The 72,089-nt window shown below is 37.3% G+C and overlaps 1 protein-coding gene across 11 annotated transcripts; it reads left to right on the top strand.

The window, feature by feature from the left end:
• The first annotated feature begins 36,978 nt into the window (after nucleotides 1–36,978).
• On the top strand, nucleotides 36,979–54,443 carry LOC107769732 (uncharacterized). 11 transcript variants are annotated; one of them, XR_001644468.2, is made up of 7 exons: nucleotides 36,996–37,142; nucleotides 37,784–37,823; nucleotides 47,924–48,034; nucleotides 48,106–48,160; nucleotides 49,784–49,824; nucleotides 51,793–52,275; nucleotides 54,203–54,443. XR_001644468.2 is itself a non-coding variant. In XM_016588974.2 (5 exons), exons 1-5 carry the CDS (start codon nucleotides 37,047–37,049, stop codon nucleotides 54,292–54,294), a joined length of 327 nt encoding a protein of 108 aa, XP_016444460.1. In that variant the 5' UTR covers nucleotides 36,980–37,046; the 3' UTR covers nucleotides 54,295–54,443. The 11 variants fall into 11 exon arrangements, 5 of the variants coding, with proteins under 5 accessions (XP_075094556.1, XP_016444460.1, XP_016444459.1 ...); XM_016588974.2 differs by lacking the exons at nucleotides 47,924–48,034; nucleotides 48,106–48,160 and having other exon boundaries at nucleotides 36,980–37,142; nucleotides 52,218–52,275; XR_001644473.2 differs by lacking the exons at nucleotides 47,924–48,034; nucleotides 48,106–48,160 and having other exon boundaries at nucleotides 36,982–37,142; nucleotides 52,192–52,275.
• Nucleotides 54,444–72,089: the final 17,646 nt, after the last annotated feature.

Below are 72,089 nucleotides of genomic sequence, written 5' to 3'. Positions count from 1 at the left end.
TTGAGTGTCATTGAAAAATGATGAAATTGCTTATGAGAAAGAAGGATAAGAGAAATAATTAGTTTTAAGGTGCTTGAAATTGGACGAGTTAGACAAGAAATATTGAATTTTGGTTAACGATAAACATTATTTGGTAAGGAAATAGCATAAATCGGTGTTGGGCCATGCCCATGTTGTCCGATCAAATGCCCAATGGCCTAATCCTATTCTCTTTTGGTTTTCATTCCTATTCGAAACTGGATTCAATTTTTATTCCTATCTAGAGTTGATTTTGGCTTTAAGAGAAAACACCACTCATTATCTATATATAGGATAACCTTGGAGAATTGTTTTATTCTCATTGGTATAAGTCTTTGAAAGACTTTAACACATAAGAGTGGTTTTTGAGAGAGCTTTCATCAAGAGAGAATAGAGAAAAAAAGTATTTGTTTTGCTGTAGTTATTTGTTTCGACCAACAACTAAATCACGTTTTTCAATTCGTTAACCGTTGGATGGGGCTGAACCTTTGACTGAGTGTTCGTAACATCTTGATATTTGATTTGAATGGTGGAGATTGGATTTGGAGGCCCGTAACATATGATTTCGAGCCTCGAACAACAGCTCCAGTTTTGTGGTTTCTCCTCTTTCTTCAATTAATTTGTCGTTGCTCTTGTTGCTCTTGTTACTCCATGTTTAGAACTTATTGTGATCCAATTTGGAAAACTTTTGTAACTCTCTTATTGTTATAGTAGAGCTTTTGGATCCTTGTGATCATGTGGTTTTTACCTTTGATTTGAAGGGTTTTCCACGTTGACATTTGGTATTCTTTAGCTTGTTTATTTTCGGGTTGCTTCTTCCTCGACATAACAATCTAAAGGAGGAGAAAGAGAGTGATCGGGTAAGGGATGAGAGTTGGGCCAATTTTTATTGAAAGTGGTTGTAACACCCCGAAAAATTTCGAAGTATTTAAGCGCTATTAAAAAAGTTGATGTGCGCTAATTATATTGTTTTGTGTACAGACAAAGGCTATTATAAGAATTATATCAATTGATCATGATAATATATGTATGAGGTGCATTAAGAATGGTTTATGGTCTAAGAAATGCCCTAAGGCTAAGTCAAGTTAAAAATTTTATGATGGGATAAAGTTTCAAGTGAGTACGCACAAGACCTAACTTCAAACGCGCATACCTCTCTTGATATGAAACGTTATATGGTTTATTACCTATAAAAAGAATAGTCTATGTGTCTAGTTTCCAACTCTTCAAATCGTTCGTCATTTGGACACTTCTACAAGACGTTATGACCAAATTACCAAAGGCTGGATCTGCGATCAATTTCGCAACCGCAAAACGGTTTCGCGGACAGCATAAGCATCGCAAAGTGGAGAAGAGGCGGACAAAGTCAAACTATTATGCTGCAATTATGATGTCGCATAATTGATTATGCTGTAAGTCTGCTTCCCACAAAACGATTATGCTATAGCATAATTGCACCACATAATTGACTTCGGGGGTCATTTTTGAAAATTTTCATATCCGATCCAATTTTGATATAAGGCCTTAGGGGGTCATTTTAGAAGGTAAAATGTGATTTTGTAGAGAGAGGAGAGAGCTATCTTAGAGAGAGAAAGAAAAGACCTAGCTATTTTGTTCATCAATTCTTGCTCAATGCTTGAAGATTTCACAAGATCTTCATCTAATAAGTAAGATTCTACTCCCTAACCCTAAATTTTGGGATTTTGATTAAAAGTAGGTCATGAGAAGTATGATTCTTTGGTGTGATAGAATGCTCAAATGAGCTGAAACCATAAATATCTTCCTAATTTATGTTCAATTTTGTTATGTCTCAAAATAGATTGGGATTGCTAGAATTTCTGGAACGTTATAGTAATTTAAGGAAAGCTCAAAGTGAGGTATGTTGGCTAAACTTTCTCTCTTGGAATTGAATTCCATAATGTTTCCGTAAGTTTCAAAGTATGGGTTGCGTATTAAAATGATGTGGCTTTGAGTCGTGTTTTAAATGAGAACTAGTATACCAATTGGGTGAGAAAAACTCGATATGCTTAAGACTCAAAATTGCTCATATGTGTACCTAAAGTCTTGATTGAAAATGTCTTATTGTTGATAACCTATAAAGGTAGTTGGAAATAAAATAATTAAATTGGGGATATAAAGTGTGGCCAACGTGCCAAGAATTTAAGTTATAACTGTGGCTAGTAGTGTAAATGATTTGAGAGAATGCGATAAAGAATATGAAATGAGCCTCGACTCAACTGTGTTAAAAGTTATTTGGAAAATTAGAATTTGCCTAAGAGATTTTGTACTCATTTGATGCCCATTAGTGGCTGCTTTAACTAATGCTTTGCTTGATAAATATATTCAGTGTGATTCGAGTTCTATATACTCATGTGTTAAAATTGTACATTGTCATTTCTGGGGAAGAGTATTGCAAGAGTAAATGGTGTATTGATTGTTTATGATTTTTCTTGTGTGTTTCTATTATTGGTTGGTATGCCTCATTCTTTGGGAAGAAACCATTTGGGTTTGAAGTTCCCATTTCAAATGGATTGGAAGTATATGATTTCTGAAATTTTCTATATATTGATATTTGATGGTGATCTTTGAAATTGAAAGAGGTGAAGGTGTGGAATATGAAATACGACCATCTTGCCAGGAATAAAAAAATCTTGTGAATGGCCAAATGAGCCAAGAAAATAATGTCGTTATGAATGACTGGAAATGCTAATGAGAATTTAGACAATGTGAAAAATGTCGAGGTATGTACAATTGTATTTATGTTACCTCTGTGTGCAAATCAAATCAAAAAAAATAAAAAAATATTTTTTGGGAGCATCATTAGCAAAACCGAGGAAGGGTGGGTCATAAGACCCTCACCTGAAACTACACGTGCCGGTGTAGGGGTGGATTGGGATTATTCTCTTTATTTGGGATGAAATTGGAACCTTTGGGAAATTGTGATATTATTCTCCTTAATTGGGATGAAACTGGAACCTTTGTGGATTGGAAAAGTCAACCCACACGGCATATGTGGGAAGGCGGCTTAGCTGATCGGGTGGAGATCAGATGCCATATTGCGCATATGGTAGTACTACTCTTGGTAACAACTTTCTTTCGCATCACATGTCAAACCACATTGTTCGTGGGAAGATTGTAACGACCCGACCAGTCGTTTCAGGAGTTATAGCCCCATTTCTCCCATTTCTGCTTCTTTATGTGTTATTCAGCTGTATTATGTTATACCAGGTTAGTTGGTTCGGGTCCAGAGTGGTTTCGGAGTGGATTGAGACACTTAGTCTCCTATTTAGAAGTTTAAGTTGGAAAAGTCAACCAGATGTTGACCTATGAGTAAACTATCTCGGATATGAATTTTTATGGTTCCGTTAGTTCCGTTAGGTGATTTTGGACTTAGGAGTGCATCCGGAATATGATTTGAAGGTCTGTAGTGGAATTAGGCTTGAATTGGCAAAATTTAAAAATTTGGCGATTTCGGTCGGCAATGAAAAAATTGATATCGGGGTCGGAATGTATTTTCAGAAGTTGAAGTAGGTTCGTGGTGTCATTTGTGATGTGTGTGTAAAATTTGAGGTCATTCGGACGTGGTTTGGTTGGTTTCGTCATCAGTTGTCGAATTTGGAAGTTTAGAAGTTCTTAGGCTTGAATCCGAGGGTAATTTGGTGATTTAATGTTATTTTGAGTGATTCGAAAGTTCGACTAAGTTTGTATGTTGATATATAACTTGTTGGTATTTTTGGTTGAGGTCCCGAGGGCATTGGGGTGATTCCGGGTGGTTAACGGATTGTTTGAAGTTGAAAAATGCAACTGAATCTGCTGCTACTGATATTTTCGCACCTGCGGAGGGGAGAGCCGCAAGTGCGAGGTCACAGGTGCGCGTGGGAGTTCATAGGTGCGGACAATGTCAAGGAAGGCTGGGTACGCAGGTGTATAGGTGAGGTCGCATCTGCGAGCCCGCAGGTGCGAGGCCTGGGGCACAGATGCAGAGAGGAGGATTCTGGGCATGCTTCGCAGAAGCGGAAGGAAATACGCAGGTGCGCTTTCGCATGCGCGAGGTTTGGGCCGCATATGCGGAACCTGGGATCCTAAGTGAGTTTCGCACCTGCGATGGATTTTTCGCAGGTGCGAAAACTGGTCCGCACGTGCGTAAGGCCTGGGCAAAAAATATAAAAAGGAGACTTCGCGGATTTTGGTCAATTTCTCACCATTTTTAGTCGGTTTTGAAGCTTTTGGGAGTGATTTTGAAGAGGGATTCAAGGAGATATCAATGAGGTAAGTTGCTTGAGCCCTAATACTCGTATAAATGATGATTTTCCGTTGTTTAATCATGTAATTAGTGGAAATTAGGGGTGAAAATGAGGGGTTAGGGCTTGGGATTTTGGAGAGTTTGATTTAAGGAATTGAGGGACCAAAAGAGGTCGGATTTTGATGAATTTGGTATGGTTAGAATCGTGAGTGGAAGAGATTTCTAGTTTTATAAATTTTGTCGGATTTCGAGACGTGGGCCCGGGGGCGGGTTTGAGTCAATTTCGGGATTTTGGGCTAATTTGATAGTTTTTCTTATGGAATTCATTCCATTAGTGTATATTGATGGTATTGTACTGATTGTGAATAGATTCAGAGCATTTGGAGACCGAGTTGAGAGGCAAGAGCATCGCAGGGTAGAGATTTGATCGGTTTGAGGTAAGTAACAATTGTAAATCTAGTCCTGAGGGTATGAAACCCCGGGTTTCGTATCAGTTACTATTTTGAGGTTACACACATACTAGGTGATGGTCGTGTGGGCGTGCACCGTCGGGGATTGTGATTTGGTCCGTCCTGTAGCAACCGTAAAGTTGCATATTTTGTTGAAACTATATGATACGTATGAGTTTTAGAAATGAGTTTCTGTAAATTGGGCAGAATGACATGTTTGGGCCTTGTGCTAGTGCTTTTTGGACCCTTACGGGCCTTTTTCTTACTATCCTCTCACTGTTTTTCAATTGAAAATCTGTACTCAGTCATGGTTTTACCTGTTTACTGCATAACTCAGTTTTATTACTCTGTTTTGATGCATATAAATGTTGTTTTAAGATGAGTACCCTATTTTTACTGAGAGCCCGAGTGGCTTCAGAGGTTTATGACTGAGTGAGGCTGAGGGCCTGATTTGTGAGGATATTTATGGGATCGGGCTGCACGCCGCAACATGTTTGATATAGGTTGAGGGCCTGAGTGATTTATGCCATGATTTGGCTTGATATAGCGCTTGGGCTGAAGGAGCCCCTCCGGAGTCTGTACATACCCCCAGTGAGCGCTGGTACCTACTGAGTGATTGTGAGGTATGCCCGAGAGGCATGAGTGATTGTGAGGTATGCCCAAGAGGCATGGGTGATTGTGAGGTTTGCCCGAGGGGCTGTATACGAGTGGTGTTGCCCGGGGGGCTGATTATGATTTCATCATTTTTGCTCACCTTTGCATTGAGCCTTTGTTTGAAAAACTGTTGGAAAATATCTTTAAATAATTTTTACTGGAACTGGGTTTAAACGAGATGATTTGATTCCAACACTGATTTTTAAAGCATGCTGTATTTTACCGAGATTTCATGATATGAACTTTATATGCTTTATTGCTCGTCACTACTACTTGGGCTTTATTTACTGTTGTTACTTACTGAGTTGGCGTACTTACGTTACTCCCTGCACCTTGTGTGTAGATCCAGGTGTAGCTGGACATGGTAGCGGTTGTAGACTATTCTGGTTGCAGATTTTCTCGGGGATAGCAAGGTAGTTGCCTGGCAATCGCAGCCCTGCTCTTCTCTCTCTTATCTTCCTTTAGTTGTATTTAGCTATTTTTCAGACTATGTTAGTCTCGATATTGTCAGACAAATTGTAGTAGATGCTCATGACTAGTGACATCCCGATGTCGGGCTTTTCTTTTCTGCACTTTTGTTTTGATTTGAACTCCTTTACGAAGGTTTTTATGTTAAATAGCCTTGAATTTTTCTTTGAAATGAAAATATCGATTTGTTTTGGAAATGAGTCGGTTTGCCTAGTTCCACGATAGGCGCCATCACGATAGAGTTAGTTTGGGTCATGACAGAGATGGCCTAGCCGATCGGGCGTGATCGGACTCCGTGCTAACAAAGACGGTGGTATATCGGTGCTAATGATCTTCTAACCTAAAATTGTATATGAAGTTCGTATTTGGAAAATTATCATGTTTTTAACTGGACATTTGGATGTTGTGGATGGTGACTTGCTGTTTCTATGTGTTACCTTTTCTTATATGGGCATTCTATTTTGAAAGAGGACTTTTAGCTATACATACTAGTGCTATTCGACAGTACTAGTGTCCCTTTTGCCGGGGGCGCTGCATCTTTAATGGATGCATGTGGTCCTACATCAGGCGGCATTGATCAGTGATAGCAGTACACTCTTTTCAGTTGATTTGGTGAGCCCCACTTCATTTCGGGGTCATGTATCTTTTGTTTCTCATGTACTGTGTTTTGAAGAATAGCCGGGGTCTTGTTGCCGGTATTTTCATATTACTCTTCTATTATATTTAAAGGCTTCGTAGACAGGTTGTGGGTTGTGGTTGATGCTGGGAATTGAATTAGAAATATTAGTATTTGAAAATCACGTTTTACATTAATTCTATAAATTCATAATATTTTAAAAATTATGAATGAAGCTGCTAATGGGAATGAAAAGGAGGTTGTTAATAGAACCTTTTTAGCGTTTGATTAATGGAGTACATCTCATCTTTATTCATGGATGAGTTTGGGTAGAAGGAAATCTAACAGGCTTACTCGGCCGGGTTCTCTCGGTTGAGCGCCGGTCGTGCTCCCCGAGTTTGGGGCGTGACAAACTGAGTATCAAAGCCTAAGGTTTTAAAGTGTCCTAGGATGTCTCGGAGCCGTGTCTAGTAGAGTCTTTCTTATCGGTGTGTTGTTTACCACATCTATAATGAGGAGGCTACATGGACATTTAGGAATTTCACACTTCTTTGATACTCCAGATCGTGCGATATAGCTCAAGATAAGAAGCTAAATTCCTCGTCATGTCTCATTTTCCAAATGAGTAACCTATGGGTTTGAGGAATCAAGGAGGGAATGAAACAACCAATTGCTAGGAAAAGTGTATAATGTCACCACGCCACCAGATTATGTGGCGAGAGCACCTAAGAAATGAAAGAGGATTATTGGCATCAATAAGCCGGAATGTTTGATATGCATGAAGAGCCACTCGGGTTTAGACACTCGGGTTTATGTTGGATGATTCTTCAAATATGTTATGGTTATGGAAAGAGGGGACACAAGAAGAACAAATACCCTTAGGTTGGATATACCTCTTCCGGTCTGCCCGATATGTGGGCAAAAATAATTTGCGTCATGTTGTGAGTATGCTCAGAAGCGTGTTAGGGGTGGTAGATTTGCGCAATTCCAAAAGTCTATACAACAAGCTGTTGTAGAGATTGTTACTCCCGCCATAGAGGCTTGGAGGAAGACTAAGGGGAATGCTTATGATGTATGCAAAAAGGATAAATATCGGGTAAGTGGTAAGAATCAATTTAGCGGACCCCATCCTCGTTGTGTGAAGTGTATGAGATGTCATTTGGGTGTATGTCACTATGGTAATAATGTATGTTTTGGATGTGGAGTAGAGGGGCATTAATTAAGGTACTGCCCTGTCAATTTAAAGTCATCAAGTAAGTCACTCCTTAGTACATCATTATGAACACCATATTATTTTCCTTGTTGTATATGTACAACCATATTTAAGAGGCCTACATAAATATGGTCTTAACCAAAACGTTGAATCACAAAACATTGCATGTATCTACTCTTTGAACGAGACACATTATTCGTGAATCCACTCTATCACAAATTCTGTTATTTACAACCTCTTGTGGAATTGAGCTCTATAATTATGTCCTTGAATTGAGTTATAACTCTAGGATTAATACTTCCCACTTGCTTTCCTAAATTCTCAACAAGAGACTATACCTGATGAATTTCGTACACAACCTTTTTATTCAAATGGATAACATCTGGTCATTTGTGCCTATGCACGCACCGCCATAAGATTTACCTATGTGGTATCAAATCTAATGTAAAACAACCTATTGTTGAGATCTTTCTTGAGTCACTCTTTTTCTCTCCGGTGTATGTGGCTCTTATGGTTTGAACAATCACTTTTTTCCTTTGTGTATATTATCACGAATCCTTTTCACCGTCTAGTAACATGAGAGCATATTGATTTGGAAGACAAGTTGTCGTATCTCTAGTCCTATCATATAGGATCAACTATTGGCAAAGGTTGAGTTGTGAGAATGATAATAATCTCACACGTGTTCAACTTCTTTTTCATCCTCATGGGTTTGTGGCATAAATTTCTTGTGTCAAATACAGTTAAGAGCGTAATTTAACTTTGTGTATCTTGAAACCCATATCACATTCAGGGTGCTAGAATATTCTCATTTCGAGTTAAACTAATTTTCCCTACATTATCAATGCCTACTAGTCAACTCTATGCCTCATGTGTCAAATCAATGATGTCATCACAATGATTAACCATGTCACCACTATTAGTAGTAACCTTCATGTCTCTTAGGATATAACCTCCTGAAATGCCGTGCTCGACACATTGATGGATTCTTGAATAATTCCAGCCCAATCTCAAACCTCGTTGTTCCTATTTTTAGTAAACTATGGGGGGTTAAAGGTTCAAACATGTCAAAGAATAAGCATCATTCTGTGATCAAATATATTGGATAGAACATTTTATGGTCATATTCATGCTAGCACATATTAGAGTAATTGTTGGAGGTCGCAAAATTTTTAGTTTGGGTGTTCGGCGTAGAGATTTAGAATGGAAGAAAGTGAACAGGTTATTCTAAAGATTTGTCTATGAATATATTGTGTGAATTGTTAAGGAAGTTAAAGTATATGTAGTCGCATTAGGCCTTATGAAATCTTGAAAGGAAATAGGCCAAACTATGAGTATGATGTTTCCCTATTATTGTTCTCCGTGTACCCGGTGTTTCATGTGTCTATGTCTAAGAAAGTGAAGTTAATGGATAATTGGATGGTGAGGAGCATCTATTTGCTATCCTTGTTAGAAAAGTCCGGGAGTTGAGATTGCCTCTGTTAATGTGTTATGGCGAAGTCGATAAGTCGAGGAGGCCACCTTGAAGGCCAAAAGTGTTAAGGAAATAAAATGTTCTCACTTGAGTGTATAGTCAAATGATTGTGATTTGAAAGGTACTTTGTATGTGTTATGATTTAAATACGTGCAGCTCATGTCAAGATATCACTCTTGATAATATAATGCCTGTAATGATGAAGTTTATGATGTTGATATACGTGGTGATTCTTTTTCAAGTTGTGAATGTGTTGATAGGATGATTTTAGTGATTCTATGGCAGGTGGATACGTCCAGTTATAGGGGAAACTCTGTCAAAATTCTTAAGAATTTATAAAGATAGCCGAATTTTGAGGGCCATAAGTAAGTTGAGATTTTGGAAGGGAAGTATAAGACCCATGTAGACATAAGCGCCTATATATAATGGTTAGAGGTAAAAGGATGGTAACTCTATTCTTAGAAGTGACTTGTAAAACATTCGAGGACGAATGTTCTTAAGTGGGGGAGAATGTAACACCCCAGGAAATTTCGAAGTATTTAAGCGCTATTAACAAAGTTGATGTGCGCTAATTATATTATTTTATGTGCAGACAAGGGCTATTATAAGAATTATATCAATTTATCATGATAATATATGTATGAGGTACATTAAGAATGGTTTATGGTCTAAGAAGAGCCCCAAGGCTAAGTCAAGTTAAAACTTTTATGATGGAATAAAGTTTCAAGTGAGTTCGCACAAGACTTAACTTCAAATGAGAATACATCTCTTGATATGAAGAGTTATATGGTTTATTACATATCAAAAGAAAGGTCTATGTGTCTAGTTTCCAATGCTTTAAACTGTTCGTCATTTGGAAACTCCCACAAGAAGTTATGAACAAATTACCAAAGGCGGGATCTGCGATCAATTTCGCGACTGCAAAACGGTTCCGCGGACCGCATAAGCATCACAAAGTGGAGCAAAGGCGGACAAACTATTATGCTGCAATTATGCTATCACATAATTGATTATGCTGCAAGTTTTCTTCCCACAAAACGATTATGCTATAGCATAATTGCACCACATAATTGACTTCGGGGGTCATTTTTGAAAATTTTTATATCCGATCCAATTTTGATATAAGGCCTTAGAGGGTCATTTTAGAAGGTAAAATGTGATTTTGTAGAGAGAGGAGAGAGCTATCTTATAGAGAGAAAGAGAAGACCTAGCTATTTTGTTCATCAATTCTTGCTCAAGGCTTGAAGATTTCACAAGATCTTTATCTAATAAGTAAGATTCTACTCCCTAGTCCTAAATATTGGGATTTTGATTAAAAGTATGTCATGAGAAGTATGATTCTTAGGTGTGAGAGTATTATGTATACATATATGTACCAATAAGGTTTATGGGAAGATTTTTGAGCTCAGATAAGTAAAGATTGGGTTATGGAATGAAGGAAATCTTGTAGCCAAATTTGCACACCTAGTGTTTGATAAAATGCTCAAATGAGCTGAAACCATGAATATATTCCCAATTTATGTCCAATTTTGTTATGTCTCAAATAGATTAGGGTTGCTAGAATTTCCGGAATATTGTAGTAATTTAAGGAAAGCTCAAAGCGAGATATATTGGCTAAACTTTATCTCTTGGAATTGAATTCCATAATGTTCCCGTAAGTTTCAAAGTATGGGTTGCGTATTAAAATGTTGTGGCTTTGAGTCGTGTTTTAAATGAGAACTAGTATACCAATTGGGTGAGAAAAACTCGATATGCTTAAGACTCAAAATTGCTTATATGTGTACCTAAAGTCTTGATTGGAAATGTCTTATTGTTGATAACCTATAAAGGTGATTGGAAATGAAATAATTGAATTGGGGATATAGAGTGTGGCCAAGTGCCAAGAATTTAAGTTATGATTGTGGCTAGTAGTGCAAATGATTTGAGAGAATGCGATAAAGAATATGAAATTAGCCTCGACTCAACCGTGTTAAAGTGATTTGAAAAATTAGAATTTGCCTAAGAGCTTTTGTGCTCAATTCATGCACATTAGTGGCAGCTTTAACTAATGCTCTGCTTTATAAATATATTCAGTGTGATTCGAGTTCTATATACTCATGTGTTGAAATTGTACATTGTCATTTCTGGGGAAGAGTATTGCAAGAGTAAATGGTGTATTGATTGTTTATGATTTTTTATGTGTGTTTCTATTGTTGGTTGGTATGCTTCGTTCTTTGGGAAGAAACCATTTGTGATTGAAGTTCGCATTTCAAATGGATTGGAAGTATATGATTTTTGAAATTTTCTATATGTTGATATTTGATGGTGATCTTTGAAATTGAAAGAGGTGAAAGTGTGGATTATGAAATACGGCCATCATGCCAGGAATAAAAAATCTTGTGAATGGCCAAATGAGCCAGGGAAATATTGTCGTTATGAATGACTGGAAATACTAATGAGAATTTAGACAATGTGAAAGATGTTGAGGTATGTACAATTGTATTTATGTTACCTTTGTGTGCAAATCAAATCAAAAAAAAAATATTTTTGGGAGCATCATTAGCAAAACCGAGGAAGGGTGGGTCATAAGGCCCACACCTGAAACTACACGTGCCGGTGTAGGGGTGGATTGGAATTATTCCCCTTATTTGGGATGAAATTGGAATCTTTGGAAAATTATGATATTATTCCTCTTAATTGGGATGAAACGGGAACCTTGTGAATTGGAAAAGTCAACCCACACGACATATGTGGGAAGGCAGCCTAACTGATCAAGTGGAGATCAGACGCCATATTGCGCATATGGTGGTCCTACTCTTGGTAACAACTTCCTTTCGCATCACATTGTCAAACCACATTGTTCGTGGGGAGATGGCCTAGCCGATCAGGTGTGATCGGACTCCGTGCTAACAAAGACGGTGGTATATCGGTGCTAATGATCTCCCAATCAAAAATTGTATATGAAGTTCGTATTTGGAAAATTATCATGTTTTTTAACTGGATATTTGGATGTTGTGGATCGTGACTTATTGTTTCTATGTGTTACCTTTTCTTATATGGGCATTCTATTTTGAAAGAGGACTTTTAGCTATACATAGTAGTGCTATTCGACAGTACTAATATCCCTTTTGCCGGGGGCGCTGCATCTTTAATGGATGCAGGTGGTCCTACATCAGGAGGCATTGATCAGTGATGGCAGTACACTCTTTTCAGCTGATTTGGTGAGCCCCACTTCATTTCGGGGTCATGTATCTTTTATTTCTCATGTAGTGTGTTTTGAGGTATAGTCGGGGTCTTGTTGCCGGCATTTCCATATAACTCTTCTATTGTACTTAGAGGCTCCGTAGACAGGTTGTGGGTCTTGGTATTTGGAAATCACATTTTACATTAATTCTATAAACTCGTAATATTTTTGAAATTATGAATGAAGTTGCTAATGGGAATGAAAAGAAGGTTGTTAATAGACCTTTTCAATGTTTGATTAATGGAGTACATCTCCTCTTTATTCATGGATGAGTTTGGGTAAAAGGAAATCTAACAGGCTTGCTTGGCCGGGTTCTCTCGGTTAAGGGCCGGTCGCGCTCCCCGAGTTTGGGGCATGACAGTTGTTGATACCCAATTTTTTCCTTATATTTTTAAAATACATATATACATATATATACTTTCAAAATAGTATATTTGCATTATCATTTAGTTTATAAAACTATACAAGCTTGTTTCCCCCATAATTTTTCATAATTTTTAAAGGCTTTAAATCAATTTCTTTCTGCATTTTATTGTAAAATATCCAATAATTATCCTTCAAATTATTTTTTATGATGATTTAATCATCTAAACTTAGCATCTATACCAATATGAGGTTTTAAATATTTTCAGTGCATTTCTTATAATTACATTTGCATTTTAAGGCTAAATTGAATATTTTACAATAATATCCCATATGCATATATAATTATATTATTTATGCATAAAATGACTCTTTATATTTTTGTAATGTCAATTAATTATTTTTAATCATTTTAGTTCACAAATCATACTTTTATTATTTATTAATTACTTTCATAAATTATTTATTTATTAAATATTGGGTAATTAAAATCTGGCCCAAAACTTACCTATTTTTCGGACCTAAACTACCCAGACCTTGGACCAATAACCCCAGCCCAATCCTAAGCGACCCAACCCAGTCCAAAACCGGCCCAACACTTCTCAAATCCCACCCGTTGATAAAAAATGATCAACGACTCACAACACCTTTCCCCCTTCTCCTTATATCCCCTTACCGTAAGCCCTAATCCCCATTTCCCTTCAGCCGCCGCCTTCAAACACCCCTCCCCCCCTCCCCACAGAAACCCTAGCCGCCTCTCAAAAAACCTCTCCAAATCCGCCTCAACCATGGATTTTTCCATGATTCTCTTACCTTTTGTGTATTATATCGCCATCCCCAACGATTCTATGTTACCGCCTAGTACTTGCCTAAATATGGCAAGTACTACATCTCAGATTTCGACCATTCCCCTTTGACCACTTGAATCTGGACATGTATCTCGTCCATATACTTCACTACCATGGCTATATGGGTCCGATTAGCCGAGATTTCAGCCAATCTTCGACTTCTGTCAACTAGGGTTTGAATTCCCCTTTGTTTCTAACCGATTCTTAACTGATACTTTTCCTTTTCTGTGTTTGACTACTCTTTTTCCTTATGTTTCCCTATTTTCTACTTTATTCTTTGCCTTAAATTTGACTCTAAATGATTTTTGGTATTTTTGGTATTATTTGTGTGTTTCCCTGTTGATTTACTGAACCCATTTGATATATGCCCTAAAACCATTTCTAATTGATTCCGGAATATTTTATTTCTCTCTTATTTGCATTCGAATAATTCGTTTTCCATGTTTATGTGTTCGATTTCTACACTATATAAACCCACCCCCTCCCCTTTGTGGACAGAACTTTAATCGATGTTCTCTCACTAAAAACTGAAGTTTTCTACCCTATACTTGTTTACTATTCTATTCTGTTTGGCTCTTGGCCGGCTGAAAGCCAAGGCCACTAGATTTCTACTTTTTCTGACCTCTCTTGGGTGTGAGCACTGCCTGGGTTCTTGAAACCCTTGGAACTTAACATATTCAGGACTCTGGGTCCTCACTGCAATCCTTTTCTTGTTTATTGAAAAATCACTGGTTAGTTTCTAAATCCTTGCAATGTTTACTCTATTATGTTAAGCATGTTCTCTGAAACTGCATGATTTAATGTATTTCTTTGACTCTTTTCTGCCTAATTCTGCCTATGATTGTTAGCCTAATAATGTCTTTGCACCTAACTTAGTTAGTTTGGAAAGAATGAAGCATGCTTAGTTTTGTTGATAATTCAAATGTTCTGTTTTGACTATATGGTCTAATCCATGTTTCTCTGCTTGATTCTGAACTTCTAATGGCCAATTGATGTTATTAACCTGCCCCCATTTTGTTTAAGACCTTACTTCGAATGTTGTATGCTCCTATGACTATTGTTGCAACTATATGTGTTCTTGCCATGACCAATTTGTACCCCTAATGACTTGTGATCTTTTAAAACTAATCTCCTTTGATTAATACCCTCTATGATACCTGATACTGTTTTTGTTAAACTGTCTAAACCTGAGTTAGTATAATCTGATCCATTAAGTCATAAACTGTTTGCATTACTTGGTTTTACTAGCCTAATGCCCTTGCCTATTAACTTTGCAATCCTAAAATCTTTGTCTCTTAGCACATGTCACCGTGCCCAGTATGTTAATTTGCTTTTGGAGATCATTATGTGATTATCTTACAAGTTTGCAAATGTTTTCCAAACCTATTACCCTACTATTATTTTCTTTGGTTGTTTCTTGTTTAATTCCGGGGCTGGCTGAAAGCCAAATCCCTTCCCCTAAGTCTCCCCTATCAACCTCCCTAGTGTGACCACTGCCCTGGGTTCTTGAAACCCTTGGGAACTCTGACACACTAGGGTCCAAGGTTCTTTGCCACCTTTTTCCTAATTGCTCAACTTTGCCCCCTCTTCTCACCTACTAGATAAACCATTTGGTTTGTGTAAATGGCTATACCTCTGGGACTTTTGATCAAGTTATGGCTACTGGATGTGGGTTATTTTGTGTAAATTGAGTTTGTTTTCTTGGCAGTTGTGAAACTGTATGGATATGGTATTGAAGGCCTAGCTAGACTGGGTATACTTTGGGCTTGTCTTAGGCCCACTATAGCCATTCTGTAATTCTATAAGTTATTTCACTCATTGGGTTTGTAATAATGTTATAATAACAATTGTGGTGTTAGTAAAATTGGGAAAATGGGTTTATTTTAATATTTGCATGAAACAGGTAGAAATCCTGCCTATAAGTGTTTACTTTGCTCGAACATGTTCTGCTATTGTGTGTGTTAGATAACCTGCCTATAGGTATTTAATTCGTTTAACATATTCTGTTTCTACATGCTAGATGTCATGCCTATAGAAAATAAAATGACCAATGTCTCAATGTGCATTACAGCATATTCATTAGGTGCTACGACCATAGGGTTCTGTTAATTTATCTTCTATCAAATCTGCATTTTAGAAATCATGCCTATAGGGTTTAATTGGTTAATGTGTTGTTGTTATAATTGCTCATTTAGGAAACATGACTATAGGAGCTAAAATCAGTTTCCATCGCGAATCGTAGAAATCTTGCTTTAAGTGCTAAAATTGAACTTTCAACATTATTTCGTTGCCACTATTAGAAAGCATGCCTATAGGAGCAAACTAAGTAATTCTGAATATCTCCTGTTATTATCACTGCCAATTAGTGCGTAAATCATCTAGATAGCGTGTCAATAGGTTTAATCTCTTACAACCTGTAATTAGTAGGCAACTGTGTAGTCACTTAGAATTCCTAAAATGTATAGTTGTTTAGAAATCACGTCGATAACGATAGCATCTTGCATTTGAAACTGCCTGCATGTTTGAAATCCAGGTCACATAGAAACCGTGTCTATAGGGCCCAATGGCTTTAATTTGCCTCAATCCTGAAATTGTCTAACGTTTAATGTGAAAATTTATTCGCGTGCATTTGTTGTCTAAGTGTGGAGGCAAACTTGAGCCCTTAATTGCTTTTACATGAAGTCCAACTTGTTTTGTATGTCGCATAGTCTTATTATTTCTGAGCAGCCTAAGCTAAGTCTAGAAACCATCCAAAATAGAGGTCCAAACGCCTCCTGGGCCATAGGCATGGGATGGGTAGTGCACGCATAGGGCACAGTTTACAATCAACTAGTGCGCTTTAGGTAAAACCTTAAAGATAGTAATCGGGTAGCAGGAGATGATAGTCTGTGCCCATTGAATAATACGAGTAACACCCCATCTCGAGGGAGTTACGAAGTATTATTTATGTTGCACGGGGTGATCCTTTAGGCTAAAAAACTTAGGGCCCCCCATCTTGTCTTTAAACCAATTATATGTGTTTACTTAAGGACTTTCTAATAATGATTTTTTTTCAAACTTCTTATTTTTCCCTCTGACTATTTGACTAATTCATATAATTCAAGTTCGGCCGGGACCCATAGTTGTGGATCTCGAAGAGTGCCTAACACCTTTTGTTCGAGGAAATTTGAGCCCTTACCCGATCTTTGGTGACGCAAACTGATTAAACCAGAGTTATTTGCAAATAGGTGCCCTAGAGCACCTAAAACCCGTTAGGTAGAGACTCTCTCTTTGAACACCTTCCTTTAAAAGAGTTGTCACTTGTTGAAACCCGATTTTGCGAGAAAGAGGGGCGCGACAGCATGGCGACTCTGCTGGGGATATTATTTGGCTCTTATCATAGCGAACTTGGTCTATATGAATTAGTCTTCTTTGATGAATGTGTTTCCTTGTTCTTTATCGTTACATGAACATCCTGCTTCCATTTTCCCTTTTTATGGCTACATGCACACCCTTTCCCCTATTTCCCTATATTTTGAATTTGTATTAATATGTAAATCTTTGCTTAATTTGGTTACAGTGTGCGTTTTCCTTTATTTTCTAGTCATGTTCACTTGATCCGAATCATTTTTAAATTTGCTACATCATGTCTCTCCTTACCCCTACCCTCTTTCTTGCTTTATTGTAATTCTTTCACATTGTGCGAACTAACTTCTTCCTTGTTTTCCTTTCTTTTTATGTCTTTACGCTCCATTTAATACTGTGTTTACTATCTTTATCATGTAAAATATTTGACAACGTGTTGCTTTATCTTTACATAAAGCATGCTCCACATCATATTCCACTCGTGCATAATTAATACCATAGCGACACTTAATGAGTGTCCGCGCTATTACTAAATCACCCTTTTAAATTTGGAAAGGCTTATTTGCGGTAAAACTAGTCGATCGGCGGTGCAATCAATGGTTCTGTGCCTTCCCCTCTCAATTTGTCCACTTGAGGGTACCGGCCTAGACTCTTCTAGAAACCCCCACTCTAATATTAGTTGTGCATGCATCATGTCTAAACCTAGTATGGGTTAGAATATTGTCCGCGTAATAACTCTCTAAGGCAAGCCTTGTCCAAAGCCCACCGGGATTTTCTTAAATCCCAATGGGTACAATCATGATATGTGCATTATTTGGAGAAAACATGCCGATATGCTAATCATTAATGTGTAAATAGTCAAATCCGGAGGGGGAAAGAGCTAACTTTATTTGTTTTGCAGAAATGAGGCACGAAGTCCCCAGGTTCGGCATGGTTCGAAGTATCCCATCTTTGTTGATAGATTGGTGGTAAAATCTCTCTCCAAGTGACAAAAACTATGTGAAAAGAGTTCTTAGGAATTTACCTTCTTTATTAGATATTCAGCCAAACAATGTGTTAATTGAGGCTGTCACCATGTTCTGGGATGAGAAGAGGCCCGTCTTCTGTTTTGGTGATATAGAAATGACTCCCCTTATAGAGGAAATAGGAGGCTTCGCTGGGATCCCATGGGATAGCCCTGGTTTGTTGGTACCGAAAAACCGTAGTTCTCAAGATTTCCTAAAAATGATGGGTTTCAGGAAAAATGATGAGTTAGTCTGTCTGAAGAAATTTTACATATCATTCGACTTCCTTTACGAGCGTTATGGTCACAGCAAGTCATATCGTCTTTACCATGATGAATTTGTCATCACTTCTTTGGGTTGGACTCAGCGCCAAGTTTTTGTATTCATTGTCTATTTTCTAGGGATGCTGATATTCCCGATACAAGGGGAAAGGATCCACACTCGCCTAGCTATGGTCACTAAGACCCTAATGGAAGGAATTGGGGGGCAAACTTACACTATTGTCCTAATGATCGTGGCTGAGATGTACCGAGCCTTAGGCCGTTGTAAAAAGGGATGTAGGCATTTCGAGGGTTGCAATCTGTTGCTTTGCATATGGTTGTTGGAACACCTTCAGAGAGGACAATAACGTCAAGAATTTCTGCGACGACTATGGAATGACCACATAGCTTATCACCATCCGAAGAGAATGACTTTTATCCCAAACAGGTTTGCACAACCGGAAAACGCTGTGAGTTGGGTACATTTCTTTAGCAATTTGACTGATGACAAGGTACATTAGATGTTCGAGTGGTTCCCTAGCAGTGAATTCATCATCAGGTTGAGAGATGTTCCTCATCTAGTGCTAATCGGATTAAGGGGAATCTATCCTTATGCTCCTATCAGAGTTATGAGGCAAGCTGGGAGAAAACATGTTTTACCACGAGTTTCCAAAATGGTTCATTACAAAGCAGACTTCCAAGGGAATGCCATTCCATTCAAGTTCGAGGCACAGCACATGTGGCATCAAAAGATTATTTTGGAGAAAGATACTATCGAGCCAGACAAGTATCATGTCGGCCATGTGTACTTATACCTATCATGGTTGGTCGATGACATGGCAGGAGAGGTCAAGCCAAGGGTTGATTTGAGAAATAGGGTCATAGACGACGCTGCTAAAGCACAAGTCAAATACAGGAGGTTGCGCAAAAGGGTCTTTGAATCTGAGGCCAGGCATTTGGAACAACATAAAGTGGACAGGGAAGCAATCAAGGAATGGAGGGGAATCGCTACTAAATCAACAGAAAGGTTGAAGTATTTGGAGCAGGGTTTGATGGAAATTGAGGGAAAGATAAGGAAAAGGGTCTCGGATTATCAGAATGCAGAGGGCAATGAAGGAGGACATCTAGCAAGGGCGTATCTACTGTTGGACATGCGTGACCTGGGAATTTGATTAACGGGGCTAAGAATTCCAAGCTTCGAGAAGGTCCCTCTGGGACCGAGTAGATTAGGAATGATGTTTTCTAGATTCGTTTTAGAATTTGATTGTAACAAGGCAAATGCCACTAGTGACTCTTTATAATTATTGTCGTTTTAGTAGAGATTTGGTCTATTTATCATATTAATGAAATAACGCAGTTATCGGCATTGAGTTTTCTCCAAAGTTATATGTCGCTAGGCCTACCTCGGGAACGATGAGATCCCCAAATTAGGACGCGAATTTATAATTCTGTATTACATGTTTAAATATCGTAAATATCCTTTTAATACTCCTTACTGACTTGTTTACCTTTTGTTTTTCTTATTTTCTTTGTTTATTCTCATCCCCTAAGGTTGGTTCGTGCATACTGGAATCATCAACATATCATACCAGATCTAGAGGTCCTCCACCTCCTCCAAGTGATCCCAAGAACAAAGGAAAATCTAAGATGGACGATATGAGTAGTATCAGGGAAGACAACGTTGCGCACGCCGAGAATGTCGAAACTTTAGATGGTCGAAGTACTCTGGCTCAGAATGACTTGTTTTTACGGTTAGAGAAAAAGATACTCCAGTAACAAGGGGAACTTGAGCTGGTTCGTAACTTAGCAAACCTTTCCCTTACCCTGAATGTTCCCGACATCAACCAACAAAATGCCCAAAACCCAACCTCCTCAAAACACACAAAACCAGCACCCGCAAAATCCTCCCGCACCTCATCAATATGACACGCCTCCCCAAAATCCTAATCCTCCACCAGTACCAACTCCTCCATAACATCATCATCATCCGACCCAGTACCCACAAATTACCACCTACCACACTCCTCAAAATGCACCACAACCTACTTCTGATCCCTAAAACTCAACCAATGATCACCACTACACCCAAATCCCTAGAGTCCACCAAAGTAACCCCATATATGTGGAAACCTTATCCCCACATTTCACAACAAACCCTGTATACACCGAAATCCGCCGAGAAGGACCTGCTCATCAAGAACATGGCGGAAGAACTTAAGAAGCTTAGAAGTTGAGTCCAAGGTATTGAAGGTGGTAAAGGCATCAAAGGTTTGAACTATGAGGATTTATGTATTCAATCGGACGTAGAACTGCCAGAGGGTTACAAACCTCCTAAGTTCGAAATGTTCGATGGGACAGGTGATCCAAAGGTACATCTAAGGACGTATTGCGACAAGCTCGTAGGGGTTGGTAAAGATGAAAGAATCCGCATGAATTTGTTCATGAGGAGCCTCACCGGAGATGCCTTTTCCTGGTACATCAGGCAAAATCCAACGAAGTGGATTAATTGGTTAAGCATGTCATCAGATTTTATGGATCAGTTCAGATTCAACACACAGAATGCACCAGACATCTTCTATATCCAGAATCTTAAGAAGAAGCCGACAGAAACTTTCCACGAGTATGCTACTCGGTGGAGATTAGAGGCTGCAAAAGTAAGGCCAACATTGGAAGAAGAACAAATGAACAAATTCTTTGTCTGGGCCCAGGATCCGCAATATTATGAGATGTTGATGGTTATTGAAAATCATAAATTCTCCGGCATCATCAAATTAGGAGAAAGAATAGAAGAGGGAATCAAAAGCGGGATGGTAACAAATTTCAAGGCACTCCAGGCTACGAACAAAGCCTTACAGTCGGGGGGTATATCTAAAAAGTAGGAAGTAGGGACTATGATGGTAGCCCAAGGTCCGAAGTCTCCTCTCACATACCAAACACCTTCACCCACATATCAGCCTTCACCTCCTAGATATCAACAACCCGCTACCGCCTACCACAATTACAACACTCAACCAGCATATTACCACTCACCACCAGCCCGTCAAAACTACCAAAAACCCAGGCCAAATTTCAACCATAGGCCGCCCAGACAATACACTCCTATTGCCGAACCTATTGACCAATTGTATGAGAGATTGAAAGCTGTCGGTTATGTCACTCCCACTCTCGCTGTCTCCCTGGAAAATTCCTCTCAATGGATTAATCCGAATAAGACATGTGCCTACCATTCGGGCATGAAGGGTCACACTATTGATGAATGACGCACTCTGAAGGATAAGATCCAGACGCTGATTGATACCAAAGTTATACAGGAAAATGAAACTGCACCTAATGTCCACAACAATCCTATCCCGGATCACAAGGGCAAGAGGGTAAATGTTATAGAAACTGATGAAGAATAGGACCCAGAGGGGTCAATTGGGCTCATTCGAGAAGAAGATGATCCCAAAATGCCTCCAGTCACTCTTATGCCTATAGTGGTACAGATACAGTCACTGATTAAAGTTGAGGTGGCCGCATCGACTCCGTTCGAGGTTGAAGTAACAACGCCCTCAGCCACGCCAACTTCGTTCGAAGTAGAAGTGACCACACCATTCACCGTAACGGTAGCACCCACACCATCCTTTAATTCCAATATTGTGCCCTCGGACTATACTGCATAAGCGAGAAGGAAAGAAAATGGGAAAATGGAAGAAACTGGTGCAACACAAGGTATGAACAGAACTGGTAGGGTTTACACGCCCGAGCATTTGGGGGGAACAAGTAAAGAAGCCGCTTCCAGGCAACCTATCATTGAAACCAACCCGGATGATCTTTGGAGAAAGGTGCAAGCAAGGGAGTATTCTGTGGTCGATCATTTGAACAAAACCCCTGCTTAGATATCCATTCTATCACTACTGCAGAATTCTAAGGCACATAGGAATGCGTTGATGAAAGTGTTGAATGTGGCTTATGTACCCAACAACATTACCAGTGGAGAGATGGCCAACATGGTAGGACAAGTATTGAAAAGCCATAAGATCACTTTCCACGAAGATGAATTGCCACCAAAAGGTTTGAGCCATAACAAGGCATTGCATATCATAGTACAGTGCGAAGACAAATTCATTTCCAGGGTCTTGATAGATGGGGGTTCAAGTCTCAACATCTTCCCGTTGACTACTTTGAAGAGGTTAGGTAAAGGTTTGCATGAGATATGAGCAGGAACTATGAACGTAAAAGCGTTCGATGAGTCTCAAAGGGCCATGATCGGAGAAACCAACATCTGCTTACAAATGGGTCCAACTTGGTTTGATGTTGAATTTCAAGTGCTCGACATATACGCCTCATACAATCTGTTATTGGGACGACCTTGGATGCATGCCGCTAGGGCTGTAGCGTCTACTCTGCATTAGGTTGTGAAGTTCGAATAAAATCATCAGGAGGTGATCATTCATGGAGATGGGAGTAACCCTATTTACACCAACCAGACTGTCCCGGTTGTGGAGAATAGAAGGAAGTTAAGGGGAGAGACTTACCATCGCATTGATCGTGTTAACACGATCGAGATGAACAAATGGTGGAGTAGCAAAATAGAAAGCATATTGGCATGGACAGGGTATGAACCCGGCGAGGGTCTTGGCAAGAATCTCCAAGGGATCACCAAACTAATACAGTTAAAACGTCACGGCACGACCCTTGGACTGGGATATCAATACACCTGGCACAAGTATCAAAATTGGTCACCACCATGGCGTGGTCCTTATTACCCTCTCGAGCAGCCGATACCACATTTGAGCCAATCCTTCCATCAGGCTGATATGATGTGGGGATCTGAAGAAGATGAGGCACTAGCTGGTTTAAGGAATCTATTCTTGGAAGATGAAGACATGGACTGCAGTGTAATAGTTGAGGAGGAGGAGGAAGAAGGCCTCGTCATCCAGATAGTGGAGAAGGGAGTTGTTCTCAGGAACTGGACTGCCACACCATCAAGGGCCCACCGAGTTCCAAGGTAGCCTGGCTGCTAGTGTTATTTATTTTGAAAATAATTATTATGAGCATTTTTAAAACATTTTCAGTATTTTGTTTTGAAACATTTGTTTGAATTATTAAAAATCGCTTTTGTTTGACATCTTGATAATTATCAATGATTTGCTATTTTATTATTTATTACTATTCTCTATATTTTTCTCTCTACAACATTACTATTTCTTATCGTGATGAACCAACAACTGTGACATGTAATGATACAACGTAACATAAGGATAGTGACTCAAAAGAAATAGAATAAGAGGATATGATACCCGATGAAATTGTCAGAGAAGTGGAAAATTTTGAGAACACGCCTAATTCCAACCTGGACGAAACTGAGATAGTCAACTTGGGAGATTCCGAAACAGTCAAAGAAACTCCCATAAGCATTCACCTGTCACCATCAGAGAAAGAAGAATACACCCGTTTCCTGAAAGAATATGAAGACATTTTCGCATGGTCTTATGATGATATGACTGGTTTGAGCACGTCCCTAGTGGCTCATAAACTATCCACCAACCCTATGTGTCCGCCAGTAAAGTAGAAGCTCAGAAAGTTCAAGCCAGATATGAGTCTAAAAATCAAAGAAGAAGTCACCAAGCAGATCAAAACTAAGGTTCTCAGAGTGGTTGAATATCCAACTTGGTTGGCTAACATCATGCCAGTTCCGAAGAAGGATGGGAAAGTCAGAGTATGCATCGATTATCGGGACCTAAATAGAGCAAGTCCCAAAGATGATTTCCCGTTACTCAACATACACATACTGATCGACAACTGCGCCAAGCATGAACTCCAATCCTTTGTGGATTTCTTCGCGGGATATCATCAGATCTAGATGGATGAAGAGGATGCCGAAAAGATAGCTTTTATTACACCGTGAAGGGTGTACTGCTATAAAATGATGTCGTTTGGTCTGAAGAATGCTGGGGCCACTTATATGAGGGCCATGCCAACTATTTTCCACGATATGATACACAAAGAGATAGAGGTATATGTGGATGACGTCATCATCAAATCCAAGAAGAGTACAGATCACATAGCAGACTTGCAAAAATTCTTTGATCGACTTCGGAGGTACAATTTGAAATTGAATCCCGCAAAATGCCTTTGGGGTCCTCACAGGAAAGTTGTTAGGATTCATCGTCAGCCGCCGAGGAATTGAGCTAGACCCATCAAAGGTCAAGGCTATCCAGGATTTGCCACCTCCAAAGAACAAGAAAGACGTGATGAGCTTCTTGGGACGACTTAATTACATCAGCCGCTTCATAGCACAATCAACCGTGATATGTGAGCTGATTTTCAAAATGTTAAAGAAGGATGTCACAACCAGTTGGACTGAAGACTGCTAGAAAGCTTTTGACAGAATCAAAGAATATTTGTCCACACCGCCAGTCCTGGTCCCGCCAGAACCTGGTAGACCACTGCTACTCTATCTCTCCGTACTAGATGGAGCTTTCGGTTGTGTCTTGGGACAACACGAAGAGACGGGGAGGAAAGAGCAGGCCATATACTATTTGAGTAAGAAGTTCACACCCTACGAAGCACAATACTCTTTGCTGGAACGCACATGCTGTGCGCTGACATGGATAGCTCAGAAATTGAGACACTACTTCTGTGCCTATACTACATATCTCATATCAAAGATAGATTATCTGAAGTACATCTTCCAGAAACCCATGCCTACCGTGAAGCTGGTAAAATGGCAGATACTGTTGAGTGAATTTGACATCATCTATATGACTCAGAAGGCGGTTAAGGGACAAGCATTACCAGATCATCTTACAGAAAATCCCGTAGGAGGAGAATACGAACCGCTAAAAATGTATTTTCCCGATGAAGAAGTATCATTTGTAGGGGAAGATATCGCCGAAACCTATGATGGCTGGAGAATGTTTTTCAATGGGACTGAAAATTTCAAAGAAGTGGGTATTGGAGCTGTTTTGGTATCAGAGACAGGTCAACATTATCCGGTATCCGCAAAACTCAGGTTTCCGTGCACCAACAACATGGCAGAATTTGAGGCTTGCATCTTGGGGTTAAATTTGGCCATTGACATGAATATCCAGGAATTGCTGGTAATGGGTGATTCAGACCTTCTAGTACATCAGGTTCTAGGAGAGTGGGCTACAAATAATACCAAGATATTACCCTATCTATATCATATGCACAAATTGATGAAGAGGTTCACAAAGATAGAGTTCAGACATGTCCCGAGAATCTAGAATGAGTTCACAGATGCATTGGCCACTCTATCTTCCTTGATACAACACCCGGACAAGAATTTCATCGACCCTATTCCGACGAGAATTTATAATCAACCAGCTTATTGTGCTCATGTTGAAGAAGAAATAGATGGGAATCCGTGGTTCCATGATATCAAGGAATACTTAGCAAAAGGAAAGTACCCGGAGCACGCACATCAACCGGGGCAACTCCCTATTTGCTGGTCTATGGTACCGAAGTTGTCATTCCTGCCGAGGTTGAAATTCCTTCTTTAAAAATTATACAAGAAGTTGAACTCAGTGATGTAGAATGGATAAGAAGCCGCAATGAACAATTAGCTCTCGTTGACGGGAAAAGAAGGAATGCAGTGTGTCATGGTCAACTCTATTAGAATAGGATGTCCAGAGCTTTCAACAAAAGGGTCAAACCTAGACAGTTCACACTGGGGCAGCTAGTACTGAAGCGGATCTTCCCGCATCAAGATGAAGACAAAGGGAAATTTTCGCCCAATTGGCAAGGGCCCTACACGGTTCACCGAGTACTAGCATGAGGAGCACTCATAATCGCAGAAATGGACGGAGAGGTTTGTCCAAAGCCTATCAATTCAGATGCAGTCAAAAGATATTATATTTAGAATGTTCGCATTTCTTCATCTGATGTAATTGAACTACGCTCGACCTGATTCCCGTTTAGGAGGGGATATGTAGGCAGCCCTGTGGGTTCGGTCACAATTCAATAAAATTTTCATTTTCCCTACAACCAGAAACCGGGGCAGAATTTTGAGGAGGACCCTCAAAATTCCGGAGCAAGTCCAGCCAACGTCATCATATGCAGAACGGTCAGAGAATCGCCTAAGTAAACTGGGGCAGAATTTTGAGGAGGACACTCAAAATTTTAAGGAAGTCGCAATATCTCTAAAGTGTCATAGTCATTGGTTCATCTAATTTATCCGATATTGCATACTAATGTATTTTAAATAACTACATTCATCATATGCACGCATATTTTCAAAAACTTTATTTTTATGAAACAACCAGATGCTACCCGTGGTAACTCAAGCAGGACTTCGATACAGAGCAAAGCAAAGTAGGCAGGTGGAGGCACGAACCAACCTTCCCCGTAAAACTCACGATTGTCCTTTGGATGCAGGAACAAGAAATATTCTCAAATTCGGGCACACCTCGGAATCACTATCTTCATAACGACAAAGCTGCCAAGCGCAAACACATTTCCAGCTAAAAAAATACTCTGCTACTACTTATTTTCTGTTCATTGCATGAGACTAAGCATTGTCTCCATCTTGCATGAGGCTAAGCCCCGCCTCCTTAATTTCATACGGCTAAGCACTGCCTTCCCCTGCATGAGACTAAGCATTGTCTCCACCTTTGCATGAGGTTAAGCCCTGCCTCCTCAATTGCATAAGGCTAAGCACTGCCTTCCCCTGCATGGGACTAAGCATTATCTCTATGAGGCTAAGCCCTGCCTCCTCAATTGCATAAGGCTAAGCACTGCCTTCCCCTGCATGGGACTAAGCATTATCTCTATGAGGCTAAGCCCTGCCTCCTCAATTGCATAAGGCTAAACACTGCCTTCCCCTGCATGAGACTAAGCATTGTCTCCACCTTTGTATGAGGCTAAGCCCTACCTCCTCAATTGCATAAGGCTAAGCATTGCCTTCCCCTGCATGAGACTAAGCATTGTCTCCCGCTTGGATGAGGCTAAGCTCTGCCTCCTCAATTGCATAAGGCTAAGCATTGCCTTGTCCTGCGCGATACTAAGCATTGTCTCCCATTTGCATGAGGCTAAGCCCTGCCTCCTATTGCATGAGACTAAGCATTGTCTCCCATCTTGCATAAGGCTAAGACATGCTCCCTCTTTGCATGAGACTAAGCATTGTCTTCCATTTCGCATGAGGATAAACATTGCCTCCCTAATTTCATAAGGCTAAGATTTGCCTTTCCTTGCATAACACCAAATGCTATGCTACTTGAAATCTAGCATTATTTTCTATTTTTCTCGGGGTTAAGCTCAACCCCTGATCTTACACAAGACTAAGCTCTGTCTTGTTTTGCTTCGCATATGACCAAACATCCTGTATTTGCATCTCATGGGCTGAAACATCGCCATTCTGTCCAAAGGCGTCATAGTCCGAAGGCATCATCCTCATAGCCGAAAGACACCATGCCATGGCCTGAGAATCTCTCGAATATTTCACATAATTATTCAAAGGCGTCATAGTTCAGAGGCACCATTTTCATGGCCTGAAAACATCATTTCATGGCATGCGAATCCCTTATCATGCAATTCATGGCTCGGGACATCATGGTCTAAGGACATCATCTCTATCGTCCAAAGACAACTTTTATGGTCCAAAGAGAATTTGCATCATGTTTAAATTATTGCAATATACACCTGCATGCATTGTATTTAAGTTTTGCAAGTAATCCAGGAGGTAACCGTTCTCCCAACGGGAGCAATCTTCGCTCCAGTTTTCGTTCAATATTCACACCCTGTAACTACCTCAAATACAACCAACCACCATCCGTTACCTATTTACACTTGATGACCATTCAAATACCCATAACCGTTCCAAGGTACATTCATTCACAACTCCGATGTCTTCCTATCTAGAAGAACCTGTCCATTCCTACAACAACTTCATCGGCTCTGTTCACCGCTGGATCCAGAACTACACACGGCCTGATTTCCGTAAAACCAGGGATATGCAGGCAACTCAAAAACCGGAGTTTGGCCTCCATTTTTTAAATCACCCCATTCGGTCAAAATCGGTCATCATTTCTTTACCCGACAACTCTTTCATCATTCCCGGGTAAAGAGGGGCAGCTGTTGATACACATTTTCTCTCATATTTTTAAAATATATATATGTACTTTCAAAATAGTATATTTTCATTATCATTTAGTTTATAAACCTATACAAGATTTTTTTTCATAATTTTCCATAATTGTTAAAGGCTTTAAATCAATTTCTTTATGTATTTTATTGTATAAATATCCAATAATTATCCTTCAAATTATTTTTTATGATGATTTAATCATCTAAACTTATAATATATTCCAATATGAGGTTTTAAATATTTTTAGTGCATTTCTTATAATTACATTTGCATTTTTAAGGCTAAATTGCATATTTTGCAATAATAGCCCATATGCATATATAATTACATTATTTATGCAGAAAATGACTCTTTATATTTTTGTAATGTTAATTAATTATTTTTAATCATTTTAGTGCACAAATTATACTTTTATTATTTATTAACTACTTTCATAAATTATTTATTTATTAAATATTGGGTATTTAAAATCTGGCCCAAAACTTACCTATTTTTCGGACCTAAACTACCCAGACCTTGGTTCAATAACCCTAGCCCAATCCTAAGCGACCCAACCCAGTCCAAAACAGACCCAACACTTCTCAAATCCCAATCGTTGATCAAAAATGATCAACGACTCACAACATATTTCCCCCGTCTCCTTATATCCCCTTACCGTAAGCCCTAATCCCCATTTCCCTTTAGCCGCCGCCTTCAAACACCCCTCCCCCTCACAGAAACCCTAGCCGCCTCTCAAAAAACCTCTCCAAATCCGCCTCAACCATGGATATTTCCATGATTCTCTTACCTTTTGTGTATTATATCACCATCTCCTACGATTCTATGTTACCGCCTAGTACTTGCCTAAACATGGCAAGTACTACATCTTAGATTTCGACCATTCCCCTTTGACCACTTGAATCTGGACATGTATCTAGTCCATATACTTCACGACCATGGCTATATGGGTCCGATTAGCCGAGATTTTGGCCAATCTTTGACTTCTGTCAGCTAGGGTTTGAATTCCCCTTTGTTTCTTACTGATTCTTAACTGATACTTTTCCTTTTCTGTGTTTGACTACTCTTTTTCCTTATGTTTCCCTATTTTCTACTTTATTCTTTGTCTTAAATTTGACTCTAAATGATTTTTGGTATTATTTGTGTGTTTCCCTGTTGATTTACTGAACCCCTTTGATATATGCCCTAAAACCGTTTCTAATTGATTCCGGAATATTTTCTTTCTCTCTTATTTGCGTCTGAATAATTCGTTTTCCATGTTTATGTGTTCGATTTCTACACTATATAAACCTATCCCCCTTCCCTTTTTTGGACAGAACTTTAATCATTGTTCTCTCACTAAAAACTGAAGTTTTCTACTCTATACTTGTTTACTATTCTATTCTGTTTGGCTCTTGGCCGGCTGAAAGCCAAGGCCACCGGACTTCTACTTTTTCTGACCTCTCTTGGGTGTGAGCACTACATGGGTTCTTGAAACCCTTGGAACTTAACATATTCAGGACTCTGGGTCCTCACTGCAATCCTTTTCTTGTTTATTGAACAATCACTGGTTAGTTTCTAAATCTTTGCAATGTTTACTCTATTATGTTAAGCATGTTCTCTGAAACTGCATGATTTAATATATTTCTTTGACTCTTTTCTGCCTAATTCTGCCTATGATTGTTAGCCTAATAATGTCTCTGCACCTAGCTTAGTTAGTTTGGAAAGAATGAAGCATGCTTAGTTTAGTATTGTTGATAATTCAAATGTTCTATTTTGACTATATGGTCTAATCCATGTTTCTCTGCCTGATTCTGAACTTCTAATGGCCAATTGATGTTATTAACCTGCCCCCATTTTGTTTAAGACCTTACTCCGAATGTTGTATACTCCTATGACTATTGTTTCAACTATATGTGTTCTTGCCATGACCAATCTGTACCCCTAATAACTTGTGATCTTTTAAAACTTTGATTAATACCCTCTATGATACCTGACACTGTTTGTGTTATACTGTCTAAACCTGAGTTAGTATAATCTGATCCATTAAGTCATAAACTGGTTGTATTACTTGGTTTTACTAGCCTAATGCCCTTGCCTATTAACTTTGCAATCCTAAAATCTTTGTCTCTTAGCACATGTCACCGTGACCAGTGTGTTAATTTGCTTTTGGAGTTCATTATGTGATTATTTTTCAAGTTTGTAAATGTTTTCCAAACCTATTACCCTACTACTATTTTCATTGGTTGTTTCTTGTTTAATTCTGGGGCTGGCTGAAATCCAAAGCCCTTCCCCTAAGTCTCCCCTATAAACCTCCCTAGTGTGAGCATTTCCATGGGTTCTTGAAGCCCTTGGGAACTCCGACACACTAGGGTCCAAGGTTCTTTGTCACCTTTTTTCTAATTGCTCAACTTTGCCCCCTCTTGTCACCTAGTGGATAAATCAATTGGTTTGTGTAAATGGCTATACCTCTGGGACTTTTGATCAAGTTATGGCTACTGGATGTGGGTTATTTTATGTAAATGGAGTTTGTTTTCTAGGCAGATGTGAAACTGTATGGATATGGTATTGAAGGCCTAGCCAGGCTGGGTATACTTTGGGCCTGTCTTAGGCCCACTATAGCTATTCTATAATTCTGCAATTTATTTCACTCATTGGGCTTGTAATAATGTTATAATAACAATTGGGGTGTTAGTAAAATTGGGAAAATTAGTTTATTTTAATATTTGCATGAAACGTGTAGAAATCCTGCCTATAGGTTACTTTGCTCGAACATGTTCTGCTATTGTGTGTGTTAGATAACCTGCCTATAGGTATTTAATTCGTTTAACATATTCTGTTTCTACATGCTAAATATCATGCCTATAGAAAATAAAATGACCAATGTCTCAATGTGCATTACAACACATTCATTAGGTGCTACGACCAAAGGGTTCTGTTAATTTATGTTCTACCAAATTTGTATTTTAGAAATCATGCATATAGGGTTTAATTGGTTAATGTGTTGTTATTATAATTGCTCACTTAGGAGACATGCCTATAGGATTTAAGTATAAAATCAGTTTCAATCGCTAATCATTAGAAATCCTGCCTATAGGGTAATACCACTCGCCTTAATGTGTTAATATTGAACTTTCAAACACTGTTTCATTGCTTAACTCTGCCGCTATTAGAAAGCATGCCTATAGGATCAAACTAAGTAATTCTGAGTATTTTCAATAGTTATCACTGCCAACTACTGCGCAAATCACCTAGAAATCATGTCTATAGGTTTAACCACTTGTAATCTGTAATTTCAACAATCAACTCGCAATACCAGATTCCCTAAAATGTATAGTTGTTCAGAAATCACGTCTATAAAGGTAGCATCTTGCATCTGAAACTGCTTGCATGTTTGAAATCCAGGTCACATAGAAACCATGTCTATAAGGCCTAATGGCTTTAATTTGCCTCAATCCTGAAATTGTCTAACATTTAATGTGAAAATTTATTCACGTGCATTTGTTGTCTAAGTGTGGAGGCTAACTTGAGCCCTTAATTGCTTTTACATGAAGTCCAACATGTTTTGTATGTCGCCTAGTTTATCATTTCTGAGCAGCCTAAGCTAAGTCTAGAAACCATCCAAAATAGAGGCCCAAACGCCTCCTGGGCCATAGGCATGGGACGGGTAGTGCACGCATATGGCACGGTTTAGAATCAACTAGTGCGCTTTAGGTAAATATTTAAAGATAGTAATCGGGTAGCAGTAGATGATAGTCTGTGCCCGCTGAATAATACGAGTAACACCCCATCTCGAGGGAGTTACGAAGTATTATTTATGTTGCACGGGGTGATCCTTTAGGCTAAAAATCTTAGGACCCCCATCTTGTCTTTAAACCAATTATCTGTGTTTACTTAAGGACTTTCTAATAATGATTTGTTTTCAAACTTGTTGTTTTTCCCTCTGACTATTTGACTAATTCATATAATTCAAGTTCGGCCGGGACCCACAGTTGTGGACCTCGAAGAGTGCCTAACACCTTCTATTCGAGGTAATTTGAGCCCTTACCTAATCTTTGGTGACGCAAACTGGTTAAACTAGAGTTATTTGCAAATAGGTGCCCTAACGCACCTCAAACCCATTAGGTGGCGACTCTCTCTTTTAACATCTTCCTTTAAAAGAGTTGTCACGTATCGAAATCCGATTTCACGAGAAAGAGGGACGGGACAACAGTGGGCCCCAAAATCTACTTGGCAAAATATGAATGGAGTCTCATACAAGTTTTGTTTGTCACGTAATTGTTGAGTCTCATACAAAATAAATTTCTCAATACGACTCATATGCATATTTTATTTGATTATACAAAGTCATATTTAAGTACGTAATAGTCATGAAAAGACTGCAAATATATAGTGTCAGTACACACCCCGAGTCATGCATGGAATATTAAAGAAAATACATATTTTAAAATTCTATGTATTAATAGTGTTATTTAGATAATTAGATTATTTATTACTTAGTAAATAATAGATAATCTCTTGATAAACATTCACTTATGGTGTAATTATTTTTACACTTATTAGTGTTACAAATTAAATCCATATTCAATTCATATTGACATGTTATATTAAAAAAAATAAAAAATAAGTAAACCAAATAAAGGGTAGGTCTACGCCCGCAGAAAGGAAAAGATAGGAAAGGCCTGCCAAAATTTGTTTTCTTCCTCTATTTGGTTAAAGGAAGAAAAGTGGAAAGAGATGGATACATTCCTATTTCTGGACACTATGAGTGTGTTTGGTAAAACAGACCAGAAAATATTTTCTTGGAAAATAAGTTGTAATCTTATTCATTTTTCGTTTGATAAGCAAATTAAGAAAAATAATTTCTCAAGAGTATTCATAAATAATTTAGATATAATAAACATGAAGCCAAAAACTTTCGAACCAATAACCTTCTGAACCCATAAATTTCATAAACTTTCGAACCGCTAAACTTTCGAAACCGCGAAATTTCGAACCCGTAAACTTCAAAACACATAAACCTCCGAACTCATAACTTTGGAACTTGTAAAATTTCGAACTTGTAAACCGAAAGATGAAAAAATTAAAACTGAAAATATAAAAAAAAAAATCCCGGGAGGTCCAGAAAAATGAAAAAACAGAAATTTAAAATTACAAAAAAAGAAGTAAAAATAAAAAACTTTTTTTTTGTGCGGGGATGGGGTGTGGGGTGAAGGGTGGGGGAGTGATTGGGGGGTGCAGAAAAAAGAGAAAAATAGAAAATTGAAAATTACAAAAAAAAAGAAAAAAAATATTTTGTGCGGGGGTCGGGGTAGTTGAGGGTGGGATTTAGCGGGGTGGGGAGGTGGGTGTGCAGAAAAACGAAAAAACAGAAATTTAAAATTAAAAAAAAAAGTAAAATTTTATTGGGGAGTAGTAGGGTGGGTGGTGACGGAAAATTTGAAAAAAAAAGCCTTTTTGGATAGAGGGGGTTGGGTGGGTAGGCATGGGGTGTGGGGTGTGGCGTGGGTTGGTGAGGGTAGGGGATAGGGTGGGGAATGTTGATAAGGAGTTTTGAAAAATATTTTCCCTTCTCTTGATAAGGAAAATATTTTCCTCCAATTGGAGGAAAATGAGTTCATAAGAAAAATATTTTTTCAAAACATTTAAACCAACAAAACATGGAAAAATTAAAAAATATTTTCCTTCGTGCCAAACACACCCTATATTCTCTACTTTTTGTTATTCAATATGGTCTTATTTCATTTTAGTACTTGTGCCCTCCATATTTGGAAGTTAAACCGCAGCATCTCTCATCGAGTAACAGTGTAATAATGTGAGAATTAAATAACAAATTTAATTATACCATTTCATCTTCTTTACTTCCATGTTTGATTTCTATGTAACATAACTAAATTCAAATTTACAAATTTTATATAATGTTCCAAAACTTCTCTTTTTGTATTAGATGAAAAGTTAATTTCGTGAAAATAAATTCTTTTTATGCTAGAAAATATTACTATATTACTCTTCAAATGATAAGAGATTGAGTAGAAATTTTGTGATCAAAATTATGAAATTAAATAATTACATAATTGAAAATTAAAATAAAGTATTTATCCCTTTTCATACTTAATATTTATGCATTAACAACAACAATAACAACATACTCAGTATATTTCTACACTTAATGGGCGTTTGGACATAAGATTTGTAAAATTTCAAAAAAAAAGTGAATATAATTTTGGGTTATTTTTGAAGTTTTGTGAGTAATATGAGTGAAATTTTTGAAAAATAACTTTTTGGAGTTTTTCAAAATTTCGAAAAATTACAAAATGCATTTTCAAGTGAAAATTAGAAATTTTATGAACAAACGCTGATTTCGAAAAAAGTAAAAAATTTTTGAAAAAAAGAAATTTTTTTTATGTCCAAACGGGCTCTTAATATTTATGCATTAAACAATTGAATTAAGAAAAGAAAACTAAACCAATCAAAAAGTTTATTTATATTTTTACTTTAGTATAAGTACTCTTTCTCATATTTCTCTATACTCTTACTTTTCTTTCCCTTCCCTCCCTAACTCCCTTGGTCATGTTGAGAAAGTGTAAAGTATTCTGCTCTGTTAAAGAAGTTCCCCTCCAGTTCTTTGTACAATTTGTCGTGGATGACGTCATTCTTCAATGATATCATGACCATTTCCTATTGAGCCAAAGACTGGACGGATAATTTATTCCTACTTAATTGCTAACTGGACCCACCAGAATACTTTAGTAAATTATAAGTGCACGACATGGATTATAATTTCTCAGGGCTTAATTCATCCCCTCACTGTCTTTACAATATTTGCTTCTTGTGTCATTATAATATGTTATTTGCTTCTTTATATATATATAATGACACAAGAAGCAAATAGTGTAAAGATAGTGAGTAGATGAATTATATATATATATATATATATATATATATATATATATATATATAAAGAAATGAAAAGAAAGTAAAGAAGCAAATAACATATTATAATGACACAAGAAGCAAATATTGTAAAGACAGTGAGGGGATGAATTAAGCCCTGAGAAATTATAATCCATGTCGTGCACTTATAATTTACTAAAGTATTCTGGTGGGTCCAGTTAGCAATTAAGTAGGAATAAATTATCCGTCCAGTCTTTGGCTCAACGTAAATTCTCACGAGTTTTACCTTATTTTCTAATCTATCATTAGTCATTTTTACTTTTGAAGAAATAAAATCACAAAACAAACTAATTTAGTTATTACAACAACAACAACAAGTTCAGTGTAATTAGTGTAATCTCACATGTGGGATCTGGGGAGTATGATGTATACGCAGACCTTACTTCTACCTTGTGGAGGTAGAGATCCGATAGACATTCGGCTCAAGAAATAATAAAAATAAAGTAACAAACTAGCAATAATAATATAATAAAATAAAATAAAAATTAATTTAGTTATTATATAAATAAAATAACAAATGGCCTATCCTTCTCTTTTTCTGTCTACGAGTAATTAATACTTTTAGGAAATCAAAAGTTGTTAGAATAAAAATGATACTATACGTTTCTAAGGGAAAAAAAAAAACTTTACGTTTCTATCATTTTGTAATTTTTATTTTATAATAAAATAGAAAAGCACGGAAAAACGAAAAAAGGTGAAAGAAAGGCTTCACAAACGCCAACATCACACTCACAACAAACTTCAAAAACCATCTCACGTGCTCACCTGCACATTCTCTCTGAATTTTTAGCCAATATTGTCTCTTATCTTTGGGGTTAAGTCTACTTTTATTTTTTATCTATTGCCTTGAGCACTTATTATTTTTTAAGTTTGCTAAACTTGAACATGTTTAGTTCATTTAACAAAAGACCCAAAGGGAGACCTAAAAACTAACAATGATTTCACTGAATCAACTGGGTAAAGAAACTTTCAGAACTCAAATTTTACAGAACCAATGTAATGAACCTAAACCTGTTTAACGGGTCGGATTGACCCAGTTCCGGACCGGCCTAGACTGGTTGTAAACCAGACTGACCCGGTGGAAGGGGACCGGGTAGGGTTGGGTTTGGGGGTTGGTCAGTATATATTTTTTTACCGGTTAACCGGACCGGTCAAACCCGATCAATAAAAATTACTATCGAACCGGTTAAATAGCCCAGCCCGGCCCGGTTCAACGACTATTTTTTTTATTTTTTATTTTTAAAATTATCACACTTGTTTCTACAATCTTAAAGGTGACAAAGAGGTGGGCCGGGTCGGGCCCTTAGGCCCGGAAACGTTCCGGTTCAATTTTTCACCGGATGGGCCCGGACCCGTTAAGCTCGATTTTAAAAACTTGATAACCGGCCAGGATTGGTGACCGACCGGTCACTATTTTTCTCAACCGGTCCGGTCCGGTTAACCGGTTCAACATTAATTTTTATTGACCGGGTTTGACCGATCTAATTAACCGGTAAAAAAATATATACGGATCAACTCCCTAAGCCCCCAAACCCAGCCCTACCCGACCCCCTTCCATTCGGTCCGGTCCGAAACCAGGTCAACCCGGCCCGTTAAACAAGTTTAGATTCATTACATCGGTTTTGCAAAATTTGAGTATTAAAAATTTCTTTACCCAGTTAACTCAATGAATCACAATTAGTTTTTAGCTCTCACTTTAGATCTTTTGTTAAATTGACTAAACGTGATCAAGTTTAGCAAACATAAATGATAATAAGTGTCGTGGCAATAGATAAAATACAAAGTAAACTTACACAATGGTAAAATAAGGGACAATTTGGGATAAAAACTCCATTCTCTCCCGGGTGCATGTATTCACTTAACGCCAGTACTTCCTTTAAAACACTGAAGAAAGCACTCACTCTCACCACTTCCCTTGTTTCAGATCAGAGACCGATTATTATGGTATGAGCTATGCTTTATTATTGTTTTCACTGTATGAACTCTGCATTTTTGAAAATTGCTTGTGATTGTGAAGTAGTATATTCTTCCACATATTTTCATGCATTCTAGCAATTTCTGTACCAAATATATGGCACAATTAGGAATTTGATCCAATAATGTTAAGTAGCGTACTGTTTCCTTCTTTTTCCTTGCAAAGCCGAACGGCAAAAGTCGCCTAAAGTAAAAACTCAGTTTGGTTCTATATCTCTCCGTCGAATTCTCGAAAATTTTCAGCAAAATATTAAATGTGGGTTTTATTGGTGGTCACTGAAGAAGGGTTCTAATTGAAAGGGGAAAGAGAATATGGGTGTGACTTGGGTCACCCAAGGAGGGTTCAATCCTGCCAAACCAGGTATAGAGTAAAAGGTTTTAGTGGATTCTAGCTCCCTGACTCAGTTCTTCTACTCGACGAAATATTCGGAAAGTTAAAATTATAAAAAAAAAAAAAAGACGACCAATAGCATTAACTACTGTAACAAACGTTAGCTTTTTTCATGTTAAAACCTGGAAGAGCCGAAAATTTAGATATCCAGCTTAGTGTTGCCTGCTATTGCTTTTTTGTTTTTTAGTCTCTAGCTGAATCTTTATGTGTTGTTACGCAGGGTCGATACACTGAAGATTTCGAGGAGAAAGAGCTGTTGGGTAAAATAGTTCTTTTCAAGTCATTTTTTACAATTTCTTTCCTAATTTCGACACTTTTTCAAATCAAAATTTTCTATGCGTTTATAATGACTGAACCTTGAATTAGATTGGAGAGCCTGATAGGAAGTATGGTTTGAATAATCCTTTAGTAAGGATATCAGCCACTCGTTGTGAATTCGGAATAGATGGCATTCAAATAACTCCAGCTCCAACCTTCTCCTTTGTGAAGTGTTTGTCAATTTCAATATATTTTGTTCTACCCTATTGAACAAGATTGTGAGCAATGCTGATGGCTGCGTAGTTGTCACCGTACAGTTTCATAGGCATAGTCTCTGTTCTTCTTAGTTCCTCCAAAATTCACTTAAGCCACACCAGTTTACATATTCCATGTGCCGTAGATCTATATTCTGCTTTAGTACTGATGCGGGCTACTGCATTTTGTTATATGCTTCTTCAAGTTACCAGGTTTTGCCATATGAATGTATAATAATCTAATGTGCTCAGTCAGTATGTATGCGTCAATACGTGTTCATTTCTTCCGAAATATAGCATTTTCCTGTAGAATTCTTCAAGTATATCAGGATATGGTAGGCTGTGGCAAGATTCTCTTCATAGGGTGAATTCATAATTGACTTAGACTCGCGGCACATGCTATATCATGCCATGCATGTGATGGGTAAGTTTGCCAACTAGCTTTTGGTACGGTGCTGTATCCGCCGACTTTCCTTCTATGCTTATCAATTGCTTTTTAGCTGGCTTTCATTTAGAGGGTGTTTGGATTGCCTTAAAAACTGGTTAAACCAGCTTAAAAGCACTTTTCGACTTGTTTTGATGTTTGGCAAACACCAAAAATGCTTTTAAGCCAAAACAAGCCAAAAATCCATAGATTGGACCCTCACTTATGACTTTTTAGTTAAAAGCTCTTTAAATTTGACCAAGTATTTTACATTGCTATCCCTCACACTTTCTTATAATTTCAAAAATATCCTTCACCATGAAAATTCCTAACTCCACTCGTTTATGAAATGCACTACCTGTCCTATGTTGATTTCTCATACTTCCATCTCTCCATCGACGGACAAATGCTCGCTGACACCATTATTGATTTTAAATTGTATATTATGTGTGTTCTCTTTTGTCCCTCAAAAGTCAATTACAGCTTAGTTGCAGAAAGATACAAAGAAAAGGCTAAGACTAAGCTACCTATTAAAGTCATTTGTCATAACTGGATTGGTTTTCACCTATTTTCCAATAAAAGATTACTTCCAGTGTACTACTTATCTACATATGGTTCTAAAATGGGACAGTTTTCGCACTTTTGCACGCTGCATGTTTGCTGAAAAAACAGAATCACAAGTTTACATATCAGTGTTCAGTTTGTACTTTCATTTCATGAGCAGTTGTAATCACATCGTTAATGTTTGTCACTCAAATATAATTTTATCTAATCAATTTATAACTTGAAGTGAATTAAGACATAAATTAGTTTGTATTTGAATTAAAATTTAAAATTAAAATATTACAGTAGTGAGCTCCTTTATAGTGTTGACATATTTAAGGATATTTCAGTCATTTATTGGGCTGAGTTGGATGAAAGGGCTGCTAGTGCAATCCGGTTGCACTTATTAGATGATGTGGTAAATAACATCATTGATGAAGACACAACATGTGGCATTTGGACAAGGTTGGAAAGTCTATACATGTCCCAAACGCTGACAAATAAATTGTACCTGAAGAAGCAGTTATACGCCCTACACATGGGTGAAGGTACGAATTTTTTGTCTCATTTAAATGTGTTTAACGGACTAATCACACAGCTCGTCAACCTCAGAGTGAAAATCGAGGAAGAAGATAAAGTCATCTTGTTGTTGAACTCGTTGCCATCTTCGTACGATAATTTGGCAACAACCATCCTGCACGGTAAGACTACTATTGAGTTGAAAGATGTCACATCGGCTCTCCTACTCAATGAGAAGATGAGAAAGAAGCCTTAAAATCAAGGACATGCTCTCATCACAGAAGGTAGAGGCAGGAGTTATCAAAGGAGTTCGAGCAACTATGGTAGATCCGGAGCTCGTGGGAAGTCTAAGAACCTATCCAAATCAAGAGTTAGAAATTGGTACAATTGTGATCAACCAGGTCACTTCAAAAACGATTGCCCAAATCCAAGGAAGGACAAAGGTGAAACTAGTGGCCAGAAGAACGACGACAACACAACCGCCATGGTGCAAAACAATGATAATGTTGTCCTCTTTATAAACGAGGAAGAGTAATGCATGCACTTATCAGGTTCAGAGTCGGAATGGGTGATTGATACAACATCTTACCATGCCACACTGGTAAGAGATCTTTTTTGCAGATTTGTAGCAAGTGATTTCGGCATTGTGAGAATGGGTAACACAAGTTACTCAAAGATTGCGGGGATTAGTGACATTTGTATCAACACAAATGTTGGATGCACATTGGTTCTAAAGGACGTGCGACATGTACTTGATTTGCGGATGAACTTGATCTCGGGAATTGCTTTAGACGGAGATGGATACGAGAACTATTTTGCAAATCAAAAGTGGAGACTCACCAAGGGATCATTGGTGATTGCAAAGGGAGTTGCTCGTGGCACGTTGTACATGACAAATGCAGAAATATGCCAAGGTGAATTGAACGCGGCACAAGATGAGATTTCTGTAGATTTGTGGCACAAAAGAATGGGTCATATGAGCGAGAAGGGATTGCAGATTCTTGCCAAGAAATCACTCATTTCTTATGCCAAAGGTACAACGGTAAAACCTTGTGACTACTGTTTATTTGGTAAGCAGCATAGAGTCTCATTTCAGACATCGTCTGGAAGAAAATTGAATATACTTGATTTAGTATATTCTAATGTTTGTGGTCCAATGGAAATTGAATCGATGGGCGGTAACAAATATTTTGTTACTTTTATTGATGATGCTTCACGAAAATTATGAGTTTATATTTTGAAAGCCAAAGATCAGGTGTTTCAAGTTTTCCAGAAGTTTCATACTCTCGTGGAAAGGGAGATAGGCCAAAAGCTAAAACGTCTCCGAAGTGACAATGGAGGTGAGTACACTTCAAGGGAATTTGAATAGTACTGTTCGAGCCATAGGATTAGACATGAAAAGACAATTCCTGGAACCCCACAACACAATGACATAGCCGAAAGGATGAACCGCACCATTGTGGAGAAGGTGAGAAGCATGCTCAGAATGGCTAAACTGCCTAAGTCATTCTGGGGTGAAGCAGTTCAAACAACCTGTTACCTGATCAGTAGGAGTTCATCAGTTCCGTTGGCGTTTGATATCCCAGAGAGAGTTTGGACCAACACCGAGGTATCCTACTCGCTTCTGAAGGTGTTCGGTTGCAGAGTTTTTGCACATGTACCAAAGGAGCAGAGAACAAAGCTGGATGATAAATCTGTTCCCTGCATATTCATCGGATATGGAGATGAATAGTTCGGATGCAGATTGTGGGATCCTGTAAAGAAGAAGGTCATCAGAAGCAGAGATGTAGTCTTCTGAGAAAGTGAAGTTGGAACTGCTGATTATATGCCAGAAAATGCCAAGAATGGTATAATTCCTAACCTTGTTACTATTCCTTCTACTTCTAACAATCCCACAAGTGCAAAAAATAGGACCGACGAGGTTGCCGAGCAGGGGGAGCAACCTGGTGAGGTTATTGAGCAGGGGGAGCAACTTGATGATGATGTCGAGCAAGTGGAGTACCCCACTCAGGAAGAAGAACAACCTCAACCTCTGAGAAGATCAGAGAGGCCAATGGTAGAGTCATGCAAGTACCCTTCCACAGAGTATGTCCTCATCAGTGATGAAGGGGAGCCATAAAGGGAGGTGCTGTCTCATTTAGAAAAGAACCAGTGGATGAAAGCCATGCAAGAGGAGATAGAATCTCTACAGAAAAATGGCACGTACAAGCTGGTTGAACTTCCAAAGGGAAAAAGACCACTCAAATGCAAATGAGTCTTTAAACTCAAGAAAGATGGAAATGGCAAGCTGGCCAGATACAAAACTCGATTGGTGGTAAAAGGCTTCGAACAGAAGAAAGGTATTGATTTTGACGAATGTTTTTTACATTTTGTCAAAATGACTTCTATTCGAACAATTTTGAGCTTAGCAGCTAGCCTAGATCTTGAAATGGAGCAGTTGGATGTGAAAACTGCATTTCTTCATGGAGATTTGGAAGAGGAGATTTATATGGAGCAGCCAGAAGGATTTGAAGTAGCTGAAAAGAAACACATGGTGTGCAAATTGAATAAGAGTCTTTATGGATTGAAGCAGGTACCAAAGCAGTGGTATATGAAGTTTGACTCATTCGTGAAAAGTCAAACATACATAAAAACCTATTCTGATCCATGTGTATACTTCAAAAGATTTTCTGAGAATAAATTTATTATATTATTGTTGTATGTGGACGACATGTTAATTGTAGGAAAAGACAAGGGGCTGATCGCAAAGTTGAAGGGAGATTTGTCCAAGTCATTTGATATGAAGGAATTGGGCCCAGTACAATAAATTTTGGGTATGAAGATAGTTCGAGAGCAAACAAGCAGAAAGTTGTGGCTGTCTCAGGAGAAGTACATTGAACGTATACTGGAATGCTTCAACATGAAGAATGCTAAGCCAGTCAGCACATCTTTTGCCGGTCATCTGAAGTTGAGCAAGAAGATGTGTCCTACAACAGTGGATGAGAAAGGGAACATGGCTAGAGTTCCTCATTGTTCAGCAGTCGGAAGCTTGATGTATGCAATGGTATGCACCAGACCTGATATTACTCATGTAGTTGGTGTTGTTAGCAGATTCCTTAAAAATTCTGGAAAGGAACATTGGAAAGCAGTCAAGTGGATACTCAGGTACCTGAGAGGTACCGCGGGAGATTGTTTGTGTTTTGGAGGATCTGATCCAATCTTGAAGGGCTATACAGATGCCGATATGGCAGGTGACATTGATAACAGAAAATCCACTACTAGATATTTGTTTACATTTTCAGGGGGAGCTATATCATGGTAGTCGAGGTTGCAGAAGTGTGTCGCACTCTCTACAACTGAAACAGAGCATATTGCCGCTACTGAAGCTGGCAAGGAGATGATATGGTTGAAACGGTTCTTTCAAGAGCTTGGATTGCATCAGAAGGAGTATGTCGTCTATTGTGGCAGTCAAAGTGCAATAGACCTTAGCAAGAACTCCATGTACCATGCAAGGACCAAACACATCGACGTGAAATATCATTGGATTCGAGAAATAGTAGAGAATGAATCTCTAAAAGTTTTGAGGATTTCTACAATTGAGAATCTCGCAGATGTGCTAACCAAGGTGGTAGCACGAGACAAGTTCGAGCTATGCAAAGAACTTGTCGGCATGCACTCAAACTAGAAGACAGTGCTACCTCCTCTAGATGAATGATACTGGAGGGGGAGATTTATGGGGTCCATCAAATTCAAAAGCCAAAGTAATAGGCATGTGCCTAAGGAAAATTTCTTTGGTTTGGTAGCCAACTTTGTTTAATTTCTTCGGTTTGGTAGCCAACTTTGTTGAATTGTCAACATTGAAGAAAAAGAAGGAAAAGTGCGTGTAAATTGTCAAATATAGTAGGCTTTAGAGAGTGAGACTTCGGCTATAAAAGGAGAGCTTCAACTCTCATTTCTACACACCAACAAAGAGAGAAAGAAAGAGTGAGGTTTCACAGACAAGGTATAAGAAAATAGTCTGTGAGAAAAATAGAGAGTGAGCGATATTGTAGTGAGGTGGGAATATCAAAAGAGGGTTATTTCTTTTGAGTGTTGTAGTGGTCTTTGGAGTATTTTACTCGGACCTACAAAGTGTAAAATTTCTTGCTATAGTGATATCAGTTGCTCCTCTCGGGGCCGTGGTTTTTTCCTTTATTCAAAAGGATTTTTCACGTAAAAATCTTGGCGGTGTTGTTACTCTTTTATTCTTGTTAATTACCGCATCTCGGTGCTACGTTATTATTCCGCTTTTATTACCGTAAATATTATTTCTGTAGGGGTTTATTCCCAACAGTGTTTGCCAATTTCAATATATTTTGTTCTACCCTGTTGAACAAGATTGTGAGCAATGCTGATGGCTGCGTGGTTGTCACCGTACAGTTTCATAGGCATACTCTATGTTCTTCTTAGTTCCTCCAAAATTCACTTAAGCCACACCAGTTTACATATTCTATGTGCCGTAGATCTATATTCTGCTTTAGTACTGATGCGGGCTACTGCATTTTGTTATATGCTTCTTCAAGTTACTAGGTTTTGCCATATGAATGTATAATAATCTAATGTGGACCTTCTTACCAAAATGGATCCTGTTTAGTCAGTATGTGTGCTTCAATACGTGTGCATTTCTTCCGAAATATAGCATTTTCCCGTAGAATTCTTCAAGTATATCAGGATATGGTAGGCTGTGGCAAGATTCTCTTCATAGGGTGAATTCATAATTGACTTAGACTCGCGGCGAATGCTATATCATGCCATTCATGTGATAGGTAAGTTTGCCAACTAGCTTTTGGTACAGCTTAAAAGCACTTTTCGACTTGTTTTGATGTACACCAAATATGCTTTTAAGCCAAAACAAGCCAAAAACCATAGATTGGACCCTCACTTATGACTTTTTAGTTAAAAGCTCTTTAAATTTGACCAAGTATTTTACATTGCTATCCCTCACACTTTCTTATAATTCAAAAATATCCTTCACCATGAAAATTCCTAACTCCACTCGTTTCTGAAATGCACTACCTGTCCTATGTTGATTTCTCATCCTTCCATCTCTCCATCGACGGACAAATGCTCGCTGACACCATTATTGATTTTAAATTGTATATTATGTGTGTTCTCTTTTGTCCCTCAAAAGTCAATTACAGCTTAGTTGCAGAAAGATACAAAGAAAAGGCTAAGACTAAGCTACCTATTAAAGTCATTTGTCATAACTGGATTGCGCTCAATGAGGCATGTTTAACACACAACAACCTAAACAGAAGAGGTTTTCAGTTGGTCAATAGATGCTACCTCTGTATGGAGAATGAGGAAACTGTCAACCACCTATTTTTGCACTGCCCAGTGGCCACCGACCTCTGGAACATGTTCTACTGTCTTTCTGGTTTGAAGTGGGTCATGCCACAGAATTTGAGAGATGCACACATGAGCTGGAGTTTATGGAGAGTTGATAAGACCATCAAAAAGATCTGGTTGATGATCCCTGCTGCTATTTTTTGGTGTTTATGGAATGAGAGGAATAGCAGATGTTTTGATGGAATCTTAACTCCAAATCACTCTCTCAAAGCTAAATGCTTACTCAATCTTTTTTGCTGGACTAAGTTAGCTACTGTAATCAGTACTGACCAATTAATGGATTTTGTTAGCTCCTTTGTCTTTAGAATGACAAGATGTAGAGGGACTAACATTTAGTACTATTTATGCCTTTCAATTTCCTTGTAACGTTACATCCCCTAGATGACTTTTGTTAATGAAACAACTTACTTCATAAAAAAAAAAAGATACAAAGAAAAGTCTCTTTTCTGTACATGTTAGATATTTTAGAATGCTTTTACTTTTTCTTTGTGTCTTTGTTTTCACCTATTTTCCAATAAAAGATTACTTCCAGAGTTCCAGTGTACTACTTATCTACATATGGTTCTAAAAGGGGGACAGTTTTCGCACTTTTGCACGCTACATGTTTGCTGAAAAAACAGAATCACAAGTTTACATATCAGTCTTCAGTTTGTACTTTCATTTCATGAGCAGTTGTAATCACATCGTGAATGTTTGTCACTTAAACATAATTTTATCTAATCAATTTATAACTTGAAGTGAATTGAGACATAAATTAGTTTGTATTTGAATTAAAATTTAAAATTAAAATATTACAGTAGTGAGCTCCTTTATAGTGTTGACAGATTTAATGATATTTCAGTCATTTAAAAGAAAAAGTGCTTATCAGCTTTTTTTCACCTAAAACATCAGCTGCTTTTTTTTGGTTCAACACTTATATCCGCACACGTATATGCTTATTCACCAAACCAGCTCTAGCCCTTAAAAATGCATTTCAACACGCTTAAAAGCTACTTAAATTTAGCTAAGCAAGACACGCTCTTTCTCATTCTATTCTTCTTGAGTAAGTTAATCACATATTTCCTTTGTGATACTGTAATTGCCTTTTTCGATCGAGCTACCTTCATGCCAATCAAATATTTTAGTGGGCCTAAGTCCTTTATTTAAAATTTCAAAGCTAGATTGCTCTTTATGAGTTCCATTCAACCTTGTCATCTCCGGTTCTCAAATTTCAAAGCTAAATATTTTAGTGGGCATAAAACTTTTGTTCTCTTACGGGTCATTTGGTTGAAGGGATTAGGTGGGTTGTCCCGATATAAGTTTTGGGTTAAATTTATTCCGTGTTTGGTTGGAGGTATTAGCTAAAATCGGTATTATTTTTATACCAAAATCCTGGTATAACTTATCCCATATAAAAGGTAAGATAAGTTATCGAGGTTATAATCCTAGTTATAACCCGAGGATTATAATCTTGGAATATCCTGGTATTGAACAAAATGACCCCTTAGTGTTTGTAGGACTAGCCTCAAATTCTCTTCATTTTTCCTTTAGTTGCGGGGATAGACCAAGATATCATTGATGTACACGATCATGAAAGGGTCAAGAAACGATTTGAACACTCTGTTTATGAGGTTCATAAAGGTTGTTAGTGTGTTGGTAATCTCTAAGGACATCAGAAGAATCTCATAATGCCCCTCTGTGGCCCTGAAAGTTATCTTAGGAATATTATCACTCTTAATCCTCAACTGATGATAGTCCAATCTTAAATTAATCTTAGAACAGTGCATAACTCCTTGTTACTAGTCGAACAAGTCATCAATGTGAGGCAATGGATGTTTGTTCTTTATGACCATCTAGTTCAGTTGTCGATAGTCAAGGCATATCTGTAGTGGACCATCTTTCTTTATCACAGATAGAATTGGTGTACCTTGAGGTGAAACACTCGCTCTGATGAACCACTTATAAAGCAGGTCTTGTAGATGCTTTTCCAACCTCCCTTAGCTCGGCTAGAGCCATCCGATATGGGGATTAAGAAAGGCTATGTACCCGGTGCTAACCATCTCCCTATCGGCTGGCAAACACAGTAGATCATTTGGGAACAATATTTGGGTATACACTAACAACAGGGTCTCTGCCGAGAGTTGGAGTCTCAACTCGAGTGTCTTGGACTGTAGTATGAATCCAAGACAACCTTTACTGATCATCCACTGAGTTTTAATTTATTACATGATCTTGCTCGAAGGCACCACTGAAGCACCCTTTAACATAGTGTAGCTCATTTGGAATGTCAACTTCACAACGTTGGCATAATAGTCAAAGTATAGCATGATATGCCACCAACCAAAACCATGTTAAACGTGATCGAGTCAGCCTACGTATCTTTACCATGTACTATGATTTTAAACTCAGCTTTGTGATTAGCCCCCAAAGGAAGGCCCAAGTTAGTTAATACTATCGACTAGGTTTCATCAAAATACCAGACTAGTTCAATTTTCAAAAATCATATTTCTGGGTCTTTGGTCAAAACCCATAAATTTTTGTGGTTTAATTATATGCTAGGTTTTGGGTATAAGAATTTGGCATATGAAGCAATGAGTAAATTAAGAGCTTTTGTGGAATAAAACAATTTAAGTGAGATTAGGAAGATTGATCATAGAATCAAAGCTAATGAGAATCTTACCAGAAAGGAACAAGAGAATGCTACTTTGAAGATGTTTCTCCGAGATCTTAGTTTGAGTAAATTATGTCAAGTGGTGCTTCATATAGAAATGGGAAGGATTTGACATAAAACCATGCTCAACAAGGAAATTAATTTGCTGGTACTTTTCCAAGTACAGGAGTCTTAATTCCTAATTTGATAATTTCTAGATGATTGAGTGATGGGTATTACAAACCTTGAAATGACTGGTGTATCTTATATCTTTTTTCAAACTCTCATAGAAGTTTATAACCTTCAAAAGGTTGGTGTATCTTATATTTGCTTTCTGAACAATCATAAACATGTTTCCTTCCGAAGGAAGAAAGGTGGATTCGCAATTGTTTATCAATGCAAGCATAGACTTGACGAGTCTTTGTATGCTGTGAAGAAGATACCTTTTAATGATCAGCAGCTTCAGGAAAAATTAAGGTAATATTGTTTGTTTAGCATAAGAAAACTTTATTGTACGTTTTCAAACTAAAAATGTTTGTTTTTCATAGGGAGGTGAAAATACTTGCAGCTGTACAACATCCTAGGGTTGTACGCTATTATCAGGTATATCTATCACTACAAGAAATTTGATTTTTAATGACCATTTCTTAACGAAGGGATATAAATCCGGTCGTTATAAGTGTACTTGTAGCAACCAAATTTTCTTCCGGTCGTTAAAACTAATTATTAGCTCAATATTAACGAGGGATAGTATTTAGCCCTTAAAATATAACATAGCCTGTTGTTAAACAATTAATTAATAAAAAATGGCGCTAATATTTACCTCTTTTTCCCAAACCCACACCTGGATCGCCAACCACCCCCAAAAAAGAAGGAAAAAACCCTAAACTTATTTTGGTAAACCTGCTATTTCTCCTGTCGTATTTCTCTTGTTGTGAACACTAATTTTGGTCACCTCCATTAAAACAACTTCTCAACTTCGAGTTTCTTCTCATCAAGGTAAGGTTCGAAATTGTACCCTTTTTATGTTAATTTTAGTTTAGATGAAACCTCAGTTCCAAACCATGGCTGTTCAAATTCAATTTTTAATTTCGAACAGAAAAAGTGAGTGAAAAGCTAGGGTTTTAAGGGCAAAATTCTTCTCTGCTCTTAAGTTTTCTTCTTAGATTTTATGTTCGCGTTTTGAATTTCAGAAAAAAAAATACAAAAAGAGATATACAAAGATTTAAGTTTTCTTCTCTGATTTTCGACTATTACTCCTCTAATTTTGGGGTTAAGTTTCTTTCATATACATAGATATAAAACTAATATATATATATATATATATATATATATATATATATATATATATATATATATATAGTTTATCTTCATTCACGGATCTTGCTTGAGTTTGGTTGGTGTTTCGCGGGTTCGGATGTGACTGTTCGAGGACGACGTTCACGGTTTCGAGTTCAATTAGTCGTTTTTTTCCTTACTTGAATTTTGGAGTCAAAATCTGTGTAATTGCTGATTTTTCAATTGCTATTAAGGAAAGTTTTGGCTTAACAGGTCTATTTGTGTCACTCCCTTTCTATTTTATCTAATTAATTGTGAATCGAGCTTCAAAATGAGTCGTTTAAGGATACGTTGAGTTTGGGGTATAAATTGTTTGGTTAGATAATTGATTTCTTTACGAATTCATTCATTTAAAATTAAGTAAAACTTTCTTGCTGATTCTCTCAATTTGTTTTAGAGTTGCCCTTTAAGAGAATATCTTGATAATGAATTAGTTGGAAAGTCTTTGTTCACTAAAACAGTATGTTGTTGGATTGCGCTTTTGATTAGATCCATATTGGGTGCTTCTGGTTTGGTACTGAAATAGCATTTTGTTAGCTAGTTCAAGGAGGTGAATTTTCATGGATTAACTGCTGGTTCTAATTCATGACAGTTCAATGATAGTTGACGTTGCTGTGTAGCTATGAAGTCATATTCCTACGTAGCTGTATTTTGTAGAGTGTTAAACGTATTAACACGAAATGAAAGGTGACTGCATGTGCTTTGTGATAATGTTGTTGCATACGGTGTTTATGAACTACTAAGTTATATTAATTAATGTTTGTTGGTTCAGAGATTATTACACCTAGTTTTGTAACTTCCTATACCGACGTGGTACTGCAATTCTTTTATCCGTGATTACATGTACATTATTGACAAAACAAAGTTATTTGTTGTCCTTATTTTCAGAAACTCTGAATTTTAGTTACAAGCACCGTCAACCTAAAAAGGTTAGTTATGCTATTTTACTTAACGCAATCAATTTGCATAAACCATTATTTTGTACATGATTGATAAAAGCTAGTATTATTTTGTATCTGTCATTAGTATGAGTGAAGTGTTCTTTGTGTCAATTGTTAAGTTATTTGTGCTCTTGGCGTTAATAATTTCATGATATAATTTATGTTGTTTGTGTTTACTTTGCTGTGCACACTTTGAATGAGGAAGCTCTGCTTTTCGTTGTCTCTATTTGGGATCTGGTGTTAGAAAAAAAAACAGTGAAACAAAAGCCTTTCTGATAAATTTGTCAATCAATGTAGCTGTTGAACTTAGCTTTATTAAGGTAAAAGTATCAATATTCTGAAAACAGAAGTTATGAAATGAAACTAAGATGACTTGAGACTTACAGACTTCGTCTTTTTGAACATTCTATTATTAATGATAAAGCGATACCTGCATCGTCCTTCTAAAGTCATAAGAGACTCATCTTCCCTCTTGAAAGAGGTTTAAAGTACCACTTCTATTCTCGACATAGTCTATAACACGATGATTAATTGTGATTGTGTGCACAATTGCCTACGCTTCTGCCTCTGTTCAGCTCTGCTAATTGACTTAATTAGACAAGTTCTTCAAATAAGAGCTTAAATTACAATGCAAAAATAAATACCCACTATTGTTAATCTACTTGAGTACACCCGCTGATAGCTGAAAATTGAATAGTCGCATAAGTGACTACTGTACTGTCCTAAATCCAGGGCAACCTACCCACTTCGTTCTTGGACATATGGATGTACTCCTCCATCGCCTTTATAAGGCAACATCATTAGTAGCAAGGTCCAATAGAAATTGTTTCTCCTTTTCTCCGGTAACTAGGTTATGAAAATGATATAGACTGAGTACTTTTAGTAGTTGGAATAGGTTCAGTTAGTAATTTTTAGTTTTGTTTTATGTTTAAAGGGTAAACTATTTCTTTGTTCCTTTTCTGTTTACCAAACTGAACTAGACTTTCCTTTTTCATTCACCTTGTAATTTTTCTAATAACCTGCTCAAATGATTAGACTTGTCCAAATTAGAGCCTTACCCATGTTTGAAGTTTTATATTTCCTTGAGACAAGTTGGGAATATTTGTTGTACTACCATTTAAGAATTTTGATATGCTTGATGTGTTTCTTTAACTATTAGTCTGATTGGCAGTTTGAGATTCAGGTTATGATTGCGGGAACATCGTTCATTCACAACAAATGCAACAGTTGAATTTTGTTTTGCTGTAGAATTTTTGTGGTATCACTATCAGTATAGTGTAGATAATGAAGGACAATCATGATTCAACTTTATGGTGACAGATTAATTTGTGAGAATGAGATCCTAATCGGTTTGATATTACGCCATCCAATTGCTATATGAATTCCCTTTCTACCATGACTGCAAACCACTTGTCCTTCCAAAACTTGATATGTTGACCATTCCCTACTACAAAGTGTTTGTTCACTGAGAATTCTTCCCGTAGCTTACAAATGTTCTTCCAGACACCAACTCCATTGGGTGCTCTTGATAATTTAGTGCAAAAATGATTCAGGACTCCATGTTTGGCATTGACAACTTCCTTCCAAAGACATTGCTCATCCTGTGTGTACCTGATATGAACATTAATATAATATATTTTTAGTAGGTGCTAGTTTAAATATGTATTCTCTGTTTGCTAAATCCAAATGCTAGTGTAGTAACCTGTGAGCAACTTAACTGGGTCGAGTATTTCCTTATCTTCCCTGCTAGATTTCTTCCACCTCTAAATTTGGAGTTGTGCAATCTTTGTGAGCTTGTCATGCTTTAGTCTCTTCATTCACTGTGCCCATGTGTTTCATGTCATTTAAATGTCTTGATATGCCCCTGTAAAAACTGTTCCTGAATGTGTTGTATTCTACTAGTGTTAATTGTGTAAGAGTGCTCATATAACTAAAGCAATACCCTTTGGTTTGAAGTTAGTGTCAGTACTACAGTGCAGGTGGAACGCAGGAGGTAGGAGTGTTCATGTTAGGCTCTTAGTTTCTTAGAGGAAAACTAAAGGAAGTACTGAATAGAGGTTGAGTATCATACCATTGGAATTCTTGTCAAATATTGAAAGCAAAAGGATCAGCACTAATAATGATTAACAGTTCTTGAACTCCTGGATCTTGAGTAACTGACTGAAAAAACTCTTGGGGCTTGTATTTGAAACATATACAATGTGCTGGGACTGACCGATCCTAAAAGTTGTTTATCTTTCCCTTTTAACACAACGATTCTCAATTTTAACATGCAATTCCAAAACTTGAAGCAAAAAGATCTTACTATTACTCAATACTTACATAAGGCTAACATCCATATGATGTATTAGACAGTAAATACGCACAGCTTGCAATTGCAGTATTTGATCTGCCTTCATCACCATCTTCAATTGAGCAGCAGATTGAATCATTTAACAGGTTAGTAGCTTGAAATCCTATTGTATTCTATGATAAAATTATTACAGTTTATTCATGTACCGAAACAGACAGCCGAAGTGATAAATGTTGTTGTTTACCGGCTGAACCATGAAACTAAATCATTTCATTCAGTAGACTGCTAATTGAATATGAACTTGTAGGACATGAAAACATTGGTTCAAATTCAGATGCCTTTTAACTAGATTTAACCCTGAAGAACTATTTATGGTGTTAGCAGATGAAAAATGTGAATTATATCTGGCTAGGCAGAGAGGATATTGTGATTCATAGAAACTTCTACAACATTTTCAGTAACTTGGGTTGTTATGTTGCCAAATTGCTGTAGAAGTCTCCGAGGAGAAGTCATCCGTCGCACACAGACTCTGGTTGTATCTCATCTCATAGTGGAGATAGCACTCGTAGTTTCCTAGAAAAGGGTGAAAAGGGCAGGAAATTTCAAGCAAATCTAGGGGAACAACCAAAGATAAAAGGGGAAAAGACAGTTAAAGTATAGAACAATATGGCTACCACAAATCCTAAAGTAATAATTTATTCAATTCGCATTATCTTCCTTGTCAGTATGTTAAGTCTGAAGACAGCTAAACTGTTACCAATTACTGTAGTTAAATACCTGGGCAAAATTGTTCCCTGTGTGATATCTCCTCAGCTACTTTCTGAATAACCAAAATAAAAATGTTAAATAGAAATTAAAAAGACAATTCAGCAATAAACTCTGGTCGTGACATCACCTATAGATGCGACCACATCCCTCTTCCTTCTTTGCACATGGTAGAGGAAACAGGAATTGCTCCACCAAAATTCAGCAACCTGGATCAACATTTGGGGAGATTAAGAAAATAAACTTACAATAAAGTTAAGGTACATAAAGATAAGATTAAGTGTTGGAGGATGTAAAAGAAGCAGAGGATTTCCTATTAAAGCTGAAAAGATATCAAATTAAAGTTGTACTTTCACTTGATTAAAACACCTTCCCTTCAAGGAAATAACTCGCGTTTCCTTTTATCAAAGCAAAGTCAGCAACTCTTCTAATGTCTCAGTTTTCTGATCATTGTACATAGACATAGAAAATTTAATGCATCATTTTTCCGCTACGATATTGTCCACTGTTGTGTCATCTAATCTTTGTATTATTTAAATTTCTTGTTTATGGCCATCAATGTAGCCTTTAATAGAATTAGTAAACAGATAGCCTTCTGTTGGAGGTTGCCAATGCTAAGAATAGTTGGGAAAAATGATAAGAATTGAGGATAAAGATGAGCTGTTGGAGTTTGCCAATGCTAATGCCGATGCATGAGCTAGTGTTGTTATATCATGTCTCTCTGCCCAGCTCTGACTATTTCAAACAGCTTAACTCTTTCTTTTTTATGTATAAATTGTTCATTAATTCAAGAATCAATTAGTTTAAGGTATGAACGATACTGAACGGGAAATAGAAAACCTTCATGTGTTGTTACTTTTGCTGTATTGTTTTCTTCTTCTAAGATATGAATTTTATGTGGTTTGTATGTTCATAAGGTTGAATGTCGAGACACAGTCATTTAGACTTTCCTGAAATTGGAAAGAAAATGGTGAAACCAAGCTACAGATTAGTTTTTACATTAATCTTTTTATGTGGATATGAGGTGATTTTGTAGTGTGCTAGGCGGATAATATGTCATTGTTTGTCAACTGTTTGGCATTTACTCAATGAGCTAGTTTCTCCCGCGCACCATTTATGCGTCATTCTGATTTGGGTTTCAATTGGAAGTTGCCTCTATTTAAGCGTGCACTTGTTATGAAAAATAATTTAATTTGTTATGTTAACAGCTAGATATGATCTTTCTTTATTAAATTGGCATACATCTGTTTTTTTCTTTAGTTTTTTATTTTTTGTTACTAAACTGGCACACATTTGTTATGTTAACAGATCAAACATTTGAAGTCCGAAGACCTATCCTTGATGAAAGTGTAGAGCAAGTTGAAGTACAAGAGGTTTATGTTTTGTTAGAGATGGTTTAAAGACACTGTACATATGCTGCAATTTTATGTCTCTTTTAGGAATTATTAAAAATGATGTCATACGATTCAGATTGGTTTATGTTAAATATGATACTTTAGTTCTTTGTATTAACAAAGATATCAAGTATTTGGTTTATTTTCAAGTATTGTTGGGTGTGTATGAAATCATATAAATATTTATTTCTATTTATCAAATTTAAAAATTTAAATTTTCGTAATTTAAATTTGGTTCTTAAAAGTAGTACAACTAACGAAGGGAATAACGGTCGCTAAAAGTACTTGTAATGACTAAATTAGTTGTTGTCATTAAAGACTTTTAACGACTGTATAACAAATTAGCGAAGGGAAAATCTTGTCGTTAAAAGGGATGTATAACGACCAGAAATTATGTTGTCGCTAAAGGATCTATAATGACTGGATTGTAATCCGGTCGTTAACTTTTAACGTTAGGGCTTTTAACGACCGGTGACGACCAAATATTTTCTAGCCGTTAACATGTTATAACGATCGGATTTGGACTTTTAACGACCATATTTTCCCTCGCTAAAGGCCTATTTTCTTATAGTGTATTTTTTCTCTCTATGTGGAAATAATACAATGGCACAGACGGGTGGGAAACCCATCATTTTTTGCTTTGAAGAAATTATATCCTAGTTTGTTTTCCAGAACTAAGTTTAAATCTTTGTTTTGTGATGCTTGTGAATTTTTCAAGCATACTAAAAACTCTTATCCTTTGAATGATAATAAAAGTACAACTCCTTTTTTGACTATTCATATTGATGTATGAGGTCCTACTCAAACAGTTTCGTTGTCTGGTAGTTGGTGATTTTTCTTATTAGTTGTTGCACTAGGATGACTTGGGTGTATTTGTTAAAAGCTAAAACTGAAATTTTCTCATGGTTTGGTCATTTCATAAGGTGATCTGTATCCAATTTGAGACTAAGGTAAAAAATCTTGCGAACTAACAATGACACATAATACATGAATAAAATCGTTGGTGCTTATTTGGAGTCTTATGGGATACTCCATCAAATTAGTTGTCCTTATACTAGTGCACAAAATGGGATTGGTGAAAGAAAAATTAAGCATTTGTCAGAAGTGACAAGATCTTTTATGTTTACTATTAATCTACCAAAACCTTACCGGAGAAAAGCCATTCTTATAGCTGCCTATCTCATCAACATAATGCTACTTAAAACCGTTAATTTTCAGTCCTGTGGAAGCTTTAAAGGTAAGAATGATTATATCGTTCCTCCGAAGATATTTGGGTGTGCATGCTTTTTTCACACTAGGAACTTTGAAAAATTGATCTTAGAGCTCTTAAATGTGTTTTTATGGGTATTCTCCAACACAACTAGGGTAGAAATGCTATCATCCTTCCTTTAGGAAATCCTTTATCAGCATGGATGTTACCTTTCAAGAATCTGAGTCCAGTATTACACAATCACCTCTTTAAGGGGAGAGTTATAAGCAGAAAGAGATGATTCTCTCAAGTTCCACCGTTGAAACCACTATCATTATTGGGAAAAGTGAAGTTGGAGGAAAAATTCAGGGGGATATTATTGGGCATCGGGTAGGCCTGATTTGAAAACTTACTCTAAGGAGAATAGAGTAGAAAAAGCCATTATGTAATCTACCGAAGCTGAACCTTCTTCTTCTAGTGAGTTATCTACATTTCCTAATGAGTTAGATTGACTATTGCTTAAAGAAAAGGAGTCAAATCTTAAAGTCCTCCTCATAGGGTTTCAGGATCAAGTCAACAAAAGCCCTAAAAGAAATATCTGCTGGAAATGGAGGGGGGTCTTTGTCAAAACCCGTTTCAGGCAAATCCATGCGGCTCAAGAGAGTCACGATTTGCAAATTGTGGGAAATGCCTTTATCTAATTCCACAAACCCTGCTAGTTCTGGATTAAATGAGAAAGGGTTTTCCATCGGTGTTGGTGTTTCTAATTCGAGACGTCAACATCAAATCTCCACCAGGACATAAAGCTATCCGCAACCGAAAAAGGAATCAGATCTTACACCACCAAATACCCTTCATCTAAATTTGTTTCCTATAATTCTTTGTTTTACTCCTATAGAGCATTTGCCTTGTCTATTTCTTTTGTGTCTATTCCCCAGAACGGGAGGAAAAATCTTGCAGTCCTAAATGGAAGCAAACTATAATTGAAGAATTGATAGCCTTGTCAAAAAATAAAAACTTGGGAACTTGTCACTTCATCACTAGACAAGAAGTTGGTGGGATGCAAATGGGCCTTCAACGTGAAGCACAAAGCTAATGACTCGATTGGAAGATTCAAAGCAAGAGTGATGTCCAAGGGATTCACTCAAGCTTATAGCGTAGATTATCAAGAACCATTTACCTCTATTGCTAAAATGAACATTATTAGAATTATTTTACCATGTTTGGATGGTGAATGAATTTTATTTTTCAGAATATATTTTCTAGTGTTTGATTAGTAAGTCAAAAAAATATAATTTTGAAAAATATATAATTTTGGCAAACACTATGAGGTATGGTGGGGGAAGGGGGTTGGGATTACGGGGAGAGAAGGGAGTAGGGGGTCTGGGGTGGTGGGTTGGGGTGGGCAAGTTGGGAGTAGGTGGTGGGTGTGGGGGTTAGGGTGGTGGGTAGGGTTGGTAAGGGTGGGGAATAGGCTAGGGAAGGTTGAAAAAGAGGTTTGGAAAATGTTAAACATTTTCCTTCAATTTATGAGGAAAATGAGTTTACGAGAAAAATATTTTTCAAAACATTTAAGCCAACCAAACATGGTAAAATTGAAAAATATTTTCCTTTATACCAAACATACCTTTTATCTAAAACATGAATGTTTCAGTCGATTATGGTTCTAATAAATAACCAGTTATGGATTCATCTTAGGTCCTTAATGTTAGTATATGTTGGTACTTGTTTCTGACTAATCCTTCATGAATATATAAATGAAAGTATAGTATAATTGTGTGTCAAATCTGCTTAATTATTCGCCTCTTAAAGACGAGGCGATTTTGGATCAATGCTACACTAGTTAAATAGTATTTTCTCTACATATATTGTTTGAACTACGCAAAGAATAGGTAAAGACTAATGAAATATAAGGATTATTTGTCACAAAGGATTTTTTTGAATTAAGGATAAGAATGATTTGAGAGAAAAAACACTTACAATACTGTTCTTATAGCTTTGAAAGACTGAAAACAAATTTGACAAGATGGTGTTTTGTGCATTACATAGCCCTTGAAATAGAACTTGCAAGTGGTTGTTGGGTTTAGTTCCTTTCAAGAAGATCTTTGGTGTAAGTAATTTTCTGCACCACAATTAACTTTTTTTTCTTCTCATTCTTAATGCTGGATAGAAGATGGAGTCCCTGATGTTGGATCTTCCTTATCGGACGGGGAGATGGTGGCTGATGCAACAAAGACCCTCTTTGTTGCAATGGAGTTTTGTGCTAGGTTTGTAAACTTACATTAAACTAGTTTGTAAACTTACATTAAACTAGTTTCAAACTATTGTTTTAAGCTAAAAATTGTATCTCATTTTTTGCTATCTATTATCTTTAGCACCATACATGCTAAGCTGGAAAAAGAGATACTGAAGAAAAGGGTGTTTGAGACAGGTGATTTTGCGGATCTTTAAGGAGCTGCTAGAGGGATTGACATTTATCCACGGAAGTGGGGTGATCCATGGAGACATATCCAGAGATAATGTCTTCATGGATGCACAGGATCAAGCAAAGATCGGCGATTTTGGCTTGGGTGAGTTGGTTATTCTTTTTTAATTTCTTTGTTATTTCCTTGGTACTCCCTCCGATTCCCTTTGTTTGTCATAGTTTGACTTGACATAAAGTTCAAGAAATAAAAGAAGACTTTTGAAACTTATAGTCTTAAATCTATATTATTATAAAAGCGGGAAGCTCTTAACCAAAAAAATTGAATCCCTTATAAATAATTTAAATATTTTATTTATACCAAATTTTTTAAATAAATACCAAATTTATTTGAAGGGATGTGATCTTTCACATTAGTCAATAATGCTTAAAATAGTTTCTACCGATTCCCATTTGATTTTGTTTTTCAACCGTTGGTATCTTTTAGAATAGAGTAAAGCTGTCCAACGGGCCGGGCCAGGTCCCGTCCCGCGTCCCGTCCCATCCTGTCCCGTCCCACTTAATTCTAAACGGGATGGGCCCATGTTAAACGGGACATGGGATGAGACGGGATGGCCATTTCGTCCCGTTTGTCCCGTCCTGCCTGTCCCGTCCCGTCTGTCCCGCGTCCTATTTTTTAAAATAAAAGGCTCTAAGCGTTGAATTATTTTTATGAATTGTCTTACACTCTTACTTAGTTATTTAATGACTTGAAATTATATTAAATAAATTATAAATTTATAATTACTAGAATATTTCATTACAAGTCTTTTGTTTTAATATTTTATAATTCTTTACTTAGTTTCCTAATTTTCGTTTAATTTTTAAATTTATTAAATATATCAAAAAACTAGCCGTTGCAAACTTTAAAAACTTAGTCATTGTCAAAAGAATAGCCGTTGCCAAACTCAATGCTTAAATAATTATTATTTTTTAAAACGGCACTTAAGGCCCGCGAACCCGTCTCGTCCCGTTTGTTAGCGGGACATGATGGGCCTACCGTTTCGTCTTGTCCCGTCCCATCCCGTTTGTTAGCGGGACGGGATGGGCCTACCGTTTCGTCCCGTTTGTCCCGTCCCGCTACCATCCCGACTAAATGACGTCCCGTCCCGTTAATTTTGTCATGTCCCGTCCCGTTGGACAGCCCTAGAATAGAGAAACAGTTGGCTTACTATTCAAATCAAAACAAAGCCTTTGTTTCATAAACTCACACGGATATATTCCTAAGGAATAGAAGGCGAAGAGTGATTCTAACTTCTTGATAATAAATAAGTATGTATTTATATACAGTTAAGCATAGTGACTTAAAAGACCGCACCCCGAGTACTAGTCTCATCACCAATTCTATAAAATTCATCATTGAAAGGTATTCTTCTCTTACTGTGTGCCTCTTTTGTTATTAAAATGCGCTCATACCTTTTTTTTAACCTTTTTATTTAACGTTTAGTCGAGTTCTCAAATTCTAATTCACAAAATAGCGCTAAAGTTCTGCCCATATATTGAGATAATTTAAAGTATTTAACTTACGAAAAAAATCTTTCTATTGGGTGATCATTGTTTTAAGAATGGAGAAAGAAAATGATTATTGTATCTATCTATTGTTTTCTGCTTTCCTACTGGTTTTTTATTTAGACAATGCTTTCCTACTGGCTTTAGACAAGACGACGCAATGTTTGCACTTTGCAGTATAAGTCATTTATTTTTAAATTCAAATTCAAAACTATTTTGCGCATAGAGCGTTCATCTCTTATTTCAAGCAGCAATTATGTTCCATTAACAGACAGATTTTGAAACTAAACAACAAGTAGTAAATTTCAATTATTATACTTTTGTGAATTTAAAATCCGATTAAGAGTATTTATTATACAAAAGAGGCGGTCTCTCTCTTTAATAACCAAAGAAAATTGTGCCGCTCGCAGTATATCGAATTTAAAAGCTATTTTCATATTCAAGTTCCCTATATATCGAATAGCCTATTAAATTGTGTTTTAATGATAAATCTTGAAAATTTGAATTAATACTTTTATGTCAAAAGAAACAAGATCATACAAAAATAACATCAAAATAAGATATTTTAAATTAATTACTACTCCCTAATTAAGATAATTCAAATTAAATATTTTGTTAATTAGCCTTACAAAGTCTTGTCATGAAATATTAAATTACCAACTTAAGTGTTAGTTTAGAGCTATGTACATAACATAGTCTTGTCCCACATTGGAACGAGAGTAAATGTCCTTGTAGTGTATAGCTATAAATAAGGATCTTTTATATTGTATTCATCATCTAATATCAATAATATATTTTCTCCCGTGCTTTCTCACATGGTATCAGAGTTTCAATGAGAAAAGATCGTTGTGCGCCATTCCAGCGACATCCGGGAAGAAAGAACTCGGTCACCGTGCAATTTTCCGGTGACCTAAGAGACTGTTGCGTCAAAGTCACTATTTATAAGTATTGTGAACAAACCAAAACCACCACAAGGTCCGCCGTAGTCCCGCGACCAAACCCCAGAAAATCCCACCGGAAAACTCAAATCTGCGCGCCCTCACGGGCCGGACAGAGTTCAAATTTTTCAGCGAGATCTGTGCACGCATCGAGCACGTGAGACTCCTTACAACCAGATTCCGACGATCTTCCTTCAGGAAAGCTTACTCGCACAGAAATTTCGAGTCTTCCAGTGCTATTCCCGACAAATTCTGACAACTTTGCAATTTACGGCGAGCTACAATGTTTCCGGCATGAACAGATTTTGGATATTATATGAAGGACTAATTCAACAAATTTTGTTTTAATTTGAAAAAGTCTCTGGGGCTTACTCCTTACTAAAAAAACGCGCCCCGAACGCCCGGGCGTACGCCCCGAACGCCCGGGCGTACGCCCCGAACGCCCGGGCATACGCCCCAAATTGCGAGGCGTACGCCTCTTGAGACTTTCGCCCCACACCATCGTCCCGAGGCATTTTTGGGACGCCTCGCCCCGGGGCTCGCCCCAGAAACACCTTTTAAAACAGAGTTTTATATCTTCTTTGTCCACTGTTTCTATCCCTAAGTCTACACGTGAGACACTATCTCATCCAGGATGGCGATATGCTATGATTGACGAGATGTCTGCTTTACATGCGAGTGGCACTTGGGAGCTTGTTCCTCTTCCTGCAGGTAAGTCTACTATTGGTTTTCGTTGAGTTTATGCAGTCAAAGTCGGCCCAGATGGCCAGGTTGATCGGCTTAAGACTCGTCTTGTTGCAAAAGGATATATTCAGATTTTTGGGCTTGATTATAATGATACTTTCTCTCCCGTGGCTAAAGTAGCATATGTTCGTCTCTTTTTGTCCATGGTTGTTGTACGTCATTGGCCTTTTTATCAGTTAGACACTAAGAATGCTTTTCTCCACGGTGATCTTGAGGAAGAAGTTTATATGGAGCAACCACCTGGTTTTGTTGCTCATGGGGAGTTTAATAGTTGTGTGTGCAGAATGCGCATGTCACTATATGATTTGAAACAGTCCCCTCGAGTTTGATTTGGTAAGTTCAGCACAGTTATTCAGGAGTTCGGCATGACTCATAGTGAGGCTGATCACTCTGTGTTTTATCGGCATTCTGCTCATAATCTGTATATTTATCTAGTAGTTTATGTTGATGATATTGTTATTACTGACAATGATCACGATGATATTGCTAATCTGAAGCAACATCTTTCAGCACTTCCAGACTAAGGATCTGGGCAGATTGAAGTATTTTCTAGGTATTGAGGTCGCTCAGTCTAACTCAGGCATTGTTATTTCATAGCGGAAGTATGCCTTAGACATTCTTGAGGAGACTCGAAAGATGGGTTGCAGACCTATTGATTCTCCAATGAATCCGAATGCTAAGCTTCTGCCTGGACATGGGGAGCCTCTTAGAGACCCTACAAGATATAGGAGGTTGGTTGGAAAATTGAATTACCTCACAGTGACTAAACCTGACATTTTTTTTCCGGTGAGTGTTGTAAGTCAGTTTATGGATTCTCCCTGTGATAGTCACTGGGATGCAGTTGTTCGCATTCTTCGGTATATAAAGTCAGCTCTATGCAAAGGATTATTATTCGAGGATCGAGGCCACGAGCAGATTGTTGGGTACACAAATGTTGATTGGGCAGGATCACCTTTTGATAGACGTTTTACGTCTGGATATTGTGTTCCAGTAGGAGGTAATTTGGTCTCGTGAAAGATCAAAAAACAAAATGTAGTTGCTCGATCTAGCGCCGAAGCCGAATATCGGGACATGGCTATGGCAACGTGTGAGTTAGTTTGGATCAAGCAGTTGCTCAAGGAGTAAAGTTCGGAGAAATCAACAAGATAGAACTGGTGTGTGATAACCAAGCTGCTCTTCATATTGCATCAAATCCGGTATTCCATGAGAGGACTAAACACATTGAGATCGACTGTCACTTTGTCAGAGAAAAAAAATACTTTCAGGAGATATTGTTACAAAGTTTGTAAAGTCGAATGATCAACTAGCAGATATTTTCACTAAGTCTCTTACTGGTTCCCGTATTAGTTACATGTGTAACAAGCTCGGTACATATGATGTGTATGCACCGGCTTGAGAGGGAGTGTTAGTTTAGAGCTATGTACATAACATAATCTTGTCCCACATTGAAATAGGAGTTATATGTCTTTGTAGTGTATAGCTATAAATAAGGACTTCTTGTATTGTATTCATCATCTAATATGCTTGTGTGGTTTCTTAGTCTTTTCTTTATGACTGTATTAGGGAACGTCAGTATGATGACCCCCATTTGCTTGTCCTTAAGGATACAGTTCAATACGGTGATGCCAAGGAAGTCACTATTGGAGATGACAGTGTACTACAGATGTAGGGCAGGATATGTGTACCCAATGTAGATGGCTTGCGTGAGTTGATTCTCCAAGAGGCTCACAGTTCGCGGTACTCCATTCATCCGGGTACTGCAAAGATGTATCAGGACTTGAGACAACACTATTGGTGGAGGCGAATGAAGAAAGACATAGTGGAGTATGTAACTCGGTGTCTATATTGTCAACGGGTGAAATATGAGCATCAACGACCAGGCGGATTGCTTCAGAAGTTAGAGATTCCAGAATGAAAATGGGAGAGGATCACTATAGATTTCGTTGTTGGGATCCCACGGGCTCAGAGGAAGTTCGATGCAGCTTGGGTGATTGTGGATAGATTGACCAAGTCAGCTCATTTCATTCCTGTGATGACTACCTACACTTCCGAGCAGTTGGCTCGAATCTATATTCGCGAGATTTTCAGACTTCACGGCGTACCAGTATCTATCATCTCTGACCGGGGTACGCAGTTTACAACACGATTAAGCGTTTTTGTGACATACATTTTTTTTATGAAGACATTAGTAATGAGTTTATGTTTTGTTAGTTTAGTCACCAAGCTACATTTACATATTATGCTGTTTCGTTTAAGCTAATCATCTCCTTGCAAAGTTAAGTGTTTGTATGGGACGAACTTCCAAAGTCAATATATGATGATTTGCATGGACCATTTCGTAAAAATTTGTACCTTATTTTATGTATAATTATTTGTTCGGAATTTTATTTAATAATATTAATATTATGTTATAAAATTATATATCATATAATTCGGCATACACGTGCAACGCACGTGCAGAGAAACTAGTATGTCAAAACATTTGTATGAATAAAATTTTGAAACTTGTGGTCTTAAACAAGTCATGGTATTTGCGTGGCTATAAAAGCTTTCCATTTAGGAAATATTGAAATGTGTCATTCTTTTCGGAACGGATTAATAAGGAAATAGTGCCAAATAAAGTGGAATGGAGGGAGTATTTATTTTATTGTAAACTACTTTTGTTGAACTTTTTTTTAATCATTTTGATTCAGCTCGGTCGAGTGGAGATGACGGGATTGTTGTTGGGAGCGTAGTACTTGGTAATGAAATGTACCAGGCTCCGGAGTTGTCTAGCAGCCCTCCATCGATTACGACAAAAGTAGATATGTATGCATTAGGGTTGCTACTCTTTGAGATTTCCTATATGATGGAAACGGATTCACAAAGGTTTAGGGAATTTAAGAAATCGAAGGAAACCAGAGAATTACCAAAAGACTATGGATTTAGAATTTTGAGGGATGTAATTCCCGCACTTTTGTTCGAGAACCCAGAGAACCGTCCTTAGGCTGCGGATTTGCTTCACAATTACTTCTTCTGTATACCTTTTGCCCCTTCTGATTTTAAAAATACTATGTTGTTTAAGATCTGATGGTTTGGTATGAAGTGTAAATAGACTCAGTATTTTTCTTGTTGATTAGTTGTATGTTGGTTTAGCTGACAAAATGATGAGAAATGAGTTTGAGTTGGTGTAGACACTCGCTATGTTTGAGATATGGAAATTTCTTCCTTTTTTAAGCGGTGGAAATTTGTAATCTAGGTTGTAATATGATCATTATTTTGGCTAATGGAGTCCATATCACATAAGCATAAGCATCTTTTTAAAATGTAGACTTTGTTGGCAATATTCTTTGGGACCCAAAAATATTGCATTGTGTGGTGGACATCATTTGCACAAGTTGTATTTCTTCTTTTACACGTAAGAGGCCAAGACTTTTTTGCCTATAAAAGGGAAGGCAATTAGTTCATTTTAGACACAACAATAAGGCTTGAGTCTTCGGTTCTTATTTCTTCCTTTCTTCCTTTATTAAAAGTGTTTTGTACGAGAGTTAGCGTTGGGAAGCACTTGTGTGAACCCTTTCTTTGGATTGATCTTGTGAGGTTATTCTCTTAGGGTAGTTGGGATTATTTATAATGTTTACTCTAATTTTGTACTCTTTTTTTGCACTCTTATTGGTATAGTGAAATTGCTCCTCTCCGCTTGTGGGCGTAGATTACTTTGACCGAACCACGTTAAATTTGTGTCTTCTCTATATGCTTTAATTGCCGTTGTTATCAACTTTTATTATCTTTGTTATTGTCATTATACCGTTGTTTGGCTAAATTCCGCACTACCCAAGTTCCCGATCCTAACAAATTGGTATCAGAGCCGGATCTAACCGGGTTTATTTCAGTAGCCAATATGACTTTAACAAAGACTTATGTTGAAAAATTTGATCGAAGTGCAAATTTCGGAATGTGGCAATTAAAGATGGAAGCTATCCTAAATCAGGATGGCTTAGACTTGACATTGCAAGGAAAGGAGAAGAAGCTGGATAAAATGACGGACGGGGAGTTTGCCATCTTAGACAAAAAGGCAAAAGCATGTATCATTTTAAATCTCTCAAATGAGGTTTTACGTGAAGTTTCTATAGAAACCACAGCTAAAGGCATGGGAAAAATTGAAAACCTTATATATGAAGAGGGCGGTGAAAAATAAACTTTACCTGAAGTAGAAGCTTTATACAATTCGTATGGGTGAAGGTACCTCTATTCTCTCTCATCTTGACACCTTTGACTCCATTTTTATGGATTTGAGTAATATATATGTTGAAATTAAAGATGAGGATCAAGCCGTGTTACTGCTTTGTTCTCTACCCCTATCTTTTAAGCATATAAGAGATACTATGCTTTATGCAAATGATAATATCTCTTATAAGGATATTAAATCTATCTTAAAATCAAGAGAACAGATAGATAGTGACATTACTGGGGAAGCTAGTGGAACTCAAGCGGAAGTTGGCTTATTCGTTAGGGGCAAATCCGACTTCATATCCAGATACAATAATTTAAAGTGTCGTTATTGTCATAAAAAAAGTCACATTATCTCTGAATGCTATAAACTTAAAACTAAAGAAAAGCATAAAGAAAGAAAAAATGAGCACAAAAATACTGACACCGCCGAAGCTAGTATAGCTGCTGATGAGAGTGAGGGAACTATTTTTTTAGCAACTAATAATAGTTTCAAATCTAACAATGAGTGGATTTTAGATTCAAGTTGCTCTTATCATATGTGTCACAATCGGTATTTATTTACCACATATGAATCTATTGGAGGTGGAGTTGTCTTGATGGGCAACAATGCTGCTTGCAAAGTTTTTGGAAAAGGTACAGTGCGAATCAAAATGCACGATGGTTTGGTGAGAATTCTCACCGATGTTAGACATGTTCCTGACTTGAAGAAAAATCTCATCTCTTTGGGTACTCTAGAATCTCTTGAGTGCAAGTACACAGGTGAAGGTGGAGTTCTAAAAGTTTCTCATGGTGCTCTTGTGATTATGAAAGCATACAGATCTGGTTCGTTGTATACTTTATTGGGACCCATTGTTATAGGCCCTACTACAGTTTCGGCATCAGACAACTTGTCTGATTTTGATGGCATTGAATTTTGACATATGCCCATTGGGGCTTTTGCGGAGAGGGTGGAGCAAATTTACTATATCATCCAAAATTAGGCCAAGGTGGAGATTTTTAATATGGCCATTATTTTGGCTAATGGAGTCCATATCACATAAAAGTATCTTTGCAAAGTGTAGACTTTGTTGGCAATATTCTTTGGGACCCAAAAATATTGCATTGTGTGGTGGACATCATTTGCACAAGTTGTATCTTTTCTTTTACACCTAAGAGGCCAAGACTTTTTTGCCAATAAAAGGGAAGACAATTAGTTCATTTTAGACACACCAACAATACTTGAGTATTCATTTCTTGTTTCTTTTTTTCTTCCTTTATTAAGAGTGTTTTGTATGAGAGTTAGTGTTGGGAAGTACTTGTGTGAACCCTTTCTTTGGAGTGATCTTGTGATTTTATTCTCTTAGGGTATTTGAGATTAATTAGAGTGTTTACTCTAATTTTGTACTCGTTTTTTGTACTCTTATTGGTATAGTAAAATTGCTCCTCTCCGCTTGTGAACGTAGGTCACTTTGACCGAACCACGTTAAATTTGTGTCTTCTCTATATGCTTTAATTGCCGTTGTTATCAACTTTCATTGTCTTTGTTATTATCATTATACCGTTATTTGGCTAAATTACGCACTACCCGAGTTCCCGATCTTAACATAGGTTAAGGTTAAGATCATCTATCTGTTTTAAATTGTGGTAAAATGAATCTTTGGAGTTGTTGGTGCTGGACTGCTGGTTTCCCTGTTCCTCCACGACCCTTCTCTTGATAAATGTGAAGGCTTTCCAGCAGGGGATGAAAATGTGTAGACTGAAACAAGATGCTCCAACTACACGCAATCCTTCAACCAATAGTCCATGATTAGACCTACAGACTTCTGTTAATTCCACAAATCACCAAGTTAGCTAAAAAAGAGTTGAACCGAATCCACCTATCATTTTGATGCTGGTCAATATCCAAAACCTTTCTGAAGGCTGAACCAAATGACAATCAAAATCTACATACATATTTTAGTGTATTATTCAATCGCTTTCTCGGAACATCCTCCACCAACACTAAAATCGTTGATCAAGGAGACTTCATTAACGATTGAACATCCTCCACTCAATTACAAACTGTTTCCAGAGAAGGAACAAAAAAAAATCAAAAAAGAAGAAGAATTTTGACGAGAAAATCGTCTTACTGACGAGACCACGAAAAACTCAACCAAATATGGTGAAGGGTAGCACCGGACGAACGAGAATAACAAGATCTTTCACTTCCATAGCTCTGATACCATGAAAACATACAAAAATATCGAAATCGTAGAGATGATGGTTAGGGTTTGAGAGGAAGAAGATAGAGAGAGAAATGAGAGAATCGACTTTTGTTCTCTGTAAAAATCAATTGAAAAATCAGAGATGCTATTACAGTGTATATCTCTATACAATGGACTAATCTGTACATTAAATAAGAGGCCCAAGTTGGCCCAAGTTATACTTTATATTTGGGCCGAGATGCTAAGTAATCCTTGATCTCAACACCCAACTTATATAAACACTCCCATTTCAAAACTTCCCAAAAATTCCAGCAATAATATTATTCTATAAAGCTCTCAGTCTTTCGCAACATTTGAAAATTCAAATTTACTTAACAATTCAAAATTAAACTTCAGTATGACGTTTTTCTATCAAACTAACTTTTTAATCATTACTTATTTATTTTCTTCCACTACTACTAACAGGATACAAAAGTCAAATTGAGGTATTTAACTCCCTATCAACTCAAACGCCAACATATACCATGTAATTATACTACTCTCAAGTTACATTATAAACAATTATGTCTAACACTTATTCAAAGTAACTCATTCTAATGTCTCTTTTCGATAAACTAAAAAGCCAAGCATTCAACCAGAAACTTACATGTGCCTTTTCATTTCTTAAAGGATCTTCTGCAAATCCAAGCTAAAAAAGACCACTTCCCAAGAGATGTCCTAGAGACACATGCAAATGCTTAATGTGGAAAACCCACAGCGACACATTATGGTGAAGTGAATTATTATTAAGTTCAATGCACAGAGAAGCAAGGGCGGACCCGCATATATGTATATGGGTGCTCGAGCACCAACCATCTTTGGCTTTGAACTTAACATGGATGTTGAAATTTTAATAAGAAAATAAATTAAGCCCATTAACACCCACTTACATAAAAGACCTCTGGTGCAGCAGTTACAAAGGTAGCATTAGTGCTTAAAGTTAGTGGCTCAAATCCCTTTGACATTTTTTTCCATTCCATTATTTCTTCGCTTATGTTTCTATGAACTTGTGCTCCCACCCCGACTTTAATAATCCTCTTTTTTCCACTTTTTTGTGGTCCATAATCTTTAATATAACTCCCCCCCCCCCCCTTTTTTACAGCCATCTGCAACCCTTTTCGGCTCCTCCTTGTTTCAATTTTGTCTCTACATCCTTCTAATTTGGTTGAATTTACTCAAAAATGTATTCCATTTTCTCTTCGATATTTATATTCTCATCACTAAATTCATTGCATCGGCACAATATGTAAGAAATTTTGTGATTTCTAAAATATACAGTTGTGTTCCGTGAAAGTGATACTAGAGTCAATTGAACCCGGTGAAACTACATTACATCTGTGCATGTAATAGTGCACCCAGAACCTCAAGATCCTGGCTACTGCATGGCAGTTACAAAAATAAATGAAAACAAGGTCCCCGAAACAGCCATCACCCTCCACAAGAATAGCAGACACTTCAAATACCAACAAGAATAGCAACACTCCGAACATCAATTTCTATCCCCATTCCTGGAGACCCTATGTTATTTCTTGAAAAAAATCAGAGTAATATTGCTTAAGCGGATATGGGTTTTGCTCTTTCTTAGTGGTCTTGGTATTATTGATCTTACACTCAATAATTGAAGAACATATTAAAATATCCGGTCAATTTGGCAGCGTACGCATGCACAATGACAAATTTACCAATGTGTGAAATAATAATAATAATAAAAATAAATATTTAGTCTGATTGCACTTTGAAATCTATGCAACAGAATAGGAAGAAAAAAAAAGGAAAACAAGAGAAGGGGAAGGGTGGCTGAAGATTGAACTATTACTAAAACTCCCTTATTTTCAATTTATGTGTCTCAATTTCTTTTTTACTTTGTTTCATTAAGAATATCTCTTTCTATATTTAGTAAGCTTTTAATTCCAACATTCTCATTTTAACTATATGACACCCCTAGTAGGAATAACATGACATGACTAAAAACCCACAAGACTCAAAGGTTATTTTTGGTATATTATATACACCTTTAGTTAAAGACAAAAATTCTATATCCCTATGGATGATGCTATTGAGGACAACAAGGCTTCCCGAGTAAGGAAAAGATTGCCCTAATCTTCTTGTCTTACAGCCACGCATCTCTATGTCATACCACTCAAAATTGTTTTCTTTAGGACTATAGGTTACGAGGAACCAAGGAGTTTCAATGAGAATTTCGTCCAGAGTAGGAAGAAAGACACAAGGCTGAAAGGTAGTCCAGACCTTATCTCCCAAGACCTTACAGTAATAACCGCCAAAAGAACTATGAATCAACCTATATATGCTTATACTGTACTCCAGAACCCATTGAACACCATTTTTCAGCTTCCAAAGAAGAAAGTTGGATGCATCTCGATTGAAGCAATAAAGATGGCCTCTTGATGCTCCAATAGAACCTACATAGTCATCTGTGATCAGCTGAAATGGCAATTCAATGGTAGACCAAGCATTCAAATTAGCAAGATTGGATTTTACGCTAATGCAAATGAGGCATCCATCACGAGATATCTTGTACAGAACCCCATTTAGATAGACGGAAGTTTTAAGCCACCCTAGTCCAGAAACCTGTGGTTCAATAGGAAGTTTGTACTCGATCCAGTCTCCAGTCTCAGAAGAATAAACATCCACTAACCTAATAGTGACTTTACCAACCGAGTGAACAAACCGAATAATCTTGTATTCTAACGACTCGCCTGGATCAAAAACCAGTGAACAATCCATCAAGTTGGAATTTTGATGCTTTGAATTAATAGGTATGGGAATATTTTGCCTCTGTAGCTGGATTACCAACTAAATACTGAGTGGGTTCGTAGTCACTATGGGATATAATGGGTTCGTAGTCACTATGGGATATAAGAAGCAAACCTTTGCAGCAGTCGTGCAGATCCTTAGTCGTACATGTGAAGGGCAAGGAATCCAAGTAAGAACCGACAGTATCTGGTTTATTCAGTTAACGACGCTGATGAAAGAGGGTATGGTAATGTCCATATGGAGTGAATACTACCGTGGTGGACTTGGATGGGTCACTAGTAAAACCAGGACCAAAGGTACCACAAATAGGGGCAGAAGGAGATGGTGGAGATAATCTAGGAACACAAGTATAAGAAATCAGAAAGTACCAATTTTTGGCCACCCTTTTGAACGCAATCAGAGGTTTCTCCGGTAACCGGCACAAAATCTCAACTTTCAAATCATCCGACAATTTGGACCAATCGGACGACTCCTGTTCACCTTGCTCTTTCAGATCTTCACCGCCGTTCTTCTCCAACGCCATGGATTTACATGGATAAAGACACAACTCCAAGTAAATTAAAATTCAGATTTTATTTGTGTGTGTATTTCTCGAGTCTGAGAGTTTACTGTTTGTGTGTGGCGGAACACCTAAAAAAACCCTTATACTACTTGGTTTCATCTATTTAGTGCGCACTTAAATTATTCATAATTCTAATTGCCCCCTAAACTTAATTATATGATTGCATTTACCCAGATACAAAGACGCGTGAAGAAATCAGCTTGCGCTAATTTTCAACATTTAACAATGACAACAACACTAACAAATTCAATGAGTTTCCACAAGTAAAATTTGAAAAGGTAAGATGTATACGTTCTTACCCCTGTTTTGGAGAGGTTGTTTCAATCCTTAATGCTCATATATAATGATTTATTTCTTTCAATTGTGTATGCATATTTTTTGTATTTTTGAGATGCAATGGTTACTTGTTTCAATTATATATTTCTTTTTTTCAACCAAATTTGTAAAAAGAAAACTTGATTGGAATTTCATTACTTTTAGCCAAATAAAAAATATTTCAGCCAAAATAATGAAATATCAATTCTATTAATATTTTTTATTTTTCTTTACGATGCAATAACTATTTAATTCAAATCGGCTGTGTAGTTTTTTTTTTTTTTGGGCCAAACCAGTAAAAATACTTAACTAGAGCTCCATTATTTTCAGCCAAATAAAAATGTTTTGCCAAAATAATGGAGTTCCATCTGAAATCTTCACACATTGGTGAGTTATGGCAAGAGCCATTGCTTCTATCAATCTGCATGGAGCCAACATATGGAGGGGACAGTGGTAAATCCTCAATTTTATCTTGTCCAAGATGTTTTATTGTGTCATCAACTGTAACTTCAGCTTTGAGAGAGACATATATTAAGACAAGTGGCATCTCTATGGTTAACGACCTCAGTCTCTCTTCTCTCTTACGAAAAAGTTGAAACTTCACTATAATAAAAATGGCTTTTAGCAAAGGAAATTCAGTGGTTAAAAGCCCAAATCCAGTCGCTATAACTCAATAATGATCGAACAAAATCTGATCGCCGCCGGTCGCTAAAGGCTCCGTCGTCAAAAGTTAATGACCGGATTAGAATCCAGTCATTAAATTCCTTTAACGACCAGAAAACTTCCCGTCGTTATTCCTATTTAGCGACCGGTGTTCCCTTCGCAAATTGCCAACTTTCCCTTCGCTAATGCACATGTAACCATTTGATAATCC

The sequence above is a fragment of the Nicotiana tabacum genome, chromosome 2 (assembly GCF_000715075.1).
Source record: "Nicotiana tabacum cultivar K326 chromosome 2, ASM71507v2, whole genome shotgun sequence".
In the NCBI taxonomy this organism is placed as follows: domain Eukaryota; kingdom Viridiplantae; phylum Streptophyta; class Magnoliopsida; order Solanales; family Solanaceae; genus Nicotiana; species Nicotiana tabacum.
Note: the sequence above shows the minus strand (reverse complement) of the source record. Positions and strands in the feature narration are given on the sequence as shown.

Bases quoted from the DNA above. Each gene is read 5' to 3' on its own strand.
- LOC107769732 (XM_016588973.2), top strand. From the start codon at position 37,047: ATGTATTCACTTAACGCCAGTACTTCCTTTAAAACACTGAAGAAAGCA. The intron at 37,824-49,783 runs GTAAAATAGTTC...CCTTATTTTCAG, and splicing joins CGAGGAGAAAGAGCTGTTGG to AAACTCTGAATTTTAGTTAC. The intron at 52,276-54,202 runs GTTAGTAGCTTG...TTATGTTAACAG, and splicing joins CAGATTGAATCATTTAACAG to ATCAAACATTTGAAGTCCGA.